Genomic DNA, 72089 nt, shown 5'->3' with positions numbered 1-72089 from the left:
TGTCAAGCCTTTCACTCAGTCTACAATACAAATCCTTTTGCTTTGCAAGGTAAATGCCTTTCTGTTTCATTAATGCTTGTCAGTTCATTTCCTCCAGATTTAAGTGCTCATACAATTTATTCCTTGCAAGTTTTACATGATATAAATCAGATGCATTTCAACAAAAGGCTATATAACATGCTACTCTTACCAGCATGGGGGATGGAGGGTGGATAACAACATTTTTCTAGGTCCAACAAATACTATTGGTTGGGAACAATACAACCTACAGTACAAATAATTGTCAAAAATACACTTCATGACATTTTCTTTCTATACATCATGCTACATTCAGCAGCATGTGGGATGGTGGGTGGACAACTTTTTATTTTGGGAACAACCATTGGTTGGGTTATGTACAGTACCTATACTATTTAATATATATACAAAAAAATTGGATTTCAATTTTAATGCATTCTCTAATTGTAATGGACAACAAATAAAGTTCTTCTAACTTTACAATTCCTTTACAAACCAAACTATCAACCTCCTATTGCAGGCACTCCCCCTACAACTGCTAGTGATAGCATGTGCAGAACGCATTTTCTTGTAGCAGACATCTTTATAAAGAAGATAAGACAAAAAGGAAGAACACGTGAGTATGTTTTTCTTCATTTATTAATTGATTTTAATTTTTTTTAATATCATAAATTCAAATGTTTTAAGAAAAACTATTTCATAATATAAAAGTGATTAAGTAGTTACGATTTGGTTAATATCCTTTATTTTTAAGAATATATTTTTTAAAGTATTTTTAAGCTATTAGGTTTTCTTGGTATGCCGATAGGCATTTAGTAGGGGGTTTTTTCATTGGCAAATTGTCAGCCATTCGGAAAAGTTGCTTTCCGGTGGGGGTTTCCAGTAAATGTGGTTTGTCTGACGGTTGCTTTGTAGCAGGGTTCTCTATGAATGTGGCTTGTCTCACAAATGACGCGACCTATCTCATGGACTACATGTGTGGAATTTATTGCTTGGTACTTTGTGTTGGGTTGTGATGGCAAGGCATTTTTGATTGATTATTATGCATTGAATGGAATTTATTGCTCAACACTTCGTCTTGGGTTGGGATGGTAAATCTTTTTTGGTATTCGGTATTTATTTGTTGTATCTGCAAAGAGTTTCATTTTGCGGTGGTTAGGGTTTACAAAGCATATTGTTTTCGGGTGATTCTGTTGTAAAGGTCATTTTGGGGGGGAGGTTGTCCAGGTTGGATATTTCTTACTCCTACTATTTGTTCATTCTCTGTGTGTGTTTGTCTGTGTTTGTTAGGTAAGATAGTCGAAGCTTTGGAAAATTAGTGTGAAAGGGCTTTGAGAATTTGGTAAAAAGAAGGTGTTGTGGTGAATATCAGACAGATTATTATGGTTTGGCTTGAATTTACTTTTGTTATTTGTTGCTCCACTGTGTATGTTTGTCTCTATTTGTTATGAAAGATAGTCAAAGATTTCTCTTTCATTGTTTGTATGTGTTTAAGGCCTTGTAGAGACCTAGGAAAATGCATGTGCAGGGGTTTTACAATTTTGATAATTGGGTGATAAAAGGTTTTGAAATGAAAATTGTGTTGGTGTATTTTATGAAACATAGTTGTTGCAGAGGTTGTTGTGAAAATAGTTTTTTGTTACACAAAATTTATCGATGCTTTGTGTTGGGTTGTGAGTATTTAATCGAAGTTGTGTTTACAAACTAGTATGACAGAGGGCAAGTTGATTGATTATTATGTATTGAATGGAATTTACTGCTCAATAATTTGTCTTGGGTTGGGATGGTAAGTCTTTTTTGGTATTTGGTATTGATTTGTTGTATTTGCAAAGAGTTTCATTTTGTGGTGGTTAGGATTTATAGACGATATTGTTTGTTTGTGAAAATAGTATTAAAGTTTTTAATGATGATAACATTGAGGTACACAACAAATCTTTGGGACAGTGTCAAGAACTATTAAGTTGAGCTTTGTTTTTGTGATGGGTTGTGATGGCAAGTCAAACATGTTGTACACAATATTATACCTTGCAGTGGCATTAGAACCTTTTGATGGATTGAGAACAACATGCTTGCATCTGAAATGCAAAAATGTATTCACATGGTAGATTTATTATCATTGTTCACTTTAATATCTTCAGATTCATAAAAGTATGATGTGATGGGATCCTTTTGCTTTTTAGGTAAGTTGATCTTTGTTTTTGTGTTGGGTTGTGATGGCAAGTCGATTTTTTGTGTGAATGATATTCATTTGTTGTGTTTGCAAACTGACTTTATGAAGGGTGAGTTGATTGATTATTATGCATTGAGTGGAATTTACTTCTCGGTATGTAACCTTTTTCACTGTTTCCTCGCAGTGAGTACCCTTACACGCATAAAGTATGGAAAGGAAGTTTTAAATTTATATACCTTTATTCTTGACATACTTTTTGTAAATGTGTATATGTATACATAGGTGAGGAAAAAGATATGTGATATGTGGTATATGTGTGTGTACGTACACACACACACACGTGCATGCACGCGCATACATTGTATATGTAAAAGCACAGTGAATGTCCTTGCACACATAAAGTATGGAAAGAAAGATTTCAATTTATATACTTTTATGGTTGTCATACTTTCTGTAAATGTGTATATGCATACATAGTTGAGGAAAAAGATATGTTTATATATCTAGGTATACAAATATATGCATATATATGTGTGTATGTGTGTGCGAGCTCGCGCACACACACACATATATATTATATTTGTGTGTGTGTGTGTGTGTGTGCATTTACATGTATATGTATGTGTATGTGACTACATTTATCATACATATACATATACATATACATGTTTATGTATACATATGCATACAAGTACATCCTTGTGGTGCATCCTATCTCATTTCAAATTATCTTGGACTCCAATTTTCATTCTTTTATAATTCTTGTTGGTTGTCATGTGTAAATGTGCATCTTGGTGTTCAATGTGGAATACAAGTGTTCACTGATTTAAATATTTTGGAACTCATTAAGTATTCACTTATATTGCATTGCGTAGAATCGTGTTTTACATCCTTTAATCCTAATAAAATTTTATAGTTTTCAACTATGTTGCATTGTGAACAAATATGTTGTACATCCTTACATCATATGAAACCTTTTATAGTATTTAATTGTGTTACATTCTAACAATTCAGACTAAATTGTAGATATGCAACATAATTTAATACTATAAAAGCTTTCACAAAATGTAGCATCTCTTTTGCATCCATATTTGTTTATTAGTATACATATGCATCCATATTTGTTCATTTAGTATTGATTATTTAGTATTGCGATGTGATAACACATAATTGCATTATTGGAATATTGATGTTGCATTATAAGAAACTAGTGTAGTATTTACATCATAAGAAACCATTTTTAGTACTAAATTGTGTTGAATTGTAGTAATTCTAACTGAATTGTAGATATGCAACATAATTTAATACTAAAAATACTTTCACAAAATCTATTGCAATCCTCATTATAAGGGGTGTATGTAAACATTCATAGTTTGTGAAACCATTACTGCTTTACATTGTCATGGGTTATTTACTTTCTTATGTGTTGGTAAACAGATTTGTCTCTCACAATTTTTTTAAATTTTATACTCTTAGCCCAAGAAATGAAAGACAAATTTCACCATACAGTTGGAAAATCATTGTATTGATTAACCTCTGAATTAAGGTACAACTCCCTTAAATAGATATTCAATCAACTCCAAATTACATACAACCAATATTATACTTTTCACCAGAAAGTACAAAAAGGTAATTGCATTCACCAGTCAATACCAAATGAACACAAGCATTGATTCATATATAATTCTTTGTGTAAAGCTGACAGAATTCACATGTACGCTAAAACAAAATAAAAATCTTTAAAAATGAATTTCACTAATATTTTCTGCACATATAGAAAGCCATGATAGTTTCTTTCTTGAAATAGATTCTCACATATATAAAATTTCAAACACCAAACACATAGATTTGAAGCCAAAGATAAACTGTCATTCGATTTTCATTCATAAATGATCATCAACTTCCAACACATACATAAAGTATTTAGCCAAAATTAAAAGAGATAGTTTTTCAAAAACTTAGCGGACCTTCATAAAGTCATTACAAAGCTTATAAATAGGTCTCCAGACCAATAGTTTAACCAAAGGTAAAATTAACTCCAAATGAGTTAATGAGAAACCGTCCTGATTGCATAATAGAAAATGAAAGAAAGCTAGACACACTGGCATACAACTGCCAGCAGTGCTAGTCATGTTGTCGATTCAGTTTCAGCCACATTGCCCGGATTGCTATTCTGGGTGGATACCATAACCACTTTCGCTGCACTCCACTCCCGATGAACCCTTGAGAATTCCTGGATTACTGCTACATGTTGCAAGCTGATATGAATTAACCTTTGCTTCCAGAGTTCCTTCTTCCTTTTCACCAGCTGTACTTTATCTCTATGAGTGTCCAAATGATCAAGACATACTATAAGCATCGACTCCACTTTAGCAATCTTTGTAAAATCTTCCATGACTAAGGACTTCTCCACCTTAATCTGTTTAATGTGACTGTTGAAAAGATTGACCATTTCTAATGTATCTTCTAGGGTCTAGCCATCCTCTTTAAGCAACTGAACATCTACATAGCGCAGATCCTTTTGCATGGTTGTTCTTAGGGTTGTTAGTTCCCCTCACAGGCTGACAGATTCATTATGACCTTGCTCAATGATTTGGTTATGCCACTCTATACTTTCTTTGCATACGAACATTATATCTTCATCTAATCCTGGCACTTGTCTTTCAGCAAGGAAATTCATTAAGCCATAGCACTGAATGTCACGCATTTGCCTTGAAATCTCTGCCCATTTAGTCTTTTCTTTCTGCCATGCGATTAAATCAGCATCTAATTCTTTGGTAACATCATTGGCATCTCTGAAGATTTGAAATAAATCCGATATATAATTAGTTCCTTGATGCACAATCGATGTAAGCCACTCAGAGAAAATCTCTACAATCATCTTGTTCCTTTGAACTTCATCCAAGAACTTCTAATTATCAGGGGATTTTATATTAAAGGGAACAGAGATTTGGGACAATGGCAGTGGGCTATTCTGCAGAGCATGGATGTATTGGGCCATTTGCATTAAACTCTGTTTCAACTCTACTTTATCCTTTTCATCCTTCTAGCTACATGAGATAATAATTTTGGTTGAATTCTCTAAATGTTTCACATCAACTGCTCTAGTTCCTACTCTCAAATCAACTCGTTCAATAGTATAATCAACCTCTGAGGCCGTGGCAGCATCCTTATCGGATGTGGGCTTAGCAATATCTGCAATCCAATTTTTTGTGCTCTCATCAAAACCAATCATGGTTTCCACTTTCAGCCGCTTAGGCTTCATGGCCCTTCCTAGACATTTACTCACAACATCTTCCATTGACACAGAAATAGGCACAACATTCCTCTTCTTGGCAATTGAATCAATCAACCATTTAGGAGCCACAGTAAGATCTTTGGATTGCATAGGCGGAGGTCCTCCTAAAGTCAGCAACATAACATTATCTGTGTTAGACAAAACATCAAGTCCTTGTGAGTCTTGGACATTAACATCAGCATCGGTTACAACTTTGTTAGCATCATAATCTGGGGTTGTCATGTTGCCTTTTGCTTCCTCAGTGTCCAAATCAAGAATGAGATGGGTGGCAGGTGGATGAAAATTCTTCTTGTATCTTGATCTAGTAACTCAACCACCAATGGAATGTGTAGCTTCAAAGTCAAGCTTTTCCTCTTTAATCTTAGCTTGCTTCTTTCCTGCAACAGAAATAGGAATATTAGTTAAAACATAGGTTTTTCTTACAATCTCCTTTTTTCCACCCCTATTTCTTGAACTGGTTGCCTTTGCCAAATGAAATCTACAGTTCCTTAGCCAATTATACTAAAGGTGTGTGCCTGTACAGTATCCTCAATTTTTCTACTCCAATCAACCTCTGGAAGAGGTTCATTGTGTACCTATTTCATGAATTCTGGATCTAGTACATCTTCGTTATCAATAGTCACACTAGAGGTATCCATTTGCAACTTCATGTCGAGAATATGCTTTAGAGTTAACCTAGACCAATTTCTTTTCCTTACTTCAAATTCATCTAAGTAGTCTTCCCAGTAATCTTCCAATTGTGAGACATGTAAATTAGGCATTGTCATTTTCACATAATGGGCAATAAAACCTTTGTTGTCAAAGTTCTCTCTCTTCACAAAAGTTTTCAAATGAAACCTTTGAAATTCCAATTCAAGATTTAGTGCATTAGAAATAGACTTGCAACTGTAATGGCCTAAATCAATAGGGAAAATTCCACTTGTGCCAGAATCTTCACCAGAATCCTTTACAACATGGGCTAACTGTCTAGAAACTTCAATCAAAACACAACAATCTAAAACATATCTAGGTAACCTAAAGGGTTCACCTTTAAAACCTCCAACCCTTATATAAGTGAAGTGATTAAATTGAATAAAGAAGCTACCATAGTTGTCGATTAGTTCAACAGCTTCAACCGACATTCTCCTATGTAAATTGCCTTGTAACTCAAAAGTTAACCTCCCAGCAAATATACCATTCCAGCAAAGGTAATTGTCAACATATCCTTTTTGGGTCAAATGGGGTGATATTCATAGATTTTTATACCCTAAACCCATTTTGTATGGAACAGTCTAGGCCACTCCCTCACACAGGCTAACATGTAAAATATATATGATGACATATAAAAATTTGAAACCCCGACGTGATTGCTCAAACCCTCATGCAACTTTTCTGCAATTATTGTGCCCCAATCAATGAACTGTTTTTTGTCGAGAGCGACTTGGATGAAGAAATACATCCAGTCCTCCCAATAAAAGGAGTGTGAATTTCCCCTAATTTTACTCAACATTATTACCAAATCCCTAATTTCAGGAATCAAATGCTCATGGGTTAATGGCCTTGGCAGCCTTGAGCCGCCTTTTTGATACTTCAAAAGCCAATTTCATGCAATAATGGTTTTGTAATACTGCTTCTTCTCAGAATAAATCCCATATGACTTTCCAATAGTCCAATCCTCATAGGGTTCTCGATGTGGGATACCCATGGCCGACATTACTGTCCCCCTATCAATAGATAACAAAACCTCACCATTATTTCTCCTAATGCACTCTAAAACCAACTCATGACAAGGGGCAACTATGGGAAATGTCGCCGCTTCCAATAAACCACTTTGTGCAATATCTTTCAACATAGAATCAATAGCTGGGATCCTCACTCTTTCTAAGAAAACATCTAAATCTAAATGAACTAGAGTCGTATCAGCTAGCCCTGGTAAGGAAATCACAAGGGAAGAAGAGTTCACTAATTTAGGCAAAGTTGGCCTCATGCTTAACCCATAATCTTTTCCCCAAACAACTTAGAGAAAGCAGAAAATAGGTAAAATAGAAACAAGCAGCTAAACAATATACCCAAATCTTTTAAAAACTGTAGCAATTAGGAAAGTCATTGAACATACCTTCCTTTGCCATCTGCAAAACCCCTGTCATAGTCTATTTTTCTTTCCCTCCAAAAACTTTCCTTAAAACTTATGTTTCACAGATGACAATCTCGACAAAACAACTACTCAATTTAAAATAGCCAAGAAAATCTTACTCATGATTTCCATAAGTTATCATCATTACTCTTCACTCATGCGACATTACTCTAAAATGATCGCACACGATCATGCATTTAATAACAAGTCCCTTCATATCTGAAAACATGGATTCCCATGCCATACTTTCTATAAATGACAACTTTTAAATCATTAAGAAATAATATTCCCTTTTTTTGCCACCGTTTAGCCATTCCTCAAAATCCATGCCACCACCTCATGAAAAATCATATGATTTCCAAGAAATCAAACATTGAACTTTGAACCTTGAAGAACAATAGCAACGCAAAAACATATACATAACAAATCTTGAATTTTGAACCTTGAACCCATAAGGTTCAAGTTCAAGGTTCAACCAATGCTAAACACCGACAAACACTAAAAAAGACTTTTAAAAACCATGCGGGGAAATAAACTTTAACATGAAGCCCATTGAACTTTGAACCTTGAACCCAATAAGGTTCAGGTTCAAGGTTCAAGTTCAGTACAGTGAAGCTTAAATTAAAAAAACTGCGAAGACTGAATTTGCACAGAAAATTTAAGAAATACAACCCGACCAAAGGACCAGTTAGGGACATCACTCAAAAAGGCGACATAAAAATAGAAATTTATATGTATCGCCAACATTATGTACATCTTCATGTGGTTTATTTGAAATATTTAACTTATGGACATCCTTGTGGTGCATCCTATCTCATTCCAAATTAGCTTAAACTACAATTTTCATTCTTTTATAATTCATGGTTTATTTATTTTCTTTTACAATTCATGGTTTATTTAGTTTCTTATACATATGTGTGTATATGTATATTTTTCACTATTATTTTCTTTGTTTATGTTTATGGTGTGTATGGTGGTAAAATTGAACCCGTTGTACACAATATTATACCAAAACATTGTAGTGGCATTAGAACCTTTAGATGGCTTGAGAACAACATGCTTGCATCTAAAATACAAAAAAGTATTCCCATAGTAGATTTATTATCATTGTTTGTGTTAACATCTTCAGATTTATAAAAGTATGATGTGATGGGATCCTTTTGCTTTTTAGGTGCCAAGCATGGTGTTTTCAATCCATGTACAGGTTGTGTCCTATAATATTTTTTTTTTAGGTGTCAGGTATATGTATATGTATAATTCTAATTTGTTAGTGTTTGCAAACTAGTTTTATGGAGGGCAAGTTGATTGATTATTATGCATGTATATCTATGTAAGCATGTATGAGAATATTTATTCACAAAGGTAGCTTGATATAAATGAGTGTTGGAGCAGCTTAGACCAAACCATCGATTTTTGTTCTGCCAGTATGGACCTCAATCAATACTTTTCTTCTGACAAAATAATACTATTATCATTTATAAGATTCAAACAACAACATTGTGGAACTAAATTGTCCTTTAGTATGATCTATGATTATTATAGCCCGATAGAATCTGTTTGTTTCTTTTATTGTTGCTTATGTTCCTTATGTCTAATATTTGTTGTAATCAACTTAGAAAAAAAGTTTAATCCTCTTTCTTCTTGTGTCATAGACATTCTATTCTCACACCTAGAATTCAATTCCTTGCTTGTAGAGAACAATAAATGATATGTCATCTGAAACAAGTCATTGCATATATATATATATATGTATAGATAGATATATGTGCCCTTTTGGATATCCACAAAAAAATGTAGATAATGAAAACCCAAAATTAATTGTGTTTTGTTCCGACCAGTGGAAATTTCAGTGAAAATTGCTCGATATCATTGCAATGAGCTATAGTACACTCATTGTATACATCTTAAATTTGCTACAAGAACTAGGAAAATATGATATTATTTGTGTGGTTAGTGGGTATGTGCAGGATCATGGTGTGCCAAAACAGACCCTTAAGTGGCAATGAAATTTCAGAAAACCAGAGTTATGCAACTTGACATGAAAATTTGAATAAGTTGTGAACATTATTTTTAAAATATGTAACAAGAGAATATATAGAAAATTGAATGTAGTTTCTAAGCTACTAGTTATTTTTTGGAAAAAAAAAATCCAATTTGATGAAAATTTCAATTTTCAATGCAGTGGTACTAAAATTTCAGGAAAAAATAAGAAGTAGACGTATGTCTGACCACCCTAATCACAATCAAATCTTAATATTTTTTTATAATATTTATAATATAAGTCTTAGAATCATGTCCAAATGTGGCACACATTTTTTTTTAATTTTTTATAAATTAAATAATTATTTATGAATTTTTTACTACAGCTTTTTAGAAACTCAAAAACTCCTACGTCTGACCACCTTAACTTGGTCAAAACCTTATGAATTTTTTTTAAAAATTTTTTCCCTATAGTAGAAAAAGCATAGGATGTGATGTATGTTTTGGTTTCAAAAAATGTTATACCGTTTGAAAATTATGAGTGTTTTTCAATCAGTATATCAATCAGGACTATTGTCAGAATTCAATTAGAAAATAAATAATAATTATTTATTAAAGTCGAAATAAGACAAGCCTTATATTGTTGGAAAGCTGGGAACGTCCTTAAAAAACCCTTTTCATTTTATCAATTTTGGCTACAAAAAAAGTTGTCAGCCACCAGTGTAAAGTCTGGAAAATCAAGGAATACTGAAAAACACGTTTTTTCAGTTGACTTTCTAGGCTTGTCACGTCCAAGCCAAAAACCAAAGCAATCTCAAGCCAAAATTTGAAAATTGAAAATTTGACTACAAAAATCAGATATCCGATAAAATCCGATATCCGATTTTATCGAATATCTATGGTCCCCAAAAAAATTTCCGTTGCCGCCATTTATTTAGTAAACTACCACATGGAAGAAATCCGATATCCGATTAAATCGGATATTGGATTTTATTAGTCATATTTTAGAGAGAGAGAGAGAGAGAGAGAGAGAGAGAGAGAGAGAGAGAGAGAGAGAGAGAGAGAGAGAGAGAGAGAGAGAGAGAGAGAGAGAGAGAGAAAGAGAGAGAGAGAGAGAGAGAGAGAGAGAGAGAGAGAGAGAGAGAGAGACCATATGACCCCTAACGACACAATTTGGTGTCTTAAGGGGTCCTATGGTGTCGTTAGTGGTCATATGGTGTCTTGGGACACCATAGGACCCCTTAAGACACCAAATCATGGCGTTAGGGGTCATATGGTGTCCCATGAACTCTTATGACCTCTTAGGACACCATATAACCCCTAATGACACCATATTGGGTTGCTTTGGGTCATATTGTGTCCTAAGGGGTCATATTGTGGGCCTATGACCCCTTAGGACACCATATGACCCCTAACGACATCATTTGGTGTCTTAAGGGGTCCTATGGTGTCGTTAGGGGTAATATGGTGTCCATAACAGTGTCATAACAGGTCGTATGGTGTCCCAAGACACCATATGACCCCTATGGACAACATAGGACCCCTTAAGACACCAAATCATGTCGTTAGTGGTCATATGGTGTCCCAATATGATGTCCCAATATTGTGTCCTACGACTCCATAAGACACAATATGACCCCTAACGACATGATTTGGTGTCTTAAGGGGTCCTATGGTGTCGTTAGGGGTCATATGGCATCCATAGGGGTCATATGGTGTCTTGGGATACCATAGGACCCCTTAAGACACCAAATCATGTTGTTAGGGGTCATATTGTGTTCTACGACCCCGTAAGACACAATATGACCCCTAACAACATGATTTGGTGTCTTAAGGGGTCGTATGGTGTCATTAGGGGTCATATGGTGTCCATAGGGATCATATGGTGTCTTGGGACACCATAGGACCTCTTAGGACACAATATTACCCCTTAGGACACAATATGACCCAAAGCGACCCAATATGGTGTCATTAGGGGTCATATGGTGTCCTAAGAGGTCATAAGGGTTCATGGGACACCATATGACCCCTATGGACACCATATGACCCCTAACAACACCATAGGACCCCTTAAGACACCAAATCATGTCGTTAGGGGCCATATTGTGTCCTACGACCCCATAAGACACAATATGAACCCTAACGACATGATTTGGTGTATTAAGGGGTCCTTTGGTGTCGTTAGGGGTCATATGGTGTCCATAGGAGTCATATGTGATAACTCAATGATGAACAAATAGTACCAAACCGGTACTGATAGGGGGGGTGAATCAATACGGACAAAAACACAATCTTAAACTGGTTTGTCAGTAGACACTGTGCTTAGGCAGACAAACAGTAATACCGGTCTTAAATAGAGTACAACTGGCAAAACCCAGAATAACTGAGACAAGCATAAATCAGTTGACACTTATCTTCTCATACAATCTAATACTTTATTTCCATTCCACCCTAGTGCATGAACAGGTAATCTACCAACAAAGATATATATATATATATATATATATAAACAGCTAGATCAACATGATTCACCGCTTGACAGAAAACAACATAGCATTACATGAAAAAGACATCACATATGACACACATATTTTTCACGTGGAAACCCAATAGGGAAAAACCACGGTGGGGATGAATACCCACAAGCTATTTTTGAACTCTTTAGAAGTCCACTCTGTTAGGAGCCTTGTCCGGTTAAAGACTGATACAACAGGTTCTATTAGGAACCGATCCTGTTAGGGATCACCTGGTTAAGGGATGGCTAGAATACCCGGTTAAGGGTTAAACCCTGTTAAAGGTTACCTTGTTAGAGGATTTCAAGAACTCAATGGTTTTGAGTCACCCTGTTAAAGGATTTACAGTAAGCCAATTAAAGCTACCCTATTAAGGGATTTCTCAACTGTTGAAGTGGTTAGAGATCAACAAGTATTACAATGATCTGGTAGCAGCACTCAATGCCAATGTAGATCTGCTTTAGCTCCTCTTCACCTTCTGCACTTACACTTTGCAGGTATCACTTCTCTCTTATGGTCTGGCAAGAATCATGTATCTCTTCTCTTGGACACACACACACAACTTTTGCCAACAACCTCAGAAAGAAACACAATATCAACCTTATAGGAAACAGATAGGTTGGTAGCATAAACCCTAAACCCTAAACTTGTTAGGTTAAGCAATTCAAACAGTTCAATCCTGACCATTGAGCACATTGCATTAAATGCAACAGCCTTGAACCAATCTCAAGACATTCTCCATCGTTTGTTTTCCACTGATTTCATGGCGGCTGATAACCCATCATGCGTTATCATCGTTTACAGACTTCATACATTCTCGAGGTAGATAGGAACAATCTCCTTCATGCAAGATCCTTCACATGCACAACGCTGACGTGGCAACATGATCTGTTCTTCGTTACAATGCTAACTCATCACACAAAGTCACCGATTGAGTCACACAGGCTTGAGACACTTCAACCGGAAACCCTGAAGTTGAGACTACCAACTGGTTGTCATACAAAGCTTCCATGTGCTGGTTCCCATAACCACATACCAATTCACCTTAAACAAACACATTGCTTCACTCTGGCACAAATGCCGGTTCTCACATAGACCGGTTCTCTCCTCTTCAGCATATTGACATCAATGACAACATACAATGTCATCATGTCCTCATACCAGTTCACATAATGCGAACAATCTCTCCCTTTGGCATTGATGGGAATATACAAAGATATCTCTCTGCTTCACATTTTCTCCCCCAAATTCTGTAGATATCTTCTCCGCTTCTCTTCTTCTCTCCCTTTGACAATAATGCCAAAGTGGAGGCACAAGCTTCCCTATTCCATTATGCTGCTCCCCCTGAGGAGTAGCATCCTTCAACACATCAATCCAAAAAGAATTTGACAATGAAATACCTAACTGATGTGGAGCATATACCTTTAGTTTACCTCCTGAAGGGGCAACACCCCTAATTCACCTCTTAAGTACATAAATGTAGCCTTTGGAAGAGGCTTGGTGAATATGTCTGCTAACTGCTCCTTACTGGAAACATGTTCCAGTGCAATCTCTTTGTTCTAAACCTTTTCCCTCAAGAAATGATACTTAAGCTCAAAGTGCTTGGTTCTAGAATGTAAAACCAGATTCTTGGAGATGTTAATTGCACTAGTATTGTCACAAAAAATACTTACTGGTTTAGATACAGGAACTTTGAAGCCATTTAATACATGCTTCATCCAAATTGTCTGAGTACAATTCATGAAAGCTGCAACATACTCTGCTTCCGCTATAGACTGAGAGATACAACTCTACTTCTTACTCATCCATGAGACTAGTCTACCACCGAGAAATAATGCACCACTGGTTGTGCTCTTCCGGTCATCTACATTACTTGCCCAGTCAGCATCTGTGAATACTTTCAAGTTGAAATCCTTGTTGTATGGATACCACAATCCATAATCAATAGTTCCCTTCAGATACCTAAGAATCCACTTAACTGCAACCAAGTGGGATTCTCTTGGGCTTTTCTAGAACCTTGCAGTAATGCCAATTGCATGTGCAATATCTAGTTTGCTATGCACTACATAATGCAACTTACCAATCATTGATCAGTATTCCTTCTCATCAACCAATGCTGAGTCATCCTCTTTGGATAGTTTACAACTAGTCACCATTGGTGTACCAACCGGTTTGCTATCTTCCATGCCAAAGGTCTTCAACACCTCTTTGACATACTTGGACAGAGTGATAAAGATTCCATCTTTCATCTGTTGGATCTGCAATCCAATGAAGAACTTAATCTCCCCTATGAGCCACATCTCAAACTCTTTCTTCATCTCATCTACAAACTCATGACTCATCTTGTCATCTCCACCAAAGATAATGTCATCAACAAATACCTCACAGATCAGGATCTGATCTCCTTCAAATTTCAAGTAGATATTGTTATCTTCGCTTGTTCTCTCAAATCCAATCTTCACAAGATGGGAGTGCAGGCATTCATACCAAGCTCTAGGTGTTTGCTTTAGACCATATAAGGCTTTATGTAGCCTACACACCATGTCACTGTCTTCAGATAGGGAAAACCCATCTAGTTGCTCTATATACACTTCCTCTTCAAGTACACCATTTAGGAATGCAAATTTTACATCCATTTGATATACTTTGAATCCTTTAAAAGATGCATATGCAAGAAGCATACAAACTCTTTCCAATCTGGCTACAAGAGCAAAGGTTTCTCCATAGTCTTCACCTTCTTCTTAGGCATATCCTTTGCACACTAGTCTGGCTTTGTTTCTAATCACTATACCATCCTCATTCAGCTTATTTTTGAAAACCCATTTGGTGCCAATGACATTTTTATGCTCCAGTCTGGGTACCAAAGACCATGTACCATTGTTCTCTATCTGGTCAAGTTCCTCTTCCATTGCCTTGATCCAGTCTTCATCTTTATGTGCCTCTTTGAATGATTTAGGCTCAAATTCAGAGATCATACATGAGTTTTCTCTGACCTTTCTTCTTATAAGAATTCCTGCATCCTTATCTCCTATGATCTGCTTAGGATCATGATTCAGCTTGACATACCGAGGAATGGTCTTGATAGATCCCTCTTGCTTTTCTTCTTCATCCTCATCTCCATCAGTATCAGCATCTACATCTACCGGTGTAGGAACACTGTTACTGGTACTTGGTTGACTGACAACCAGTTCCTAGAAGGTTACATCTAGTTCATTTACCGCTTGCTCACTACCGGTTTCCTTAGTTTTCTTAGAGGTTTCATCAACTCTTACATTGATACTTTCCATAATTCTCTGAGTCCTATTATTGAAACACTTGAGAGCTTTGCTCTTGGTGGAATACCCTAGGAATATTCCCTCATCACATTTTGCATCAAATTTGCTCTGGTGTTCACTCCTCTTGATGTAACATTTTCTACCAAACACTCTAAAGTAGCTAACCATAGGTGTCTTGCCGGTCCAATACTCTTAAGGAGTTTTATCCTTACCTTTCTTAATGAGTACCCGATTCATTATGTAGACTGCAGTGCTCACCGCTTCTCTCCAAAAGGTGTGAGCAACTTTTCCTTGAATCAACATAGTTCTAGCTACTTCAACCATAGTCCAGTTATTCCTCTCTGCTAGGCCATTCTACTATGGATTCCAGGGCACAGACACTTTCCTCTTGATGCCATGTTCTTCACAGTACTTGTTGAATTCACCGGAAGTGAATTCCCCTCCTTGATCAGTTCTCAGGCACTTGATCCTTTTACCACTTTCCTTCTCCACTAATGCTCTGAAAGCTTTGAACTTTACAAAAGCTTTAGACTTATCTTTCAAGAATGTGACCCGCATCATTCTTGAGTAGTCATCAGTGAGAATCATGAAGTACCTATCACCCTGCACACTCCTAGTTTTCATAGGACCACACAAATCAGTATGCACAAGATCAAGCAAATTGTCAGCAGTGAAAGGTTTACCTTTAAAGGTTGAGGAAGACATTTTCCCCAATTGACACTCTCCGCACAAGGTATTTTCCAGTTTTCTTAGCACCGACAACCCTCTAATTGCCTTGATCTTACTGGCCTTCACAATGTTATCAAAGTTTACATGGTAGAGTCTCCTATGCCATATCTAGCTATCATCAAATTTAGCCATAAGACATGTACTTATATTTGCATTCAACTGAAATAGGTTACCTTTGGTCTCCATGTCGGTGGCCACCAATTCACCATTCTTTCCTTTGATTCTGCACACTCCATTCTTGAATTCTAGAGTGAGACCATTGTCATTCAACTGGGAAACACTCAAAAGGTTGTGTCTAAGACCATCAACCCAATACACATTGTCAACACTACTCTTTCCATTCAGAGAGATGGACCCTCTGCCTTTGACCATACATGGTGCATCATTACCAAAGTGAACCACACCACCATCATACTGTTCCAAGGATAGAAACTTGCTCTGGTCACTAGTCATATGGTGAGAACATCCACTGTCAATAATCCACTCATTGGAATTATCAAAGTGGGAGACAAGACCCTTCTTGTCTAACACATCTTCCTTGACAGCAACAAACACAATATCTTCATTTCTTCATCTTCTGATTCCTCATCTGTGACACCTTCATCAACTGCCACAAAACAGTTTCTTCGGTTTCCTCCTTTGAATTTCTTGAACCTTTCCGGTTTGTCCTTGTTGTCGCCATTAAGACAATTTACAACAATATATCCTATCCGGTTACAATAAAAGCATTTCAAAGGGAGCTTACCTCTGTATTTGCCGGTTCCTTTAGGAAGTTTCCTGGCAAGAAGAGCTTCAAATGCCATCAGAATCTCCTCATCATCCATTTCTCTACTCTGTCTTGGTTCACCACTAGTGCTAGCTTCTTTTCCTTTTTTGGATGGTACAATAGAAGCTTTAAAAGCTAATTCAGTCTTTTGAACATTGCCATCAAAACTATTTAGCTCATAGTCTATCAACTTTGCAATGATGGAGTCTAGGGATACCTTAGTCTTGTCTATCGATCTCAACCGCTGAATAGCAGCAACCCTTATTGCATAGACTGGTAATAAGGATCTCAGGACTTTGCTTACCACAGTGGAATCTTCCATTTTACCACCTGCACTCTTGATATCTCCAACAACGGTTTTGATTCTTATTCCATACTATTGAATGGTCTCACCTTCAACCATCCACATGTCTTCAAACTTCCCTCTAAGGCTTTCTTCCTTAGCTTGTTTTACATGCTCACCACTGCCATAGATATTTTCAAGAGTATCCCATACCTCTTTGGGATTTACCTTATCTTGGACATCAATAAATTCAATGTCAGATAAACTACTAATTAGGGTTTCCATGACTTGCCCATTCTCCTGCATTTCTCTCTTTTGTTCATTGGTGAGAGTACCGGTAGGGGCAACAGAGGCATTCTTAACATAGCTCCAGTGTTGAGCACCCATGCTTCTGATGTATATCTTCATTCTATCTTTCCATATATTGAAATTTTCTCTATTGAACTTTGGACCTTCCCTCTTCATCATCAAACTGGGATCTTTACCTCAAACGGTTAAGCTTATAACATAGAGGACCTAGAGGATGCTCTAATACCAATTGATAACTCAATGATGTATGGATAGTACCAAACCGGTACTGAGAGGGGGGGGTGAATCAGTACGGACAAAAACACAATCTTAAACCGGTTTGTCAACAAACACTATGCTTAGGCAGACAAACAATAATACCGGTCTTCAAAAGAGTACAACTCACAAAACCCAAAATAACTGAGACAAGCATAAACCGGTTGACACTTATCTTCTCATACAATCTAATACTTTATTTCTATTTCACCCTAGTACATGAACAGGTAATCTACCATCAAAGATATATATATATATATATATATATATATATATATATATATATATATATATATATATATATATATATATATATATGATTCACCGCTTGACAGAAAACAACATAGCATCACATGAAAAAGACATCACATATGACACACATACTTTTCACGTGGAAACCCAACTAGGAAAAACCACAGTGGGGATGAATACCCACAAGTTGTTTTTGAACTCTTTAGAAGTCCGCTCTGTTAGGAGCCTTGTTTGGTTAAAGACTAATATAACAGGTTCTGTTAGGGATCGCCCAGTTAAGGGATGGCTAGAATACTCAGTTAAGGGTTAAACCTTGTTAAAGGTTACCTTATTAGAGGATTTCAAGAACTCAATGGTTTTGAGTCACCCTGTTAAAGGATTTACAGTAAGCCGGTTAAAGCTACCCTGTTAAGGGATTTCTCAACTGTTGAAGTGGTTAGAGATCAACAAGTATTACAATGATCTAGTAGTAGCACTCAATGTCAATGTAGATCCGCTTTAGCTCCTCTTCACCTTCTGCACTTACACTCTGCAAGTATCACTTCTCTCTTCTAGTCTAGCAAGAATCACGTATCTCTTCTCTTGGATACACACAAACAACTTTTGCCAACAACCTCAGAAAGAAACACAACATCGACCTTGTAGGAAATAGATAGGTTGGTAGCATAAACCCTAAACCCTAAACCTGTTAGGTTAAGCAATTCAAATGGTTCAATCCTTACCATTGAGCACATTGCAATAAATGCAACAGCCTTGAACCATATACCGATTCTCAGTGTTATACCGGTTCTCACATATACCGGTTCTCTCCTCTTCAACATATTGACATCAATGACAACATACAATGTCATCATGTCCTCATACCGGTTCACATAATGCAAACAATATGGTGTCTTGTGACACCATAGAACCCCTTAAGACACCAAATTGTGTCGTTAGGGGTCATATTATGTCCTAAGGGGTTGTAAGACACAATATGACCTCTAACGACATGATTTGGTGTCTTAAGGGGTCCTATGGTGTCATTAGGGGTAATATGGTGTCCATAGGGGTCATATGGTGTCTTGTGACAACATAGGACCCCTTAAGACACCAAATTGTGTTGTTAGGGGTCATATTGTGTCCTAAGGGGTCGTAAGACACAATATGACCCCCAACGACATGATTTAGTGTCTTAAGGGGTCCTATGGTGTCCATAGGGGTCATATAGTGTCTTGTGACACCATAGGACCCCTTAAGACACCAAATTGTGTCGTTAGGGGTCATATTGTGTCCTAAGGGGTCGTAAGACACAATATGACCCCTAACGACATGATTTGGTGTCTTAAGGGATCCTATGTTGTCGTTAGTGGTCATATGGTTTCTTGTGACACCATAGGACCCCTTAAGACACCGAATTGTGTCGTTAGGGGTCATATTGTGTCCTAAGGGGTTGTAAGACACAATATGACCCCTAACAACATGATTTGGTGTCTTAAGGGGTCCTATGGTGTCGTTAGGGGTCATATGGTGTCCATAGGGGTCATATGGTGTCTTGGGACACCATAGGACACCTTAGGTTACAATATGACCCCTTAGGACACAATATGACCCAAAGCAACCCAATATGGTGTCATTAGGGGTCATATGGTGTCCTAAGAGGTCATAAGGGTTCATGGGACACCATATGACCCCTTAGGACACCATATGACCCCTAACGACATGATTTGGTGTCTTAAGGGGTCCTATGGTGTCATTAGGGGTCTTATGGTGTCTTGGGACAACATAGGACCCCTTAAGACACAATATGACCTCTAACGACACAATATGACCCAAAGCGACCCAATATGGTGTCACTAGGGGTCATATGGTGTCCTAAGAGGTCATAAGGGTTCATGGGACACCATATGACCCCTAACAATGCCATAGAACCCCTTAAGACACCAAATCATGTCGTTAGGGGTCATATTGTGTCCTATGACCCCGTAAGACACAATATGACCCCTAATGACATGATTTGGTATCTTAAGGGGTCCTATGGTGTCGTTAGGGGTCATAAGGTGTCCATAAGGGTCATATGGTGTCTTGGGACACCATAGGACCCCTTAGGACACAATATGACCCAAAGCGACCCAATATGGTGTCATTAGGGGTCATATGGTGTCCTAAGAGGTCATAAGGGTTCATGGGACACCATATGACCCCTATGGACACCATATGACCTCTAACGACACCATAAGACCCCTTAAGACACCAAATCATGTCATTAGGGGTCATATTGTGTCCTAAGACCCCGTAAGACAAAATATGACCCCTAACAACACCGTTAGGGGTCATATGGTGTCTTGGGACACCATAGGACCCCTTAGGACACAATATGACCCCTTAGGACACAATATAACCCAAAGCGACCCAATATGGTGTCATTAGGGGTCATATGGTGTCTTAAGAGGTCATAAGGGTTCATGGGCACCATATGACCCCTATGGACACCATATGACCCCTAACAACACCATAGGACCCCTTAAGACACCAAATCATGTCGTTAGGGGTCATATTGTGTCTTACGGGGTCGTAGAACATAATATTGGGACACCATATTGGGACACCATATGACCCCTTAGGACACCACATGATCCCTAATGACATGATTTGGTGTCTTAAGGGGTCCTATGTTGTCCATAGGGGTCATATGGTGTCTTGGGATACCATACGACCCATTATGACACCATTATGGACACCATATGACCCCTAACAACACCATAGGATCCCTTAAGACACCAAATCATATCGTTAGGGGTTATATGGTGTCCTAAGGGGTCATAGGCTACAATATGTCCCCTTAGGACACAATATGACCCAAAGAGACCCCTAACGACATGATTTGGTGTCTTAAGGGGTCCTATGGTGTCCCAAGACACCATAGGACCCCTCTCTCTCTCTCCCTCTCCTTCCTTCCTTCCTTCTCTCTCTCTCTCTCTCTCCTCCTCTCTCTCTCTCTATCTCTCTCTCTCCCTCTCTCTCTCCCTCTCTCCCTCTCCTCCTCCTCTCTCTCTCTCTCCCTCTCTCCCTCTCCTTCTCTCTCTCTCTCTCTAAAATATGACTAATAAAATCCGATATCTGATTTAATCGGATATTGGATTTCTGCCATGTGGTAGTTTACTAAATAAATGGTGGCAACGAAAATTTTTGTACTAAAATCAGATATCTGATAAAATTGGATATCAGATTTTATCAAATATTCGATTTTAGTACAAAAAACCAAGAAAAAAAGGGTTTGTGGGCCATTTTGTAGATTCCAATGACCCACAGTCTGCATATTCTATTTTCTGTCAAGGAGCACGGGTTTTCAAATAGCTAGAGACAAATTTGTGCTTTTGGGAGATTCTTAAAGTGAAAACTTACATTGTCAATCATGAAGGAGCATATGTGTGGAGGGAAAGGGGGAGTAGTAGTCGTCGGAAGTCTAAATGCAAAAGAAAACTTTCAAATGACCAAATTGAAGTGTATAGAGAAAGAGATAGAGAATGTCATAGGAGGAGAAGACAAGGTATGTTAAATATTGCTAATGTCACTTCAACTGAAGAGGAAATTGAATTTGAAAATGTGCCACAAGTTATTGAAAATGAAAATCTAGATTTTGAAAGTGAAAATATTGAAAATTTTGAAAATGTTGAAAGTGGTAATGAAAATGCTCAACATGTGGAAAATTTTGACATAGGAGGTGAAAATGTGGAAAACTTTAACGTTGAAGGTGGAATTTCTCAACCAAGTGAGCCATATGTAACACCTAATTACTTTAGAAATGAAGACCCTCTCATGGATGAAAGATAAATTCCAAATCCAAGACCTTCAAGAACCCTAAAATGGTTATTTGAAATCGATGAGAACATTATTGCGAATCTTGAAGGCAAGAGGTCAACAAGAACCGTTCGATTGTGGGCTACACAAATTTTCAACCAAAATTTTAGCAATAAGACATTGACCGAGCAATGCCAACTCTTTGTTCAATTGCTAAAGTTGATAAAGATGAGACCATTGCTAAACAAATTGAAGATTCATATGAATAAGAAGATGGAGAGAAATTTATTATTGCAAAAAATCTATTTGATGCTCTCAATTCTATTGGAAAGAATACTTAAGAAAGAGTTAAGAGAGCCGCTCGAAGAGTGATTACAACCTCCTTAGTAAGCCATCAATTGAGGAAGGCTCGTCAAATGAGATAAACTTGTGTTGATTTTAACATAAACCATAAAACTTTGGATAGAGCACTTGCACGAAGACAAAGACTTGACGATCCACTTCAACAAGATACATGGGTATTTGGTGGGAGGATTCCATGTGTTGATAGAAAGTTGACTAACAATGTGAAGGAAGAGATTGAACAATTTTTATCACTCTAATTCTAGAGTGTCACCCAATGTAAAGGATATTTTAAAATTAAGAATTGGCAACCAAGACCGCACACCGCATCCCAAACATTTCTTGGAATCAAGCCAAACAATGTTGTACAATTTTTTTTGTGAATTACATCCAACTTTGCAAATATCACAAAGGGCCTTTGAATCTTTGAAACCATTTTATTGTGTTCCTCTTAAGATTCGGAATACCTGTTGTTGCAAGTACCATGTGGAGTTTTCAATGTACCATGAACTTTTATGTCATATTCATTCTACAATGCATACTAATGAGATGTTGTAGGAGTGTGGTGCAATGCTATTTCTGAGATCATCAAGAGACTTGCAAGATCTATTTTTATGCTGCTATTTCTATAGAAATGATTGTTTGAATGAGAAGTGCTCAGAATGCGGTGGGTTGTCAAATTTTGTTTCATGTTTTCATGAGGGCAGCGAACACAAGTTTGGAAATAATTGTGTTGAGAAAAAAAGATACGAGATAGTGAAATATAATTTGAAGAGTGGAGGTGAAGGTTCTAGATGCGAATTAGTCTAAAGAGAAGTGAGTATTAATGATTTTATTTTGGATTTTAAGGAAAATCTTTTCTACAAGTATGCAAGGCACACCCATAGGTCTCAGTGGTTGGATCAATAGTTCAAGATGTGTAAGAACTCTTTCCCGATTGGTACTACTGTATTGGTGGTTGATTTTGCAGAGAACTATACATTGCAACCACAGAATGAGGTACTGTCTTAGTACTACAATTTAGTCCAGATTGCTATTTTTGTTCACATTACATATAGACATGCTCCTGATAGTATAGAAGAGGATAGGAAGATAGTTAGGGAGTATCATTTTTATATGAGTGATGATAGATCACACTCCTCCAAGTATGTGCAACATTCTTTCAAGAATTTTTTTGAGTTCTTGCATGAGAAAGATATTGCAATTGACCGACATATAATATGGTCAGATAACTATACGGGTCAATTCAAGAATGCCCATATGTTTTATTGGTTGAGTAGAATGCATGTGGAGAGGTGTAAACCTCATATTTGGTGTTTTTTTGAGGCAGAACATGGGAAGGGAGAGCATGATGGAGAAGGTGCATGTTTGAAGAGAGCTCTAGTTAAGGAACAATTGAGGATTTCAGGTGCAAATTTCTCTAATGCACGTTCTATTGTTGATTGGTGTAGTTTAACATTGTCACATGGAGGTACTCTTGATTCAGCAGTGAGTAGATTCTTTTGGTTGGTTGAGGAGGGAATAGTGGGAGATAGATTGGATTGTCAAAAAATTAAAGATTCTTCAAAAATGCATTCATTTCTCAACTCAGATACAAGTACATGGACCATTTGGACACGAGCATTGGCTTGTTTTTTTCAGAGTTGTGTTCGATGTGATTGGGATCAGTGTGAGTCAAGTGAGTGGGTTGATACTGTTAGGAATCCCACAGATACTGAGAGGGGGGGGGGGTGAATCAGTATCTAACTGGTAATTAGAATTTCTTATCTTAAAACATGCAAAACATATTATAACAGTGTACTGGTATGCAAGAAATAATGTAATAAACAGAATTAAGAACATCCACATGAAAAGCACACCATAACACAAGGATTTAATGAGGAAACCCAGTGTGGGAAAAACCTCGATGGGATTTGTGACCCACAATATTCACTCACTGGCCAATAAGAGAATATTACTTACAATAGGGGCATGCACATGCAGGAAGGCCAACTGCCTAGAGCTCACTGCTCAATGGAAAGTCTCACCGACTTACAATGTGGATTATACAAATCCAATATCTTGTACTGCTTTACAATAGCATCTATAATGCCTGATCCAATACCAGTTGCTACTCTGCTTCTTACATAAACCCTTCAACCTATATTTTGCATAATAGGTCTGCCTTAATAATTCACATACATTACTTTATTCACTTGCTTCCTTACTTACAAAATGTCTACAATGATCTCTTTTATTTATAAGAGTCATTTTACAACATGCCAAGTTGACTTACAAAGTTTTTACAATAATAAACAAAATATAATATTACAAAATCTTGTCGGCCTCTGTGCCAGTGTACTTCCTTTCTTTGTGTCGGTGTCCTGAGTGAAAGTGTAGAGTGTGATCTACTGATGCCGATGCACTAACTTGTCGGTGTAATTCTTTGCTGGTATAATGCTTTGCCAGAGCCATAGGATTGCAAGGTTACCATCAATGACAAAACCTTCAATCAACTACAATGTCTCATTGGAGTGTGTATATGCCAACAATCTGCCCCTTTGGCATTGATGGCAACACTCATGAGAAATTTCAAAAGTGTATCAAAAAATTATCCAAAAATGTGAAGTCCAAAAATATTACCAAAAGTGTGTGTGCTCCCCCTGAGCATATGATTCCTATGATGAATTTTATCATCCCACTACTCCCCCTTTGGCATCAATGACAAAGGTTGTTAAGATGTCAGTGGAGTTTGCAGTTTCAACCTTGTAACTGGGTAGTTACAATTTGAAATAGATCCACCAAAATCAAGTTTATACCCTCCATAAACTTTTTACTATCTCTTATTGATGTCTCTGTTCTCTTAACTGTACCCGTGAGATGCTGCAAATGCTCTGTCGGTGTTTTCTGTCCCTGTATTAGTGCCTCAGATACTTCCTTCCAAAGTGATGCTAGATAGTCCAATCTTGGACTCAGTTTTAATCTTAGATGTTTTGCCTTATTCACTATTATCTCTTTTTCTCTTTCTAATTTAAGTAATTCTTCTTCAAAATTTGTTATCTTCTCCTCAAAAACTAATAGTGTATCAGGTGAGTTAACAAAATTATCTGCAAGTTTATTGATTTCATCCTGTACCTTGCTCATCTTTTTATCTATATCTACAGTCAAAAAGTTTGTCTTATAGGTGTCTTTGTACAGAGTTTTGTACTCTTTCAATAAATTACACAATTCCGGTAGAAGTGTGTCAAAATCTCTGTTACACTTCTTTATTTGCTCATCAAAGAATTTTTGCTTTTCAATTTCTACTTTATCCTTCAATGTCTCTTCCTTTATTTTCTCAATGTTTTCTGTGATATATTTACACAAGGTATCAAGTTGTCCTAAAGAATATTTATTGTCTATATTACAATTAGGAGCAATTACCTTCAAAATTGGTATGGTATCATCTATTGCCTTATAAGCTTGTGAGCTACAGTTTGTTATCTTTTTAATTGAATCTAATAGTAGCTCAGTCACATTAGTTGATTTGTAGCCTGATGATGAACCTAGATTCTGAATACTGCCAGTGGAAGTAACCAAGCTTGTATTGACCTCTGGTAGGTCTGTTTGTGTCTGCATTTCCTTAAGCAATGGTTTTTCTACTTCTCCAGTTGTCGGTGGCACTGTTTCCTTCTATTCCTGTTCCTGTTGTTGTTCCTGTTCAGGAGCCTTTTGCTTTGTTTGTTTCATTGTCTCAGTCTGAGTCTGAGTCTCTACCTTTTTCTCTTTGTCATCTACCAGTTTCTCCTATGTGTTATCAGTTTGCTCTGCTACCGGAGGCTCACTAGCCATGTCAGTCTTATCAACTATATCTTTGTCTACCACAATGTTGATATTTTAAGTATCAACATCCACAGTATATAAGACTTCAGGATTAGGATTACCATCTTCTACATCCATACTTTTAGTTGTCAGTTGATCTTCTGTAGCTGTTGTTTTTACCGGTGGAGTAATCAAAGGAGGTGGGGGTAAGTTGTCTTTAACCTTGATACTAGGTTGTCCACCAACTTTACCTTTACCCTTGTCTCTTTCTTTCTGATATACCTTTATAGGTTTGGGGTTCTTGTATTCTTCCTATTTTTCTTTTTCAAGTAGGAATATATCCCATCCATTTTCTGTCTCCTTAGTCACCTCATTAACTCTTCCAACCATTAAGGCAATGTGCCGGTGTGTAGTACAAAATATTAACCAGTTGGCTTGAGCAATCAAGTCATCAATTTCTTCAAGTGAATTCATCGGATATACAACAAGTAGCTTCTCTATCTTTATTTTCTTGTCTAGTTCTATTACTGTTTGTCTTCTTGCTTCCAGTCTCTTAAATAGTTCATCTGGAATTTCATTTACTACTTCCATCAAAAATTTCTTATACATATCCATATGTAATATAACACTGTTTTCTACTTGTTCTTTTTCATCAGTTGTCAGAGTGTCATATATTTTCTCTATATTCTTCAATTTTCCTTCCTCTGTAATTTCATTCAACAGTATATCAAGAGGTGCCAAGTCCTTGTTTTTCCTCTTCTTCTTTTTGGGTGTCAGTTTCTTCTTCTTTGGTGTAGCCTTTCTTACTAGAGATCTCACTGCTTGTTGTTTTTGTCTTGTCCTCCTAGGTGAGGGTGTGGTTGCCGGTGAGGGATCTCTTTTCCTTACAACTCTTTTGAAAGTTGCAGGCATGTCACTCTCTGAAGAAGTACCTACCGGTGATAGGTGAGTTTCAGGTTGTGGAGCTGCTAACTCGTCCTCTGTTATACCGATTTGTTTTAACACATCTTCTTTAATGGCCTTTGCCTATCTGGAACCTTTTCTTACAACTGCCTCAACCTTTTTCACTCTTTTCTTGGATTGTATTTGGCTTTCAATAGTTTCTGCACTACCAAATACTTCTTCCTTAGGTTCTTTAGGGGCTTCCAGAAGTGCTTTAGCATATGTTTCAATTATATGATCATCTATTTCATAACCCATTTCTGTTACCCAAACTATCCTAGGGATGACTACTTCCATCCAAATCTTATGCTTCTTGATTACAAAGCATATTTCATCCTTATATTTGTCAACAATATTTTGTGATAGTTGGATTCTTTTCTTCATTTTGACCTTTAGTGCTTGAAAGAAATCATGGATATTGTTTTCCTTGTCTTCTCCCATATTATTGAATAGTTCTGTTAATTGTTTGCCTATCGGTATATCATATCCAAGTTCTTTGTAGCCTATACCGGGAACCTATTTGGTTATATGTAGCATCGGAAATACTAGCAGATTTCCAAACCTGAAAGTTCCTTTCTTGTCTTTCTTAATCTTGCCTAAGTTGTCAATTAATTCATCCTTCAACCACTCACATACATCAATCTTTGCATTATCTGTGACCATATCATAAGCACTCTTAATGCATAAAATTGAAATTGAATTAAGTCTATTTGCATGAGTAGCTTTATACCCTAATATCATGCTGATAAATCTCACATTAATGTCTATTACATCATTTACTCTTAAGGACCTTTTATCGGATGTGGCACCAGTTAACTGAGTAAATAGGTCATTTGAAACCTTCTTAGTTTTGTCTAGCCTTTTACTGGTGGTCGATAACCCTGTGACAACTTTCACAGCCTCCTTAGTGATTTTGTGAATTGCATCTAGCCAGAAAAATTCACCATGTACCCTGCTTAAGACTATCCTAATCACATCTTTGGGAAATTCAGGAATGCTAAGGATCTCTATAAATCCTAGGGTTTCAATGATCTTATGTTCATCTTTTACATTGCCGGTTTCATCACATATCATAGTTTTAAACATGGTTTTAATCTCTTCATCTCCTAGTTCCTCAATGGTATAGTGAATGTAAATTTTGGGGTCTTCAGCATAGACAACTCCCTTAGGAATTTGAGAAAAAGCACCTAAGGTATCATCTTTCTTTGCTACCTCAAGAACTAATTGAAATACGGGCCTAGGTCTTTTTATAACTTCGACAATAGTAGGGTTCACTATATATTCAATTGTAGAGGTGGATGCCATGATAAAAAACCTTTTACTACCTTTAGGATGGATGATTGCTTGGAGTGTTCTTGCCTCTTAGCTCAGAATGTCTTAGCTTAGAATCTTCACGCTCTTCGTAAGTTTGTAATCTCGGTGAAATGAAATGGAGCCAAAACCTCAAATTTGTAGTGTCTTTTCACCATCTACCACATTAAATGCATGCCAGTTAAGTATTCACTTAACATTGTTTGCCGATAATAAGTAATTTCCAACTTCTTATCTCTAACCAAGGGGATAATAGCACATGTGTCATTAGATTGCCAAAACCTCAAGGAAACTTTCTTCAATTAGATGAAGAACTTCTTGCCAGTGGAGCACTACTCTGTCTTGCTAGTGAAGCATCACTCTGTCCTGCCGGTGAAGCATTGACTGGTTCTACTAGTGGAGGAGTAATCCCAATATTTAGATCTACTTTTCTAATCCATTGTCTTGAGAATTCTTGCTTAACCTCTTCAACTTTTTCTTTACCCTTCAAGCTAGAACTTTTGTTGTCTACCGACGATCCTTTACTTCTACAGAATTTTGCAATATGCCCAATCTTGTTACATGCATAACAAATTATAGTATTCTTCTGAATAGCTTTCCCATAACCTATGCCGGTTTGTTTTCTGCATTGATTAGATAAATGTCCAAATCTTCTACAAACATAACATCTCACATTCATTCTACAATTTTCAGAGTTGTGACCAACTTTGTTGCATTTTGAACATTGATCAGTGGGTGTGTTGATATTCTGATAATTTCTTAATCTACATTCATTTTCTCTATGACCATACTTATTACAGTTAAAGCATTTTCCATTGAATTTATAAGCATTAGGTTATCTTACCAGTTTGTTGTGATCCTGAGTATTTGCAGTTTCTAGTTCTCTTTCTAAGACTTCTTTCTATCTCATCAGTTCATTTGAGTCATTCTGAGTGTGCATCAGATCTGTCTTCAACATGTCATTTTCATAGCTAAGTCTTGTGTTTTCATTTGCTGCATCACTTAGTCTTCTGGTCAATTCTTCTTCATTCTTCTTCCTATCCTCAATCTCTTTACAAAATCTCATAGTCATATCCAGCATCTCATTCTTTGTTGTCATGTTCTCTTGTTTCAGCTTGCTTATCTGTTCATTAAGTGATTCCTTTTCATCATTCTCATTTTGCAACTTTTCACAAAGTTCTCTTCTCTTATTTCTTGCAATAGTAAGATTCTCTTGAAGTGCCTGAATGATATCCTGAGCTACCCTTAAATCATCTTCTAGTTTGATATTTTTCAATTTCTCTGCATCATAGTTTGAAAGAGCTCCTTCAAGTTGCTTCATCAGATTTTCCATCTTTACCGATGTCAAGATCTTCCTCAAGCTGTTAGGCTTCTGAAAATAGAGGACTAGGCTCTGATATCAATTGTTAGGAATCCCACAGATACTGAGAGGGGGGGGGGGGTGAATCAGTATCTAACCGGTAATTAGAATTTCTTATCTTAAAACATGCAGAACATATTATAACAATGTACCAGTATGCAAGAAATAATGTAATAAATAGAATTAAGAACATCCACATGAAAAGCACACCTTAACACAAGGATTTAATGAGGAAACCCAGTGTGGAAAAAACCTCAGTGGGATTTGTGACCCACAATATTCACTCACTGGCCAATAAGAGAATATTACTTACAATAGGGGCCTGCACATGTAGGAAGGCCAACTGCCTAGAGCTCACTACTCAATGGAAAGTCTCACTGACTTACAATGTGGATTATACAAATCCAATATCTTGTACTACTTTACAATAGCATCTATAATGCCTGATCCAGTACCAGTTGCTGCTCTGCTTCTTACATAAACCCTTCAACCTATATTTCGCATAATAGGTCTGCCTTAATAATTCACATACATTACTTTATTCACTTGCTTCCTTACTTACAAAATGCCTACAATGATCTCTTTTATATATAAGAGTCATTTTACAACATGCCAAGTCAGCTTACAAAGTTTTTACAATAATAAACAAAATATAATATTACAAAATCCTCTCGGCCTCTGTGTCGGTGTACTTCCTTTCTTTGTGCCGATGCCGGTGTAGAGTGTGATTTGCTGATGTCAGTGGACTAACTTGTCAGTGTAATGCTTTGTCGGTATAATGTTTTGCCGGAGCCATAGGATTGCAAGGTTGCCATCAATGACAAAACTTTCAATCACCTACAATGTCTCATTGGAGTGTGCATATGCCAATAGATACGTGGGTTCCCCACTATCTAACTCCTTTATCTCAAACAATATCCTTGTCAAATGATGACATGGAAAGTTCACTTGAGTATGATCTTCTATCAAATCTTGTATAACCAGGATATGTTTTTGCAGTTGTTGCACCGCAAGGGAATGAAGAGAGATCAGAATATTGGTTGGCACGATGTGTACAGGGAAAACAAAAGCTAACACAACCAATGACAGATGATGATGGGTTCACATATCCTATAGGTTCAGTTGTTGTTGTGAGAACTTGGTTGCGAACATACATGATTAGAAAGAATGGCATACCTACATTTGAAGACTATGAGAGACACAAAACCAATATAATGTATTCACACCTTATTATAGCTACAAATGTCAAGTTGTTGAAGCATCAAGCAAAACTGAAGACCAAAGAGCTATGGACAGTGACTACTGCTGATCATGAAGCAATACTAGATACTCTTAAACAAAGAGATGACCCTTCAAGCACACTTAAGTTGTAGGTCTTTAATGGTGCCTTATTTTTTTATCATGCATTTCATTTCGAACAATGATCACTAAACCTTAATGATCAAGTTTGTTATGTGTATATTAAGGATGTGTTGAAAATGTAGGTCTATTGATGATCATTTTTTTTTTGGCAAAACGGTTTTTGCATGCACATAGCAGGTACACGATATAATCGGAAGGGACGTATTTTTGCAACACGACTTATTATCATGCATTTGATGAGCTTTACAATTTTTGTTATTAGAGAACACTATTTGACAATTTTTGATGATATAATTATTGCAAAACCTTTATGCTCATGCAGGTCTTTATTGATGATATACAATAGTACATCACATTATGATTTTTGATGATATACAGGTTCATGCTAGATCATTCACCATTGACAAGACCCTCTCTTGGTGATGGTACATATTATTTTGTGCATTAATGAGATAAAATTTTGTGCATAAACATTACATCAAGGGAATGTATTGCTATTTAAAAATGACCATATCCGCCATCGTCTTCAACCATGCAGAGAAATGCAGTGAGAAGGGCTTTAATCAACATGCGTCTTTCTTCAAAGTTATGCTTGTATACTTTGTAGAGAAACTGGTAAGTTTTGTAATTATACAATCTTGCACATCTTAAAAAATGTTTGAAATGATCTATTTATAATTTGCCAAACTAATTTGTATTAAGTGTTATAATTTGTTTCTTGTAGCACATTCATTCCTCATAAAAAGGTTACTTATTTTGGTCTTCATTTATATACAGGCATTACTGTACGCAAGCTTTTCTCTTAGGACATGAGGATGTCTAATGCAGATGAAGTGGGATGTTGTATTTGTATATGGATGTGAATTAATGTAACATTGTTATGATGATATACGATATCCATGAGCAAATTGGATTAGTTATATTGATGATAATGTCCATGTATCTGTACATGAGTACATTGGTGTAGTTGTATTGATAATGAAAAAAAAATCATGTTTGCATATCCCTTCATGGATGTCACATGCAAGTGTAATGGTAATTATGTGTATACAATACATGGAAATATTCATGATCATTATGTGTCTACAGTGTAATGCTTGTTTATATATAATATTAGCACTCAAGGGACAACGCCGGTAGGGTATGACCCTGAGTGATCGATCGAGTGGGGGGGGAAATAGGACCATGCGTAGGGTAATAATGCCTAACTAGACATGTCAGAGCCAACGGTTTGTTATCGCGATGAGCAGAACAAGAAATCGGCCACACGACAACATTCCATTGAGTGAGACTGACGATTTTTTCACCAACCGAAAAATTGCTGCCCTAATAAAACCGTAGGGCAACTTGAAAAATTGAGATAGGATTTTGTAGGGACCCCTCTCGTGGCCCTGTAGGTTCAAACAGATCATTCACAGGTGCCATGTATTTTGAGTTAGGGCCCGTCAAAGTTTGACAATTTTGAGCACTTAGGGCGCTCAAGGGACAACACCGGTAGGGTATGACCCTGAGTGTTTGGTCAAGTGGGGGGGCAAAATAGGAGCATGTGTAGGGTAATAATGCCTAACTAGACATGTCAGAGCTAACGGTTCATCATCGCGACAAGCAGAACAAGAAATCGGCCATGCGACAACATTCCATTGAGTGAGACTGACGATTTTTTCGCCAACCGAAAAATTGCTGCCCTAATAAAACCATAGGGCAACTTGAAAAACTAAGATAGGATTTTGTAGGGACCCCTCTCATGGCCCCATAGGTTCAAACAGATCGTTTGCATGTGCCACGGATTCCTAGTTAGGGCCCATCAAAGTTTGATAATTTTGAGCACTTAGGGCGCTCAAGGGACGACGCCGGTAGGGTATGACCCCAAGAGTTCGATCGAGTGGGGGGGAAAAATAGGAGCATGCATAGGGTAATAATGCCTAACTGGACATGTTGGATATGATGGTTTTTCATCACGGCGAGCAGAACGACAAATCGACCATGTGACAACATTCCATTGAGTGAGACTGATGATTTTTTTGCCAACCAAAAAATTGCTGCCCTAATAAAACCATAGGGAAACTTGAAAAACTGAGATAGGCTTTTGTAGGGACCCCTCTCATGGCCTCGTCAGTTCAAATGGATCATTTGGAGGTGCCATGAATTCTGAGTTAGGGCCCATCAAAGTTTGACAATTTTGAGCACTTAAGGCACTCAAGGGACGATGTCGATAGGGTATGACCCCGAGTGTTTGATCGAGTGGGGGGGGAAAATAGGAGCATGAATAGGGTAATAATGCCTAACTGGACATGTCAGATCTAATTGTTCATCATTGCGATGAGTAGAACGAGAAATTGGCCACGTGACAACATTCCATTGAGTGAGACTGACGATTTTTTCGCCAACCGAAAAATTGCTGCCCTAATAAAACTGTAGGGAAACTTGAAAAATCAAGATAGGATTTTGTAGGGACCCCTCTCATGGCCTCGTAGGTTCAAACAGATCATTTGTAGGTTCCACGGATTCCAAGTTAGGGCCCATCAAAGTTTGATAATTTTGAGCACTTAGGACGCTCAAGGGACGACGTCAGTAGGGTATGACCCCGAGCATTCGATTGAGTGGGAGGGGGAGAGATAGGAGCATGCATAGGGTAATAATGCCTAACTGGACATGTTGGATCTGACGATTCATCATTGCGATGAGAAGAACGAGAAATCGACCATGCGACAACATTCCATTGAGTGAGACTGACGATTTTTTTGCCAATTGAAAAATTGCTGCCCTAATAAAACCATAGGGCAACTTGAAAAACTGAGATAGGTTTTTGTAGGGACCCCTCTTGTGGCCCTATAGGTTCAAATGGATTGTTTGCAGGTGCCACGAACTCTGAGTTAGGGCCCGTCAAAGTTTGATAATTTTGAGCACTTAGGGCACTCAAGGGACAACGTCGGTAGGGTATGACCCCAAGCGTTCAATCGAGTGGGGGGGAAAAAGAGGAGCATGCGTAGGGTAATAATGCCTAACTGGACATGTTGGATCCAATGGTTCATCATCGTGACAAGCAGAATGAGAAATCAGCCACGCGACAACATTCCATTGAGTGAGACTGATAATTTTTTTGCCAACAGAAAAATTGCTGCCCTAATAAAACCATAGGGCAACTTGAATAATCAAGATAGGCTTTTGTAGGGAACCCTCTTTTGGCCTCATAGGTTCAAATGGATTGTTCACAGGTGCCACGAATTCTGAGTTAGGTCTCGTCAAAGTTTGACAATTTTGAGCACTTAGGGCGCTCAAGGGACGACGCCGGTAGGGTATGATCCTGAGCGTTCGATCGAGTGGGGGGGCAAAATAGGAGCATGCATAGGGTAATAATGAATTTTATCAAGTATTGTTCATTAAATGAATTGTATTATTCATGAATTGTATTGTTCATTGAATGAATTGTATTGTATTGTTGATTAAATGAATTGTATTGTTTATAAATTGTATTGTTCATTAAATGAATTATATTATTCATTATAAAAAACAACACTTACGATGAAATGAAATGAATTGTATTGTTCATTAAATAACCATTATTAACCATTGTTAATTATTGGAATGAAGATTAAAGATTTCCATGATAACACCACACACAGATGAGCAACAATTTATATGATCGAATATCAACTTCTATATATATAAAAATGTCAAATGATTACAAATGTATGTCCATACACAAATATGGCATAAACGCCAACTGAAACAAAATGTATGTCTAAATACGTGAATGTATGTCCATATACAAAATATACATGCCAACTAGATATGTAAGCATCCCAAAACTATCTATAACATCCTAAGCTGCTAATGGATCATCAAAATCGATCCTCTTCGCCGCACTGCTCAGCTCTAAAGGATCCTACACAAGAAAAACAAACCATGATTAATATTAGTTATATTATATAATTCACATTTGAAAAGTTAACATAAAAATGAACTATAATTGAACTATTCATGTTTACCTCATCTCCACGTTTTCTCTTCAACTTTGCAGGACTCTTGATGTATGTCTTTGGTAGAGGAGGTATGTTTTGAATATTTTCATACACAACCTACATATGTTCAGAAACATGACATTGATACAAATTAGCATATAATTGTCACTGATAATAACAAATTATATCTACTAATCAAAAAATAAAATAAACACACATCTACTCGAGGCATCTCTTATTCTTCTTCAGGTATACTGGGTGTAGTCATCAAGGATGTGAAGCCAAGAATTCTCTGTATATATACACAACAAGTATATGAAACTATCAATCTATGTCTAGACATGTATAATCACTATAAGTTATTTAAACTATTCATTCAATCATATTTGCATTCAATTACCTTTCCCTTGTCTCCAGCTGCACTACTAGATCCTAAATCACATTGCCCCGCACTCGTGCTACTTGTGCCCTACAAGAGTAAAATAAGATATACATGCAAGTTACTACATAATCTAATTAATACCAATATAAATGATGAGCATGTATGTACAATAAAATACAAACGACTAGGTGCAATAATATATGTACCATCAAGCTATCAAGGCCAAATGAAATGGCCAACAAGGTGCCCTCCTGAATCTGTCTCAACTCATCCTTGGTCATCAACTGTTAAATAGACCATGTAAATAAATATTAGTACTTAATATTATCTAATTTATAAATAATTAATTAAAATATAACATGAACTGTGAAAATACAAATCTTACCACTACATCATCAATGTATGATGATGGTGCCTCCTCACCTCTAGCATGTGAGGACTCCCCGAGGTATCCTCCAGTCTGTGTAATAACATCTGGTGCATCATGCATCTCATGCACCTCATAATCTGCACTGTCCACAGGAGGATCAACGGGCTATCCAACTGGATCCAAGCATACGTACCCACACATGACACAACTATGGGGCACACATATGTGTGGAGCCAAGGATGACGTGTCACTGGCACCGAATGCACTACTATCATCAAGAGTAGGCTGAGCTACTGACGTAGCCTAAGAAATCAAAAGGCTACTCAAAGAGTGAATAGCCGATATGGTCCATGAAGCCACCTCACAAATGATATCAGGATGTTGAACTGCAGGTGGGGGATTAACAGGAGGAGGGGGGACATATGGGCCCTGGACTATTTTGACTACCCCAGGTCTATTTTGGGGCATACCTAAACCTACACCCTGGAAAGGTTGGATGTCAAAGTAGTTCACATGTTTGTGTAAAACAAACTCAACATATAATTTTTTTATGAAATAGAAGGGGATATCAAGATTGTTGTTGGGTGGTTTGTCGAAAACCATCCACCAATGATCCCCAAAAATTTTCACAATCCCATCATTTATGCACCATTTATTAGAAATTTTTGTTTTTTGGGGATCTACTAGCTGACCAGTACGGGGATTGACAAACAATGAGGTGATTTCGGCTTTGGATATCTCAGGATATCTCAAGATCCTTGATATCCTTATACGACAAGCCATCTACATATTTTTCCTTCATAGAATCTCACCACAAAATGGCGGCATCGTGCTCCTCAGGTATTTGATTTTAAAAAACCTAGTTTTCATTAAAAAAACCATATTTTCAATGAAAAATCAAATAAACATTAACAAAAAATACAAAAAATGAATGAAAATGATTCAAAACGATAAAATTCTTACCTCTGAATCAGTTTTTTAGCAATTTTTTATCAAAACACCGGATATCGAATGGAGCGGATATCAGATATCTGATTTTTATACTTAAATTATTTTTAAATAACATATATAATATAATAATATATTATATAATATAATAATATATTATATAATATAATAATATATTATTATATTATATAATATGTATTGTACTATATTATATATATTATAATATATAGTATTATATTATATTATATTATATTATATATAATATTGTATTATATAATACGTATTATATAATATATTATTATATTATAATATATTAATATATTATATAATACGTATTGTATTATATTATATATTATAATATATAATATAATATAATATAATAATATAATATAATAATATATTATATAATATGTATTATATAATATATTATTATATTATATAATACGTATTGTATTATATTATTGTTGGTAAACGGATTTGTTGCTTTAAGAAACTTTCTTGAAAAACTCTATTTTGCCCTGTAGTTAGCAACAAAGCATTCACAACAGTTGAAGAATCACAAAGAAATGGTAATTCTTCTCTGCATTTGAGAGGGGCAGCTCCCTTGTATAATGGGGGTATTTGGATTTTTCAAAAATTTAAAGAACGAACAATAAAGAAAGATTGAATTCCATATAAGGTATGAATCTAGATTAAAATAAATTCCATATAATCAAGTTTGAGATACCACAACTTGAAATAAACATCTTCACATTCAATGTTAAAGGGAAAGCATTAGGTAATGATCAATTAAACATAAGAACATTGATAATAACCCATGAGAATAAGTTGAACACACATCCAAATTGATCTCTATTGCTTAATTGCTTGAATAACACTATCCAAGTCTCTTATACAAAGCTTGTGAAAAAGTGGAATCCCTACATTGAATAATAATGAGGTATATATAGGTGAAGTGGTAACCACCTAAGGTAACTACCCTAACCACCTTTATAACTACTTTATAACTTCCTCAACTAAAAATAACTTCCTCAACTTTGGGAAAAATAACTACTTAGAATAAATACCCAAAATGAGAACTTAGGATAACTACCTCATATGAAAAGAGCCAAGATTATCTTTTATTACAATACAAAAATAGAGATGAGAGAAAGGAAACTCGATCATGAGAGTTATTTACAAAGAAAGACAAAAACATGATGCGAGTAACACAACAAAAATGAAGACTATACAAAATGCAACTCTGCACTTATTCTAAGCTAACTCCTTGTGCTGCCGATGAGGCTGTTTCTTCTATAGGCACATTATGTTGTCCAGGTCCTTTGTCTCTGAAGATTTTGAAAAGTCAGATGGCTGAAGTAACAGATTTTCCTTTGGGAATTAGGATGTTGGCTATCCTCATTTTCCATGTCTTCAAGTTTCTATGAATGCCACTTAGTTCTGTCACCATGCTGAGTATCTGAGACATAGAGATTCTCAAGGAAGAGTAAATATCAATCAATTTTTCCATGGTATTTTCATTGAAGTTTGTCCTATTAAAAAGCTGTTGATCTATCATGTTCTGGAAGCTATTCTGTAACACCTGCAAATCTTCCATCAATGTCACATCTGGGAGAAGAGCAGTGAGTTGTCCTTGGAGTTTGGTACACACTTGATCACATAAAAGCATGAGCTTTTCTAAATCTGATGAAACTTGATCTATGATCACTAGTTTCTAGTTAATGCTTTCTATCCATATTTCTAGATAATCTTTTTCACTACTGGGCAAGATTTTCTCAGTTGCAAGGGTGTCCATTCCAATTTCTATCATTTGTTTGAAATCATTCACAATTTCCTTCCAAGCTGTTTCCTCTTTCTTGACATTCTTCAAGTCTTTCTCAATAGTATCTTTCTTTATTAAGGCCTCATCATGGATAGATTTTGCTTGGACTAGGAAATCACATGCAAGAGTTTTGACTTTTTCTACCCAACCTTCAATTACCTTTCCATAGGCTTGGTACTTTTGAAGATTATCCATAACATTCCTTTCAATTTCTCCTTTTGGTGTCAATATAATTGGCTGGCGATCTACACTTAGTGGCATAGTGGAGGTATCAACTACGGATTTCAAGTAAGAAGACAAAGTGTGCACTTGTTGTTTCAATTGATCCTTGGATTGCTTATCCTTTTCACTTCTCTCCACCATTCTGGCTGCCATCACATTAAAGTTATGAGTATCAGACTCATGAGAAGAAGGTCCCATATCAATCTTTGTCACAACAAAGTCCGCAAAGGTGGCCTCATTTGTATCCTTCTCAGATATGGGTTGAGCAATCTCTAAGAACATATTCCTTGAATTTGGATCAATCTTCATTCTTGAGGATACTTTGAGTTTCTTCAGTTTTTCAGCTCTTCCAAAGAGATCAGATATGCTACTAAACTCAAGTACCACTAGCTTTTCTACCTTCCTCTTCTTCAATAGACTTTGTTCTAACCATGGGAAAGAAGAATTTTCTGTAGACTCTTGGATGATTTCTTGTCTTGCTACCATTGTTGTTGTCACCTCTCTGATTTCTTCAAATTGATCACTTGGGTTTCTTGGAAATGATGAATCCATGACTAAAGTATTTTGTTGTGCTTCTTGTCATAGGGATTCAATAGGAACTGAGGGAGATATGGAATGCATTCCATCATCAAATCTTGTGTCATCTAGAATTTCCACTAGAACTTGATCCTTTACTTGACTTGCAATAGAATTTTCTTCTATGTCTTTTGCTCTAGATTTCTTCCTCTTTTGTCAAGGTTCATCACCACATGTGTTCTGAAGATTTTTCCTCCTTGGAGGGTCTTCATCTCCATCACTTCCTTGAGTATTCTGGTAAGAAGGAGTATCCCTAGCTGGAGTATGGGAAGAATGCAGTGACATAGAGCTCTCAAGTTGACTTCCTTTCCTTCTTGGAGTTTCCTTTGTTGGTCTGGTAGTAGTCATTTGAGTAATCTTCTTCTTAATCCAGGCTTCAGAATTCTTGATTACAAAACTTGTTCTTTCTCTGACATCTCTCATTTTCGGATCTGCCCAATTCAAACTGGGAAGTGGCTGGGACTGGACTTGCTCAAAATAAATAGGATCAATCAAATCAGATCCATCATCTTCAATGCCTTCTATGGTCCAATCCATCTTGAAATCTTTCATTTGCTTCAAAGTTAACCTTGTCCAATCTCTTTTTCTAACCTCGAACTCATCTTCACAATCCTCCCAAAAGTCTTCGAGATTAGGAAAATGAAAATAGCCAGGACCTAACTTTAAGCTGCTCTTGACATAATCCTTGCTATCAAAAGGGAACCTCATTTGGTATGGATACAAATTGATCGTAGATAAAGCTTTTTCTGCCTCATCTGCTCTTGAACTTGACTCACATCTATAGTGCCCGAGACAAATGGGAAAGGCTACCCCTTTATTCTTTCTATCTCTACATTTCTTTTGAACTGAAACCAATTGCCGACAAAGCTCAACTAAAATGAGCTTATCATCAACATATCTAGGTAGCTTGTGTGGATAACCTTCAAATCCTCCTACTCGAAGATAGGTAAATCTCAGAAACTGGATGAAGAAACTTCCATATTTCTTTATTAATTTAGCGGCTTGCTTTGATATTCTGGTGGCAATGTCACCTTGTAGTAACCTTACTACCCACATTGTGAAAGCATCATTCACCTGCCTAAAATACACAAAGCTTTCGTCAAGTTGCAACTGCTTGTAATAATGGTAAACTTGAGTTTCTTGATTTAGGACACTATTAGTACTTAACCCTAGCCATGACCTCAAATTAGCAATAGCATATATCAAGTAAGAGATCATATGGAAGCGTTGACTTGTTTTGAAGTGCACTAACTGGTCATGTATGCAGTTGCTGATGAGATGGCCCTAGTCAATGAATTGCTTACTGGCAAAGATGACTGTTATGAAGAGGTACATCCACATTCCGAACTCAGTGGAATTAGGACTTCCTGTCACTCTATGGAGTAAGATAATCAAGTAACAAATCCCTTTGATGAAAAGAGAATGATGGAGTGTTTTTGGAAGCTGAGACTGTCCTCCTCGTGGTGCGACCATCCATTCTTTAGCCAGATTGTTGAGGCATTTGCTTCTATTATCGCTGAAGTATTTGTAAGCTTTTTGCTTATCGATGTGAGTGAAATTTTCCTTATATGGCAAATGAAGAATAATAGCTATTGAAATTCCATCAAGTTTGGCCATTAAGGAACCATCTACAGCTCTTATCTCTCTTGCATCTGGATTATATCTTTTTGAGCATTCTATCATCAAATCTGTACATTGAATTGCTATGGGAAAACATGCTTCTTCAATCAAGCCGCTTCCTACCACTCTACAGGACAACTTTGATCTGTCGCCTTCCATGAAGAACTTTTTGATTTCCTACAAATTAATATGCCCAATCTTGGTATCATGAACCTCTGGAATCATGGTGGTGATCATCGGAGCGTACTCATACTCTTGAGCCTTGTATTTCATGATGGTATTTTTGCAGATTCTTTCATATGAAAAAGTTTACAACCTTTAGCCTTTATACTTCAGTGTACCAGCATGTTCACAAGAAAATAAGAATATCTGAGGTGAGAATTGGTTTCTCAGGGCAGAATACCTTTATGCTTCTATATTCGGCATACAACACTACAAAATTCAAACTACAATGCTTCGTACAAAAGGGGTTTTATGCCTTCATATGTTCATTTCTTGGAGTCTTTCTGTCAAAAGGAAAATCTCATGTATGTAGAATATTCTACATCATTTTCATTTTGATTGCAAACTTCTGCTAAACCGCTTGCCTACTTTCCACAATCATGGTATTCTATACACAGTTTGCACCTTGTCTCTATACTGCCATACTTGTATTTCCTTGATTTTGAAACCAACTAAATAAATATGCTACACATATTGCAACTTGAAGGCTTCGGTGATGTGTTCAATAAATTATCCCAACCCCATATATTGTCTAGTTTGTATACAGGCAGGCTGACAAGACTATAATCAAAACTTTAATCTTTATGCTTTCATAAATGTCTATAGCCACTTCCAACACTTGAATTTTGCACTGGTGGAGAGAATATCGGCCTTTCATGCTCAGAACCTAGCTCAATAATGATCATATTTCTTTGAAATATTTGAACAAATCCCTCAATGCACTGTTATAAAGCCTTCATATCTACATGTAGGAGTAAGGACGCTAAGGAAGGTGGCGTATTGCTATTCACAGTTATCCATGAGATAATATCCTTTCTGAGAAACTCTGGAAGATCTGATGACTCCATTGATTGTTGCGTACTTCTTGTGCATCATCGATACATTCTGCAAGACTTTCGTTTCTCCATATCCACGAGGAGGACTAGCAAACTCTAGATTTTACGTCTTTCACCGCGTCAGAGGATTCATGCAATGCTCACATAGTTATCTTAGCTGCAAATAATATGTAAATAGTCACGCACAACATACATTCTCCTGTCTTGCATATCATTGATAACTTACAGAATACACCTCGAAATGCAATATTTCATCTTTAATATTTGCAAGTGCAAGTAGAGTTAGGGGGCACGATAGCATGCATATCTATCGACATGCAAAGAAAATGGTGGAAGTAGTTAGAAAACCGATTTTTGCCTTCCTTCCTGGCCACATGGTGTATTCAATCTGCCAGATGGACGTTCAAGGGGAAGGCATTGTCTTTTGAAATACTCACATCTTGCCGATGAGAATAGAGAGGATGAAATTTTTGGTAACTTGTTAAAGTTGGCCAACTCATCGATCAATATTTAAACCTTTATCTGAAGAAACATATCAGTCACGTATGTTATTCACCAACTTAGTGGTAACAATCAACTCACTTTTTGAACTTGGTGGATATGGGCGCTTTGATTATTCTACTAATCTACCGCTAATACTTGGTCAACTGCCAGCTTAGACCGTTGATGATCATGTTTTATTTTAAACTCTTTGAAAATGCCAATAGCAATCCAAGACAATACAATATTATCATTCATTTATTGGCAATTCGAGGGATCATTTAACTTAAAGTTTAGAAGTCAACATGTTACTTTGAATCATATCCTTTACTTTGAAAATGTTCATAGGATTGCAAATACAAATACAAAGAGTTTCTCAATTTTCTCAAAAACATGATTTGTGACCCTTCACCATCATAGCGTGAAGTACAATTATGACTTTTAAAGCTTGGGCGAACTTTGGGAATTCACGTATATTTCCTTTTTTTTTTACGAATACATCCAAATATATGATGAACCATTCACACTAAAGTGACCAATTTTTACATGGAAACGAAGAAGAATTATAGTTGTCAAATTTACAATTAGGATCAACAATTATATATTATAATATATAATATAATACAATACAATATTATATTATATTATATTATATATAATATTGTATTATATAATATATATAATGTAATAATATATTATATAATATGTAACATATAATATATTTTTTAAATTAAAATTACAAATAAAAATCGGATATCTGATTTGCATAGGTAATTACCAGGCCAAGGTGTACTGACACCCAGGCCAAGCAAAAAGTCAACACAGATTTTTACATTTTTAGGCGAGTGAGGAAGGCTATTTTTTTCACATCACCACTTTTTGGCCCCCTTGATCCTGCACTAACCCTAGTGCCTTCTGGGTTATATGTGTAGATATACACATACATATGTGGTGTAGTCACGGAAGGAGGTTCCTCAAGAAGAATAGTTCGGACCGTGCAAGAAGAGTTAACACAATGGAAACAAGACAATGTGATGGAGGCAATGTAAAACAAACTGTATTATGTCATGAAAATTAGTTACAATCTATCGGCAACATACGGGCTTACAAGATTTAGCACACAGGCCTGTTCACATACATGCTCAAATACAGTATCAACCAACTCCAGACCTCTTATCCTTCAGATTTATCTTCTAGGTTCTAATTTCTGCTTAATTGTATTGATTTATATTATCAAGGATGATCTGTGTCGGCCCAAGATGAAACAAGCACCGATGAACAAGATGAAATGTGTAAAACCACTAGGTTAGCATCTGCCAAAGAGATCCCTCTGGAAAATCCATAGAATCAAGTGTGGACCTAAGGGAAGGTCATCCACATGCCAAAGAACATTGGAAATAATGAATTGAGGCTTCGCAAGCTACAGAAATGATTTGCAAGATTCGCTATAAGAAAAATAGGTCCAAGCGGTTCCGATGTTCTAAGCCAAAAAAACTCTCGAATTTTGAAAGCAATAAGTTGCTGGAAATGAATCCAAATGTCCCACAGACCTAGGATAAGATAGATGAACATGTCCACAAACAAAGTTCAGCTCCGCAAGATCCAGTGAGCAAATGCAAAGAAATGTTGAAACTGCAAAATAGGAACAAACTGAAAATAAAATGTTTTTGGTTGATGCAAGGTTGTCGTGAACCAGGAATGCTCCCACATTAGACATTCAGGGTTGTTGAAAAAGTTATTACCTCACTTTGTTGGAATCAGAGGAAAACCAAGGCAATCTACCTTTTCCTGAGAAATCCATGATGAATCTTCAACTCGTCTGTCCTTCCACTTCACAAGATACTCTTTGTACTAGTTGCTCTGGGTGCTACACCCAATCCTACTATCCAAAATGTCTTGAATCTGATCTAGTATCCTCCGGGGTAAATGATTGTCCAAATCTACAACACTGCACTAATTGAACTCTGCCTTATGATATTGATGTAGATCCTCAATGTTGAAGATAGATGAAATACTCAAACTATCCAGTAACTCCACTTCATATGCATTTCTGAAATTTTATTTTCTCAATATCTTACAAGGTCCAAACTTCCTCATCTACAACTTATTATAGGTTCCAACTAGAAATATTTATTTCCTCAGATACACCATCACTTCATCTCCAACTTCAAATTCCTTGTGTCTCCTCTTCTCATCTACTTTCTCCTTATACTTACTATTCATGTCCTCCAAATTCCATTTGACCTGAGTATGTCCTACCTTCATATGTTCTGCATATTCTTCTGCTTCTGCACTCCTCTTGTCTTCATTATTGATATTCCTCAACTTTGATATACCTCTAGGGTGTGTCTTAGTAATAATCTCAAAAGATTTTCTTCTGATACTCTTGTTTACTGAATTATTGTAGGCAAACTCTGCTTGTGCAAGGATCAAATCCCAACTTCTGGTTTTCTCTCCAACTAAACATCTCAAGAAATTTCCCAAACTCCTATTTACCACTTTTGTCTATCCATCAGTCTATGGGTGAAAAGTAGAACTGAACTTCAATTATGTCTTCATCTTCTTCCAAAGTGTCCTCCAAAAATAACCAACAAAATTAGTATCTCTGTAAAAAACTATGCTCTTAGGCAATCCATGTAATCTCACCACCTCCTTGAAAACTAGGTCAGCTATATGCACTGCAACTGTTGTCTTCTTACAAGGTATGAAATGTGCCATCTTTGAGAATCTATCCACCACCATAATTATAGAATCATTTCCTCTTTGTGTCTTAGGAAATCCAAGTATAAAATCCATGCTTATGTCCTCCCAAGTTCTCTTTCAAACTATCAAAGGCATATACAATCCAACATTATGACTACTACCTTTTGCAAGTTGACAAATTCTACAATTCTACACAAATTTCCTGACATCCTTATGAATTTGAGGCCAAAATAAATGCTCACTCACCAATTCTAATGTCTTATCAACACTAAAGTGTCTGGCTTATCCTCAACTATGCTTCTCTTTTATCAAACTTTCTCTCATAGAACTCTTAGGTATACATAACTGAACTCCTCTGAACAACATCTCATCTTGAATGAAGTAATCCAACCACTCACTTATGTCCATCATAACTGGTTCTTTGCATTCTTTCCAAGGTTCTACACAATCTAGTTCATCCTCATACAAGTTCTTCAATTCCTCAAAACCTAATACCTCCACTCTCATCTCAGTCAACAAATTCCTTCTTCTACTCAATGCATCAACAACTTTATTTGACTTCCCACTTCTATGCTTCAACACAAAGGTATAAATTTGCAAGAACTCCACCCATCTCATGTGTCTCTAATTCAATTTACTCCAATTGTTCAAATATTGCAAAGCTTGATGATCAGTATACAACACAAACTCCTTAGGCAACAAGTAATGTCTCCATTTCTTCAATGCTTGAATTATGGCATAAAATTCCTGATCATACACTGAATATCTTCTTCATGCATCATTCAACTTCTCACTAAAAAATGCTACTTCTCTCCCTTCCTGACTTAACGCTACTCCAATTGCATTCCCACTTGCATCATAGTACACTTGAAATACTTTGCTAAGACCTGGTAAAGCTAACACAAGCTACTCAGTCACCTTCTCCTTCAACAATTCAAAACTACTATTTGTTCTGGTTGTCCACTTGGAATCCTTTCTATCTCCTCTCATTGCTTTTTTCATATGGCTACAAACTGAACTAAAATTTCGTATAAACTTCTGAGAGAAACTAGCCAATCCATGAAATGATCTTACCTCTCCAATGCTTTCTTGTGTAGGCCATTCAACAATTTCTCTTACTGTCTTAGGATCCATCTCCAACCCATCTGTAGATATCACAAATCCCAAATAGACTAACTCTTACTTTATGAAGATGCACTTCTTAAGATTTATCAGCAACTTCTCTTCTCTCAACCTCTACAAGACTTGTCTCAAATGCAACATATGTTCTTCCTTGCTCTTACTAAAAAAACAAATATACAATAACAAACATACCCAATAATTTCTTCAATACCTCATTCATCAACCTCATGAAAGTACTCGGTGCATTAGTAAATCCAAAAGGCATTACCAACCATTCATACAATCCTTCATTCAACTCATCTCCTTCTTTGATTCTGATTTGATGATATCCACTCTTCAAATTGATTTTTTTATAGTATTTGGCTCCATTCAAACAATCTATTATGGTATCCATCCTAGGCAAAGGAAACCGGTACTTCACTATGATCTTGTTTATTGCTCTCGAATCAGTACACATCCTCCATTCTCTATTCTTCTTAGGTGCTAATACAGTTGGCATTGCACAAGGGCTCAAAATTTCTCCGATCAATCCTTTCCTCAACAATTCCTACACTTGTCAATTCAACTCCTCATTCTCTATTGGTGTCATTTGGCATGCCGCTTTATTAGGCAAAATAGCTCCAGGAATCAGGTCCATGCAATGACTGATACTTCTCGTAAGGGGTAACCTATTAGGTGCATTATCTAAGATGATGTCTCCATACTCTATTATCAACTCCTTTATCTCCTTCGATTCTTCTTCTTCATGCTCTATATCTTTAGTCTTCTTAGAAAATATAGAAAAACATACATTCTCATGTCTCATCCCATCTAGGAATTTCCTTCCCTCTACCAAACAAATTCTAGCACTTGTACATACTTCACTCTTCAAAGGTTCCTCCAAGGGTAACAAGGTCTGCTTCATCCCATTTGCAACAATAGTGTAATGCTCTTCCTTCCATCATGTATTTCTTGTCTATCATACTGCCAAGATCTACCCAACAAAATATGACAAATATCCATAGGCATAATATCACACAAAACTTCATCATGACAAGATTCAATTTTTAATTTTACCAAACATTGTTCACTTACAAGTATCTTATGACCATCCTAAATCCATGATATCTAATAAGGGTTAGGGTGTTTCAATCTTTCCAACTTCAACTTACTCACCATCTCTTTCGAAACAAGATTATCTGAACTACCACTATCAATAATGACTTTAAAACTCTTACCGGATACCTTACATCTTGTCATGAACAAATTCCTCCTCTATAAAGGCTCCTCATTATCTTCGATATGACACAAATCTCTCCTCATCACCAACAATTCTCCATCTTCTAGTTTATTAGCTGATCTGGTAGGGTCTTCTTCTACCAATGTTGCTCTTCTAGTGTTCTTTGTCTTCTTACATTCAAAAGAATGATGTCCTTCTCCTCTGCACTTAAATTAGGTTCCTCTAAACACTCTCTTATCTTGTCTTCTATCATCTTTTCCATAACCTTCATTCTAATAACTATTAGGTTCTCTTCTCTGATAAAAAATACTATCATCCTTCTAGTATGAACTACCATCGTTGCTAACTTCCTTGTCTTTATTCTGATTTGCACAAGGTCCTCTTCCTCTGGAATAACTTCTTCCTTCTTGAAATCTTCCTTCGGAAAACCTTCCACCTCCACCTCTTTTCTTCTGCTCATGTCTTTTATTCAACTTCTCTTTTGCTTTCAGGGCATATTGATAGGCTTCTTCAACACTTTACAACTTGATTAGACTAAGTTTGATAGGCTTCTTCAATACTTTGCAACTTGATTATATTGAGTTCATCATCAGTATGTCCAGATCTGATATTCAACTTGTAGAATGCTTCAGTATACTCCTTTACACTAGATTCCTTCTGCTTCAGGTTCTGTAACTTCTGAAATAGATTCACTCGATAATCAACTAGCATAAACTTTGATTTCAACTTGTTGACCATCCACTCCCAATATTTAATCTTTTCTTTACCTCTTCTCTTCCTATCTACTTGCAAATGTTCCTAGCAAAGAGATGCATGTCCTTTCAACTGAGTGCAAGCATATCTCACCTTCTTATCTTTTGTGGTACCTTCAAAATCAAAATATCCAATCTAACAATTCATCTAAATCCAGCATGCCATCATAATCCAGTGGGGTAAAATATGGTATGGTATTCACTCTTGACAATGCTCTTATAAACCTTTCTTCATCTGGGTCATCCGCTGATGGATTTGTTCCTTGTTCTCCAGCTAATTCATCTTCTTCATCATCAGATACATCTTCAACATGTCGACCTCTTCTCTAGGTTGTTTCAACATCTTCTAACCGGGTTGGAATTCCTCTCAACATTTCCATCACAACAGGGTCTACATTTCCACGCGCTCGACCACCTCTAACATTTCCTCTTCACTCCATCTTCATGCCAGTCCTCTGTGGCTGCAGGCCAGATCCGTAATCCACCACCCTACAATAAAATCTTACAGGACGCTGAAATCTCCAGAATGAAATATTGCTCTGATACCACTTGGTGCAATCATGGTAGGAGGGTCCTCAAGGAGAATAGTCCAGACTATGCAACAAGAGTTAGCACAACAAAAATAAGACAATGTGATGGAGGCAATGTAGAACAAACTTTATTATGTCATGAAAATCAGTTGAGATCTATCGGTAATATGCAAGCTTACAAGATTTAGCAAACACGCTTGTTCACATACATGCTCAAATATAGTATTGACCAACTCTGGACCTCTTATCCTTCAGATTTATCTTCTAGGTTCTAATTGTTGCTTCTACATGCTTAATTACATTGATTTATAAGATCAAGGATGATCCACGTTAGCCCAAGATGAAACAAATGCTGATGAAAAAGATGAAATGTGTAAAACCACCAGGTCGACCTCTGCCAAAGATATCCCTTTGAAAAATCCATAGAATGAAGTGTAGACCTAAGGGAAGGTCAGCCACATGCCAAGGAAAATTAGAAACAATGAAATAAGGCTCTACAAGATACATAAATGATCCACAAGATTCACTATAAGAAAAATAGGTCCAAGTGGTTCTAGTGTTCTAAGCCAAAAATCTGTCTCTGATTCCGGAAGTGATAACTTGCCAAAAATGAATCCAAATGTCCCGTGGGCGTAGGATAAGGTAGATGAACATGTCCACAAACAAAGTCCAACTCCACAAGATTCATTGAGCAAATGCAAAGAGACGCAGAAAGAAATGTTGAAACTGCAAAACAGGAACAAACTAAAAAGAAAATGTTTTTGGTTAATGTAAGATCGCCATGAACCAGGGATGCTCTTGCATCAATATGTATATGTTTGCATGGATGTATGTGTCCATGAAAATAATAATGCATTCTCCCATATAAATGCATTATTACACACACACATTTGTTTTGGTTGTGTATGCCTATGTGTGTATACATATACCCTCTCCAGTCCATATTTTGTAATGAAGACACAAAATGAGAACACACATAATGAAAACCTTGATTTAATTAACTGCTAGACCAATAGAGATAAATGAATGCAATTGCAAGGAATAAACATATCTCTTCATTTACATATCCAATCACACATGTACATGTATGTGTTGTGTTTCTGCAAATCCATAGTGACAAACAACAATAACTACTCATAAATGCACCTATATATCTTTATTGTGGCCCCAGCTTTCAATAGATTCATGACAACATCTTTGCTAGCATTCATTATTGTGCTTTGTATTCACAATTTGTTTCTTACATTACAATGTTTTAATGAATAAATAGATGTACATTTATGTTTTGATGTCTCTTCATAGTTGATGGTTCATGTATGGTTATTTCAATATGTATATACATTTAGTTATATGCATTTTTGTCTCTATATGTTATATACATAAGACCTTTTCCACTTATGCTTAAATTTTTTAATATATATTGCCATGAACAAGTATATAGACATGTGTATCACTCTTTTTTTATTGTATTTTGTCTCTATGTCTATCACTTTTTTTATTTGTACTTTGTCTCTATTTTAATTTGCCTTGCACCAATGATTGTCTACATGTGCTTATGAATGTCTGTTTGCAATGTGTTGTTATTAATTGACATCTGTGTGCATCTATGCACATCTATATAGCTCAATTAGGAACACAAATATTTTGTAATGCCTCGCCAGGAACCCCAAAGGAATAACCACACAACTAAGCAACTAAGGGTGAAATATATATATATATATATTAAAGTATAAATCACATTAAGTGTTTTAATTACTACATTGCACATAGCTACGCAAGTGGAAGACTTAACACAAGAATTCCTAAAGGGGTTACCAACAAAAAAATAATAAGAATGATAAAATTCCAAATTAAAGATTAATCCAATTACACATCAATTACTTAATGAATACAATAAACCATAATCACATAACAGATTTCATCATTGAAAGATTAAAAGTATTACAATATAAATTTCTCTTTAAGAAAGCATTTTCTCAAAGCATAAGGATAACTAAGCTAATAAAATTCATTAACTTAAGATTACATTATTTATCAAATACATGGCTTCCAATAATACCTAAAAAATTACATCATTGCCAAATATGAGGTTACATAAATTCATTGATACAAATGACCACACAGGTCTCAAAAGTACAATAATCTCCAACATGAAATGATACACGAATCATGAACCATAGGAATATCTATGAAGCTAATCCTCGCATGAAGGCATGAACATAAACATCCGATGGGAAGTGGCACTACAACCCGACCATGTGATCCCAAAACAGAATCACCCCACCATGCTAGGAGATAGTAGAAGACCATCAAGCAAGCATAAGAAAAACATGGATGACAAGACAAGAGTGACTCCACAATACTCTAGGTGAACTCAACATCACAATACACTAGTGACACTAAAGAGAGAGTGTCATCATATAGCTTATGATGGTTACCCTAGGTAGGCCTCCATAGGTCCCGACCCCCATCCCGGGTTATCCTGGTAACCTTTCCTGAACCCCCGATTTCATCTAAGTCTCATGTGGACCCTACCAACCCTTCGTGAAGACAAGGTGGTTGGTTTTCCATTCCAAGCCTTTCCACTACATCTTGAGCATATATGAGCACTTAACCATGCGCGGGGTACAATATCTTAATTAATGTTAAGAACTACCCACCCCCCAATCTTTTATTAGGTTATCACTTATTATCTCACTTTTGAGGGGTTATCTTGCCAACCACTTCGAGCATGGCCCCCACTCAAAATCCACTCTCCCATAAGAAACTAAACAAACATGGTCACTCTATGAGGACCCTATGGCGAAACATACAGCCATAACACCACTATAAAACTACAGGTGACCAAAAACGTAGTCTTACTAACCCTTGGTTAACCATAAGGAATAAACACAATATGGTTAAAACAACAAGGCCATAAATACAACACCTGATCAAGAGGTACAATATACACCACAACAGGATGATTGAACATAGACAAGAATTTGCAGCAAAATAAGCCCCTTGCAAGAAATGTTAAATTCACTAAGACCGAACTCGGACAATCTTTTGAAATTAACAACATCATATACACTTGAAAAATCATTGTTTAAAATTTAATAAAACACCACCATAATAATTAAGAGAAAATCAAATCATCATTGAACTAATAAGACTAGAAATCTAACTAATCATAAATAATCAATTTACTTCTTTTCAATTTGAACAAGCAATAGTCATAATCATTTTAATGAATAAAACACCCCACATTAAATAATACATCTTTCAAAAGATATCATTCAATTTTTTTATATTCCAATACAATAATCTTAATAAAATAATAAAAATTCATATTAAATATATATAAAAATATAACATATGAATTATATTAAAATATTTAATCTACTTCTAGAATAGATCTAATTTACTAAATTGATCACATAAAACTAATGCCTTGATAGACAAGTATATATATATAAATTAAAATCGAAACAAAAGCATAAATTTATAACCACATTGTTATAGAACAACGAACCAATTTATACAACGAAGAAGGAAAAAGGTTTTAGGGGACGGTGATTGCTACCTTTGGTGGCACTGCTACCAAATGGTAGCAGTCGCTACCCTTTGGTAGTGGTGCTACCAAATGGTAGCAGATGCTACCATCCCACGTGGCAGGGTACACCCTGCCACGTGGGGGGTTATATATATATATATATTTATGTCAATTTACTATTCTGCAACAATTTTACTGGTAAAAATTTACAGTGAACATAATTTTTTTTTTCTTCAATGGGAATTTGAATAAAGTTTTTTGTTAACTAAATAATGCATAAAAGACCCAAATCTAAAGATCTTGGGCAAAAATTCAAAAGAATTTTAAGCAAATAGAGGGGATTTGATTCATTTATACATTTCTTCACACACAGGAAAAATATTTGCATCATACAAAGAGGGCAAATTGACAAAATTTTGCTAGCATAACCCCCTAATTTTAAACAAATAAAAACTTGAAAACATACAGAAAACAAAATCTATTTCTTACTACTCAAATTGAAAAAATAATCAATTACTAAATTTTACAAAATCTTGAAAGCACACAACCACCAAGATATTGGACAATTTCTTCAACAAAAAACACATTGATTTAGGATTTGATTAAATTCAAGAGCAAACTACTCTATTTCCAAACCAAACTTTCAAACAAGAATTTCCAATAAGATTTAACAATTTTCAATCACACACACAGAGAAAAAAGCTCAAAACATTTAAATTTTTATTGCAACAAAAGAGAGAAATCTACCCAACCTGAAAAGCAATCCAGGAAGAAAATTGTAGAAGAGCTTCAATCCTGCACACTAATTCCAAAATCCAGATTCCTCCTTCCAAATGGTTTCCAAGTTTTGGTTTTCAAAAATGCCTCCTTCCCTTCCCATGCACTCACAGGTAATATAGGAAAAATATTTTTAACCTAAACTTTTAGGTTAAAAGTTTTCCTCAACCAATAGGAATATAATATTTAAAAAGTAAAAAATCTAATTTCCCCTTTTTCATGACACAATTCTTTTAAACAAAAATAAAAATCTAGAAGCTAACTAAAAGGTCAATGGAAATGCTTTTTATTTATTTTCTTTTCCCCATATGAATTTAACTCAGCATTTGCACTAAAATTCAAATAGCATAGCATTTAACTTATTTCTTTTTCAAATAATTTAATACAACTATTTTCACAATATAACATGCAATTTAACCATTTAATTTAACAACTCCATTTATTTAATTAAAACAATAAACTCAAGGGCATATTAATTAAATTAATTACGCCAACACAAAATAACACAATTCACTCAAAGTAAATCTTTTCAAATAACTAAAAGTACACAAAATGAGAAATGACCATATGATGACTCACAAAACAAAAAAATGCCAAAGCACTATGACTCACATACCGGTCAAATGAGAAAAGATGACCGACTGAGAACACTCACATGAGTGTAACTACGGGTGAATTTAGGGTCTAACAACTATCTCCTCCACTCCCATCAGACAAATAAGGTACGCTTAGACCTGTGAAACCAGGTGGAGTCGATACCCCATACCTACCTGGTACTTGTACCTGCAATGTCCTGCATCAAAGAACCATATGTGCATATAGACAAATACATATAAATTAGACATGCCCCACACACCGATGAAGGAGAACTGTGACTTTCCTTGTCTCATCGGAGTGAGTGAAGGAAAATCATGCCCTCGCATCCCATACACTTGCAAACATGAAACATATAAATAACACATTGCACATATAAAGTAAACGTGTCAGTCCATGTCAGTAATCCATAAAAATCTCACATTTAACATAAGTAAGGAAATATTGCACGAAGCATACACTACAAATCAAATTAAAGCATATAATAACATCGCATAAAGTTTGAATAAAATATAACAATAATGTATCCACTAAACAATCAACTGAAGTCAAACATGAGTCTAAAAAGTTTGATCGAGAAGGGGTACTACATATTTAACATATTGTCAGTTCATCCAAGATAAAAGGACAGGCACAAATGGCTATGGCCCCATGTACGTCTTGTAGTTATAATTGTTTCGTAAAACATGGGAGCTCTCCATCTTTTTTCAAGGTTATGCTAGAAGCCCACTTCAAGAAATTGGTAAAATCTAGACTCTTTTAACAAATAGCCCTCTTGTGCAACTCATTAATGTTGTTTATAGCTACATGGTGTGATTTACTGACTTTTCCTTTGCAAAGAATCATGTTGACATTTGTGCCTATTATATCCAGTGTATTCAATACATATGTCATTTTGCAAGGACCGACAGACAATGAATGAGATGTTCACCTTGTTTCTACTAAAAACAAAGTTCACTTTGACCATGGATGGCATCAATTTGTAATTGACCACAACCTAGAGCATGGTGACTTCCTTCTTTTCAAATATATATGATGCTCCTATTTCAAAGTTATTATCTTTGGTAGATTTGGTTGTCAAAAAAACTTCCCCATTGATTACCACCACACCCATCCACCCCTAAAATGTACCTCTGTTGCAAAAATTTGACCTATATGATTTGATGATCTTATTTACGAGCATACCAATGTTGATGCATTTGACAACAACAACAAAAAAAAAAGGCATCCAATATTGTTCTTTTCATGATTAGTATAGCTTCCTGTCTCCTTTCTACAAAAAAAAATAAGGATTGTGCTTTCCTTACTAGCTTTGCCATTTATTATTTGAGATTTGCAACTAATTGTTTTTTCTTTGTTTCTCATTGACTCTTGGTCAACTTAGCATGCAAAGGAAATACCCTACAAAATGAAATACTAGTAGTTGCAGCTTGCTTTATTTCAGAGAAACCTTTTACTGCAATGATGATTAAAGCAATGGAATATTGGTGGTCCTTTCCTTATGGTAAGAAATCAAATATTGCTTGTTATGTCACGTAGCAATTTATGTAAATATGTCTAATTTCAATGTACAAAACTGACATTTCTATAGTTGCTTTATCCACCTCTTTTAACCATGTATTTACATGTATTGCCATTTGGTTATTTTATTGGCTGGTTGCAGAAATTTCTGAAACAATCAATGTGTGTGTTGCGCCTCCCTCATCACAAGAAACAAATCACCCTCTTCACTTGTGATTACCGTTGTTATAATTTCAAATGCATTATTGATAATAGGATGCCAATCTTTTATGCAGGTTGGAGAAAATTTATTTATGAAAACAAATTGAAATAACACAATGTGTGTATATTTGAAAACCATGGTAAAAGTGCTTTCCAGGTCCATATCTTTCCTTCCCAAACAAAAGGTAAACCAAAACAACACTTTCCTGAGTTACTTTTTCACATAGATATTACAAAGTTCATTCATAGTCACATTTCTAAATGATTTTTAACATACTCGTTCTTTCCAACTGCTTGCAAGATAGTCTACTTCATCATGCTCTATCACTTACTTGCCGTTGCTGGTTCATTGCTCTTACAAATGTTTTTTCCTTTTGTTAAACTCTTGAAAAAAAAATGTTTGTTTAGGACGTTTTGTTTCTTGAACTGTCAAATAATTATGATACTTATAAATTGTGGTCTGTACACAATACTTGACAACATTTTTAATGTTTTTTATGTATAATGTTTATACAATATAATTACTGAACAACAAAAAAGAAACATACTTTATTTCGTAAAATCAAAGCTTATTATCCTTTTTCGTTTTATCAAATCATTTCATTGTGCAAAGTAGTTTTCCATTCAAATTTATTCATTCCAAATAGTGGATCTTTCAACTGTTAAGAGATTTCTCTTTTGATAAGTTCTACTTTATGCCCTTTTCAAAAAATTACTTCCTTTGTTTCTCTCATTATAGAAAAAAATTCTTACACTTTCTGGTATTGTGAAGGACAAGTTGATTGATTATTATGCATTGAATGGAATTTAATGCTCGGTATCCAACTTTGTTCACTGCTTCCTCACAATGAGTGCCCTTCCATCCATAAAGTACGAAAAGGAAAGTTGCAATATGTGTACTTTTATGCTTGACATACTTATTGTAGATGTGTATATGTCTACATAAGTGAGGGAAAAGATGCATGATATATATATATATATATATATATGTGTGTGTGTGTGTGTGTGTGTGTGTGTGTGTGCACATATGCATAGATACATGCATACATGCATATATACATACATACATGCATACATACATATATATGTATGTATATATAAATATTTTATATTTTATCTGGTGATAAAAGCTATTACAAAACACTCAACAACATGCATAATTAAAATTGTTTTTCATTACTTTGTGCTTTTTATGAAAGGTAGTTGTTACAAAGGTTGTTGTTTGTCATAATAGTTTGTTCTTACAAAAAAATTTATTTTGAGCAAAATAATTATTACAAAAGAGCCTGTACAATGCATAATTACATATGCATCCATGTTTATTTAGTATTGCGATACTAATAACACATAATTACATTATTAGAATATTGATGTTGCATTATAAGAAAATATTGCAGTATTTACATCATAAGAAACCATTTTTTAGTATTTTATTTTATAATTATATGAACCAAATAGTGAACAAAGCTAGACACTAAGTAGTAAATTCCATTCAATCTCTAGCTTTGTTCACTATTTCCTTGCAGCAAGTATCCTTACATAGATGAAGTATGGAAATGAAGGTTGCAATTTATATACTTTTGTGGCTAACATACTTTCTCTAAATGTATGTGTATACATAGGTGAGGAAAAAGCTATGTGATGGATATATATATGTTTATATATCCGTGTGTACAAATATATACATATATATGTGCACACACACACACACACACACACACACATGTGTGTGTGTGTGTGTGTGTGTGTGTGCACATATATATATACATGTATATGTATGCATATATATATACATGTATATAAATGTATGTATACATGTATATATGTGTATATATATACACACATATATATACACATGTATATATATGTGTGTGTATATATATATACATGTATACATGTATACATATGTATATATATATATATATATACATGTGTGTGTATATATATATATATATATATTGTGAAGGAAAAGTTGATTGATTATAACATCGATAGGCATTTAGTGTGGGGTTTTCCTGCTAGCAAATTGTTAGCCATTTGGAAAAGTTGATTTTTGGTGGGCTTTTCCGGTGGACATGGCTTGTCTAATGGATGACGCATCGGTAAATTGCTAGTCACCGAGAATAGATTGTTCCCAGCAGGGTTTTACGATAATTATGGCTTGTCTGACAGGCAACACGTGTGGAATTTACTGTTCGATGCTTTGTGTTGGATTGCAATGGCAAGGGAATTCTTGGTATTTAATATTCATTTGTTATGTTTGCAAACTAGTATTACAGAGGGCAAGTTGATTGATTATTTTCCATTGAGTGAAATTTACTGCTTGGTACTTTCTCTTGTGTTAGGATGGTAAGTGTTTTTTGGGTATTCGGTATTCAGTTGTTGTATTTGCAAAGAGTTTCATTTTGAGGTGGCTAGGGTTTACAAAGCCTATTATTTTTGGGTGATTCTGTTGCAGAGGCCATTTTTGTGACCTTCTTAAGGAGTCAAATAGAACAACCTTTTCAAACGATTAAGTTGCAAAGGGGAGGTTGTCTAGGTTGGATATTTCTTACTCTTGTTGTTTGTTCCTTCTTTTTTGTTACTTCTTTGAGTTTCTTACGAAAGATAGTCAAAAATTTGGAAATGGTACATGTTTTACAAATTCTTCAAACATAGTACAAATTGACACAAAGATTCCACAATTATGTTGAATATCTGGAATACAGAGAGGGGAGGTGTGACGCACTGCCAAGAAACCCTAGGGAAAACAACTAACATTCCAGAAAAGAGTGAAAATATATATTTTTAAACCATTTAATGAACATTTCAACAATAGAAGGTTAAAATTAAACCATAATGCACAAGAAGAAGACATCCACTAACTCTTCCCTTAAGGTTTCTCAACGTTATTACTAATCTATACATACAACATTTAAGGAATTAAAAACTAAGGAAAGATAACATTTAATACCTTTAAAAGTATATTCCAAGGTAACAACTAAAGTGAACCATTTAAGTCAATTGCTAACCATACAATTACATTGCATAATATAAATACATTCCAAGACTATATTCATTGAAAGTCATTAACTACAATTAATCATAACACACAAGTAATGAATCATGAACATGAACATATTTAATAACATAAGATCAATTTTTTCATTTATTGACATAGAAACCTATCATCTATATTTCATATCCCACACATCAAGGTTCCATCATTAGTACATCATAATTCCATCATAATTATATCATTTGCCATGTAGGCATGCACATACATAATTACAACTTATCCAAGCATAGATACAACATGAAAGAAACATAAAATCTCCATTTGACTCAATGAGCTGACCAAATCCAAGAGTAGCAATTTTGGAGCATGAACAAAGCCAACCCATGCATAGATAGGTTCAAAATCCCCGATGGAAGAAGGAAACTACCACCCAACCATGTGGATCCAAAAGGTCCACCCCCCGTGCTAGGAGATAACATAAAGCCCTCAATCATACAAACAAGGAAATACACACATGGACTAAACACACTTCCACTGGGTAGTAACACAATCATGAACAATAATAGATAAAAATCCAATTAGGGATACTCTAGAGGATACAATCACAAAGTTAGGACAAAAGTGCTCACAAGGGGAGAGTGTCATCGCATAACTTGATATGGGTTATCCTACCAGGTTTCTATAGGCCCCGACCCCCATCCTGGGTTATCCTAGCAACCTCTCATGACCCTCGACCCTCATTCAAGTCTCATGCAGAACCAACATACCTTTCAAGATGACAAGGTAGTTGATCACACTATTCTAGGCCTTCCCACCTCATCTTGAGCCTAAACAAGCACTCAAGCCATGAGCATGCCACACTTAATCATGTTTAATATTTTTAACTACCCAACCTCCTAGAACATTAATTAAGTTATCACTTATTAAGAAAAAATTCCAATGGGTTATTCTTACAGCCACTTTGGGCCTTATCCCCCACTTGGAAGTCACTCCCCCTTATGACACTACTCCTACCTAAATCCAAATTCAAGGCAACAGAAGAAACACCATCAAATAGCCAAAATAATGAGATCCAACCTGTTGGTGTAATTATTTATTCATGTTGGAGGATATTATTACACCTTACTTAAGTTTACTTAGGTACATGCATATCATAGTAGTTTGGGTATGAGACACTTGGGTGTTTGTGCAACATTGGGATAGTGTGTGTAGAAGATTTCCACCCTTTATGGTGTGATCCTGTTATTACTTTATCATATCCACTTATTGTGGGATGATAATTCCACCTTCGGTGGGTGATCCACCTCATGTGGAATATTTTATTGTTTCTCCTACCTACCACACCTATTTCCTATCTACCCTTGTTTATCATTGAGCCACATGTCATGTTTGTGTGCCCAAATATCCATATAGCCTTGCCTATATAAACAGGCTCATATTCATTGTAATGATTGACTGATTATCCAGTTGATCAGTATTTTCATCTTGATAGAATATAGTTTATTCCTATCAATATTTTTTCTCTATTTTGTACTTTTCATTGAGCTCTTGATCTTGGAAAAATCTCACATGGTATCAAAGCCAAAAGGGCCTCATTGATTAGTCTTTTGGAGACATTTTGGAAGCTTCTATTTTTGGATCTAAGGATTTGCTCATTTTGGAGAAATCCTATGGTGATTTCAACCTCACCATTACGTCCAGGAGGCCGTTTCCATGAATTTTGACTACAAGTTTTCTTATGTTCAAATAAAATTGTTTTTGTAACAAAAAATTTTACGTTGGAGGGCCATTAGACCCCCTCCCCAACATAAATTATTTTTTGTTATTGTTTATTTTCTGCATATTTTCATTGGATCTGGCAAAGATTGTATTATGTGCAATTTTTATGTATCAGCCATAGTCACATCTCTCCCTTTCAAGGGATGTAAAATATTTTATTACGGAGTTTATATTGTTCAACCATAGTGGCCAAATTTGTTGATTGCAACATTATTTTATTCTGAGAAAATTTTATTGCCCTGGGCATGTATTATTTTGGCCGAATTTTCTTAGATCTGTGCTTATTTAGTAGGTATTTGGCATATATTGGTTTAGTGTGATCCAATCACATTGGTTTGGTGCATTCTTTTCAGCATTCTCATTCATCATTGGTCAATTCACAGTCCACATTATATACATTGTGGTCAGCTTGCTTTGATTGGGCTTATCACAAAGATTCCAAGCATCATTTGCCCGTGTTGTCACCTTGCCTTGTGCGATGATTATGTTGCATTGGTGATCAGTCTTTTATTGGCTATGGAAGTTTGTGCAATCATGAATTAGGCACCATTAATCTACATGCCATCTGGAGGCTTTCCAAACTATTGTTTGGAGGCATTTATTATTTCTAGGCCCCTATTTTAGGTGACAGACGCTCGCATTCTGACTGGCTTAGTTCTCCTTATATTTTGGTAGGATGATTTCATTATTCCCTACGGTTCTTTGGTGGCTCAAAATCTGCAAAATGTAATCTCCTTTTTTGATAGTGGGTGTACTGATTCTTCAAGGTCGTTCAATGATGGGCTTCTTCCTTTGAATTTAGTGGTTGAACACTTCTTATTTTTTGCTCTTTGAATCATCCTTTGACGTGAATTTGGAGGCACATCTATTTGCATATTTTTTAAAGGCCTACATATTATTTGTGAGCAGATTTTTGATTTGGAAGTGTGGAGTGAGGAGGCCCCACGTGGGTCCCTCCACTTATACCTTTTAAAGTTTATTTTAGAAGCTTTTTTAATCAATTTTTTTAAAAGAGTGGGAAACAATTTTTTATTACCATGAGGTATATACTGAAAATCAAGGAATATTCTTTGCTGATATGATGTTGATGTCATCATTTGAAAGAGTATTTTTGTCCCCCTCTCCATTTGCATTTTCAGTTTGATAGGCGAACTTCAAATGGCTATATCTTGCTCATTTTTGCTCCTTTTTTGGTGCAATGTTTTTTGAAATGGGCTAGAATTTCTTGCTCTTCACAGTGGTGGAATAATTTTCTGATTTTGATGGACAGTTTTTTTAGAATTTGCATATTTTCATGACTGTACCTATCAAATCCCAGATTTTGCAACTTTAGAGGCTTCGTTTGGGGTCATACAGCCTCCTTTTCTGGTGCCATTTTTTTTTGAAGTGCATAATTTTTCATCTACTTTCATAATTTGCCATTAGTTTGTAGTGATTTTGAGTAGAAATTGTACTTTCAGTATTTGGCCATTCTTGGCATATTTGGTACTTGTATTTTGCTTGGATCCTAGCTTAGATCACTTGTATTTGTTGGAGTCTCTTATAGGCTATTTGAGGTAGTTGTAAAGTTGAAATCAGAAGTCCACCTTGCTTTGTTTTGCAAGTGGCCCATTGTATGTGCACTAAGTATAAAGTATCAAATCATCATTTTGGGGGGGTTTCTTGCTTGAGTGAATTTGGGGGGTGTCTTGTGTGATTGTGCCTCTCTCTATCTTATTTTTCCATTTTGGTGCTATGGGTTCTCCTAAATTTCCACTTTTAACTCCTCATAATTATGCATCATGGAAGATAAAGGCATGGAGTAAACTAATGGAAAAAAGGACTCATTCATTATGTAAATGGAACAATAACAACACCACTTGATCCTAAGGCTGATCCTAATGCTCAAATTCAATGGGTCACTAAGAATGTTATGGCACTTGGAACTCTTAGAAAGTATGTATCAGATGGCCTCATTTTTCACATGGATAAGTGTACTACAATTAAAGAGGCTTGGGATATTTATGACAAATTGTATGGTCAAGTTGATGAGATTAAGGGCTACAAGCTTCATAGTGAACTCACAATATTGGATCCTAGGGATTTTGATACAATCCAAGATTATGCCACAAAAGCAAATGAGCTAAGAGCAAAGCTAAAGGATTGTGGCATTGACAAAAAGGATGCTCAATTGGTTTACAACTTGTTGGACAAGCTTCCATCAGAGTATGTAGCCTTTGTATCTATCTTTCACACCCATAGGTTAGATTAAGGTTCCTCTTACACTTCTCCCTCATTTCATTCATTCACAGAGATATTGATATTTGAGCAATCTAAGTTGACCAAGATGAGGATTCTCGCATCTTCAAAGTCACAAGCATTGGTGGCTAATAAAGGGAATCAAAGAAATCAAGGAAAAGGCAAGAATCAAAAGCAACCTAAGTAAAAACCACAACAAGATGGAGCACAATCCTCCTCTCCACAACAAGGTTACTCACCTAAGAAAAAATCATATAAGGATAATTTTTTGTGTGCATATTGCAAGAAGTCAGGACATGATGAACATCATTGTTACAAGAAGGATATTCATGAGTTGAAGCATTTTCTTGAGAAGAACAAAATAAACCTACCTTCTAAAATTTCTACATCCGCTTCTTCTTCCAAGGATAAGGATAAAGGAAAGGATCATTCTTTTGGGACAGATAAAGGAAAGGGACAAGCTCTTGTGCTACTACAACTCATGATTTAGGGAGATGGCTTCTAGATTCAACGGCTTCTCATCATATGACATCTTCACAGTCTATGTTCTCTTCATTTGAGCCTTGCCACATGCTGTAGATTTTGATGGGAAATCATACATACATGGATGTGATTGGGAAAGGATCTATTGCCATTGGGGATAACTCCTTCAATGATGTGTTGTGTGTACCCCACTTGACAAATAATCTTCTTTCCATCTATCAAATCACACATGGGGTGACTAGGAAAACTGTGGAGTTCATACTTGATTCAGTTATCATTAGAGACTTGAAGAATAGAGCTATCATTGTGATTGGGGTGGTTGATCACGCATCTCGGTTGTACTCATTTTCACATTTTGGTCCTATTGATGAGGTTGATTCTTCCTATGTTGATGATTTTGATTTTGAGGAGAATTTTGGGTACTTGAAGTTGGGTGTTCTCACATGTGACCCCATTCTTGAACCTTCCATTTCATCTCCTCCTATTGATACCCCATCACCTATTGCACTTGATGATGTAACTAGTACAACAATTTTTCCTTCTTGTGATTTAGTACAGCAGGATATTTCATGTCTTCCAGCTTCAGTTCATTGGGATGACTACTTGACAAACATTGCAGGTTTGTTTGTGGAGTCCTTCATTGTAGATTTGGGAGACATCATTGATGAAATTCATCTTCTCTTTGATGAAGATGATCCTTCTTCGATTGTTGCAAGGGAATACTCTGACCCTCTTGTGCATTCTCTACATGATCATTCTTTTGAGGTTGACATGATTGTAGATACTTTTGTACAATAGTTTGAGGAGGTCTCTTTATCTTTAGAGGAGACATATGAGTCTTTGGATATTGTTCTACATTCTTCTCCACTAGATCTTGGAGTGCCTTTTTCAACAGTGTGGAGTCATTCACCACCTTTGGAGAGGGTATCTTTCAGCATTGACATGGGGATACTTGAGTAGTTTTTCAGAGATTCCATGCATCATGAGTTTTTTTCCTATATCTTCCCTTCATTATTGGGGAGACTTCATGGATACACAGTTGGTTTTGCTTCTTCCCAAATGGGGGAATGGTGTTTGACATTCGTGGAGCAGTTTCTTCATTCATCTTCAAGCTTCTACCATTGGTGCAGATTCTACATTGAGGGGGGGCTACCTAGTCTCTCTTCTTCTCTCATATGGGGGGACTTTTTCCTCACATGGGGTTTTGTCCTTCTCATACTTCTTTGAGAGTTCCTTTGTATACAGTTTTCATCTCTCTTTTTGGGGGAGGATTTTTTTCCCATTGGGTTTTTCTCTCTTTCCCCGCTTTATGATAGATTACATTGGTTTGCATGCATTTTCATTTGTACATGGGTACCTATCATGGCCTCATAGCTGGGACCCATCTTGCATTGCTTAGTTTCATTGTAGACTTAAGTGTATTCCCCTAAGTTGCACTTAAGGGGGGGTGTTGGTGTAATTATTTATTCATGTTGGATATTATTACACCTTACTTAAGTTTACTTAGGTGCATGCATATCATAGTAGTTTGGGTATGAGACACTTGGGTGTTTTTGATACATTGGGATAGTGTGTGTAGGATATTTCCACCCTTTATGGTGTGATCTTGTTATTACTTTATCATATTCACTTATTGTGGGATGATAATTCCACCTTCGATGGGTGATCCACCTCATGTGGAATATTTTATTGTTTCTCCTACCTACCACAACTAGTTCCTACCTACCCTTGTTTCTCATTGAGCCACATGTCATGTTTGTGTGCTCACATATCCATATAGCCTTGCCTATATAAGCAGACTCATATTCATTGTAACGATTTATTGATGATCTAGTTGATCAATATTTTCATCTTGATAGAATACAGTTTATTCCTATCAATATTTTGTCTCTATTTTGTACTTTTCATTGAGCTCTTGATCTTGGAAAAATCTCACACAACCAAATCCTGAATAACATCACAACTCAACCACAAAATCCAACATATACAATAACTTCCATCAAAAAGCACAAAATGGCTCAAACCCATAAAGAGGGTAATGCTATGATGCTAAGAATCTATTAAGCCACCATAGCCATCCATAAGTAAAGCCCATGCATACATAAGGGCATCATATATTACTGACAATAGACATAAAGCTCAAAGACCAACCCCTGGAGCCCCCAAAAGATATACGGGCCAAAAAAACATAAAAGACACAAACCCTAACACTCATTGGTTTAGGTTACTAAAATAAATAAAAAAGTCAAGAGATTGATTTAATTAAACATCAAAACAATTCCAAAGTAAAAAAAAATATTAACAACAAGGCATAAAGTAACTTTAGCCAATTAACTTCTGAAAAAGCTTCAATAAAAAAAACCACCATTACACTTGGCCACAAAAGTCCTCTACACAAGAAACCTCACAAGTGGTATCACAAATAACACATACAAGACAATTCACGTTAACAAAACCACTGACGAGAAAGACATATACTGAACAACAAATATTGACAAGTAATCAAGCATCATTATCAAAAGCATTTTCACAAAAATTAATACAAGTTTATTTCATTAAATCCATAATTTAATTTAATAAAACATTTGAAACACAAAAAACACGTACATTCCAATTAAAACATTATCCCAATACAACCCACAAACTGAAATTTGCCCAAAATACCCATTAACTCAATACTAGAAAATTCCCATAACTTTAATTCACTAAATTTCAAATAAACATATTATACCATAACTATACATATAATTATATATATATATAATCAAATACCAATTAAACACCATAAATAAAATAACTTAATACATACATACATACATACTTACATACTATATATATATATATATATATATATATAGACACATATACATATACATATATATTAAAAAAAACTAAATAAATAAATAAACTAAGAAAAATAGAAGGCGTCAATTTTGTTAATTTTGCGATCTGGAGACTGTGGGGAAGCTCCCCACATCATGGGAGAGCCCTCCCACGCTATGGGTAGCTCACCACAGATGTGGGTTGAGAGCCCATAGTGTGGGTGTCTCCCACATTGTGGAAGAGCTGCCACAATGTGGGTGCTTCCCATGTTGTGGGAGAGCCACCCACAACCGTGGGTTTCCCCACGTTTTGGGTTGAGCCCCCACAGGCGTGGGCATTCCCCATGATCTTGTGGGTTGGGCCACCACATCTATGGTTTGGCTCCCCACTTACAGACAAAATAATATATATATATATATTTATATAATTAAATAAAATAGACTTCTCACCGAGCAAAATATGTATACATGTATATATATACATATATATATACATATATATACATATATATATATACACATATATATACATATATATATGTGTAGCGTCCTAAAATTGTGACACTTGCAATTTCGACTGCATTTGGGTCTTCACGATGGTGATGCAACACGAAACCTGAATGGAGACCCCGAAACTTGTTCATGGCATCAAAAACTGCATTTTTCAGTACCCTGGCCTGATCCTCCTTGCACCCTGCTGTCTCGGGAGGTGGGACCATGGCACCCAGCGCCCTGGTCCTTCAGGACTAGGGCACCCAAGGCCCTGGTCCCCCAGGACCTTGGCGCCCAGCGCCCTGGTCCCTGGCCCTATTTTGGGCCCGGTCTCTTATGGGGCTTCGGGTCTTTTAGTTTGCAAATTGGAAAATAAGGTTGCTATGTCAGCCCAAGGTCGGAAAAATCAGTCTTTCAACCCTAATTGGCAAGTATATAAACTACATTTCCTCTCCCATTTTGAGGAGGAAGGACATATGTGTACAAGACACGGAAATGATATTCAAACATTCAAGAATTCAAGCATTCAAGTATTCAAGCATTCAAGCATTCAAGCATTCCTTCAAGCAATTGATCATTTTAAGTCTCCATTCAAGGCTAAGTGTTGCATTCAAGACAAGGATTCAACCATTGAAGAGGAGATCACATACAACATACAACATACAACAACATTTACACCTTCGCATGTAAGAATACAAACATTCTTACAATAAGGTATTGGTACTTTATTACATTACAATCATTTACATTTACAGCATTCTCATTTCTTGGTTAATTCCAAAACTGGGGTTTGACCTAAGGGCAAACCCCTAATCCCTAACCCCTCAATCATCCTCTCTTTTCTGTGTGTAGGTTACTGGTACGCGGCTGTAATTGAAGATCTGGAATCCTTGTGCAGAGATGAACAGATCCCCCTTCGTTTCGCGGATTTTTCGGAGGACCGTGTGCACGCCGGGCGCCATCGTCCTGTCAACTTTCGCTCAAATTTGCAGGACAGCGTCATCTCGACATTTTACTGCTAATTCCAGGTCCGCAGCTTCATCCTATATTCCTATCTCTGTTTATAAGTGAATCTTTCTCACTTTACATGCATTCCTAGCTCAATCCTTCTATCTACATTCTTTACAAAAGAGGGTAGCCTTGCTGTCTTAACCCTTGAAACTCATTTAGAATCCAATCTTGCATTGTGTGGGATTGGATCTTGTGGGTTTCAACCCCTCTTTTGAATGTAAAGTCTCCCCTAAGTGAAAACCGTCAACCCTAGTGACCTCCTTTCTCTCTCCTTGGAGTGGTGGGGGGAACACTTAGGGTTCGATCGCGATTTTTCGCTTTACAATATGGATATATATATATATATATATATATATATATTAAAAATAAATAAATAAACTAAAAAAAATAAAAGGCATTGATTTTGTTAAGTTTGTGATCTGGAGACTATGGGGAAGCTCCCCACATCGTGGGAGAGCCCTCCCACACTATGGGTAGCTCGCCACAGATGTGAGTTGAGTGCCCATAGTGTGGGTGCTTCCCACACTGTGGGAGAGCCACCCACAATGTGGGTACTTCCCACATTGTGGGAGAGCCACCCACAACCGTGGGTTGAGCCACCACATCTATGGTTCGGCTCCCCACTCACAGACAAAACTATATATATATATATATATAATTAAATGAAATAGACTTTTCACTAAGAAAAATAATAACTCCTAGACAATAAAATAAAATTTAAAAATTTAATTTAACCAAAAGAGTGAAAATCCATGAATCAAAATTAATTAAACACATACAACATATATAAACTAAAATTTTACACCCAAAAGGAAAATAATTTGGAATAGGGAAAAGACAAAACAACCTCGGCAACACCAAAGTTATAAAATTGAAACCCCCCATTTACAGAATGAAAATTTTACACAGAAATTGAAACTAATTCCCAAGAAATCCTCTAAATAAATATTATTCTTTTAATCTTTCAAAAGAATTTCCTGAAAACCAAATAACCACAATTTCTAAGATTTCTAGAGCAAATTTCCAACATCAATTCATTAATAGACAAATTTCTTTAAAAGCCAAATAATATTTCCCTTTTCAAAATATACACAACAAAGGTATTTTAAATCCCTACCTTAAATCATACTCCTAGTAATGAACTTGTAGTCGAAGCCTCAAGATCCAACACTCGACAACACACAACAACCCAAAAAACAAACCCAAACCTCAACCTCTTCAAAATTTCCTTGCCAAGAACTTCCTCCCCAAAATCTAAGAACGAAACAACAACCACCCCTTATTCTGAAAATTTTCCAGAATATATAAGGATTTCCCAAAAATCATCTCAGGGAATGGAAATTTCCCCAAACACTCACGCACCCACAAAAGATTCAAAACATTCCTCTTTGAAAACTTTAAATTAAATTTATTTAAAATTTCTAATAAATTTAATAAAAAAATAAATTATTCCAACATTAAAATACAACTCATTTAATTAATAAATACAACTCTTATTTAATTTATTTAAACAAAGCATTAATATTAATTAATTAATTTACAACCTTAATATTAATTTATTAATTTACAACCTTAATATTAATTTATTAATTTAATGACAATGTATTATTATTACTTTAATGCCTTTATACATATATACATATACACCAATTATTTATCACTCATAAGTAAAAATTACTAATTAAATTAAACTCAAATATAATCAAAGCTTAATAATAAATTAATAATTACATTCCACCAACACATAAAAAAATAAATCCAAACTTAACACGTAAACAGACACATACCACATACCAAAGGAATCAGATAATTGCTTAAGTGGCATTCTGATTAGGTTGACATAAGACAATAGACAATGCTCTAAAGCTGAGCAAGGCTAAGGCTAACAATGACGGGCCTTATGATTATCTCCCAAACCTTTCATCAAGATAATATAAGCACATTCAGACCTATGAAACAAGGTGGAGTTGATGCCTTGTACCTGCAACCCTGCATCACCGAGAAAAACATATATACAACATACATATAACCAACAATTACATGCACACCATTGAAGGGGAATCATGGCATTTCGTGTCTCTTCGAAGTGAGTGACGGAAGATCATCCCCTCGCACCCCATACAAAATCAAACACATAACATGAAATCTAACACATGATACATCTCATAAACTAAAAAAATATGTTAGTCCATGGGTCTAATACATAAATAAAGATCTAGCATCTAATCATCCATAAAGATAGAGTGCATAACCAACATATATCAAATCAAAAAATCATATCTCAATCAAGAGGAATTAAATCATCAATAAGGAAGTCAAAAGCACACATGAGACTCATTAGCATCTAACATAAGGGACAAGAAGGTATTTCAAAACCTATTTGTCCTCACACACAATCTAAAGAAGATAAATCAGGACTTGGATATCCTAAATCAAAGCAAAAACAACATAATTATCAACATCCAAGGTGGAGAAAGAAAGCAGTCCCTAAAGAAGAACCATGGCAAGAAAGGCTACACCAAGCAACATAAATAGTAGATAACAAACAGAAACAAGAAGAATATGAGAAACAATAGGAAGAACTTGCAATCAAAAGAGAAGAAGAATCTTCCAGACAAGTTCAAGGAATACAAACAAGTGTGGAACTTGATCAAGATATTCCAGAAACAATGAAAGAACAAATGGCCAAAATCAGAGAACTCTTCTCACCATATAACATTGCTATTAGATAGTGGTGTGATTCTAGAAAATGGTTCAGAAATAGATTCAAACAAATATGAATGGGGTCCAAATCCATCATTTGATTTATAAGTGAAGAAAAGGATGAAGAACAAGAAGCTATTATAAATGAAGACTCATCTTTCACAAAACAAAGAATAGAGTTGGAAAGAAGACAAGAAGAGATCAGAATTCAGAGGAAAGAGGCATATGCAAAACAACAAAGCAAAGAGGATGAAAAAGAAAAAAAATTAACACCACAAGAAACACAAACAATTATTGATGAATCATCAAAAGATCAACAAAATATCAGATCTACATCAAATATTGTGCCAACAATATCAAGGTATGGAATAACCATAGAAGAATTAATAGATAGTCAAGTAGGATTGACTATTAGTCCAGAAGAAGCTGAGTTTGAGAGAAGACAGAAGATAGAAAAAGAATCCTCTCTATCATGTCCATAAGTGTGTCTACTTCAAGATACAAATGAATCTATTGAAATTGATCAAGAGGGAACCTGTAGTATCAAATATGTATGTGTTGATATAATCCATTCGTTTGAGGGACAAATGTCAGATGATGAGTCACTTGATTGCGAATCACAAAATAACGATCCTGATTTCATTAGAGTTGATTGGAGAGCACTTGGGAGAGACTGTCTTGAAGAGAGTTCTATCTATGAAATTACCTATTCTATGCCAAACTATGACTATTATGTCATGAATCTTGAAACACCTAACAATGATGATGACTATGACTTACCCCTTCTTCATCCAGAACTAATTGATTGGGAAAACCTAGAAGACCCTGAATTGGATGTATTTTCCAATGATCATGACTTAGCCATATATCTTAATGTCGTAGAACTAATAACACTTAAGATATCTTCCACCATAGAATCAAGTAATGCTTCTTGCAGTCAGGAGAGTACCAAACTTTTTAGTCACAAAATTGAAATAAAACAAGGAAAAAGACCTAGTGCTAAAAACCATTTCATGGCAACACTAGATCAATCAAGAGGAAAAATAAATGATGTATCTGATGGTGAAAACCTCCTTGAGGCACTAGAAGATGGAAATTTTGACACCCTTCATGCATATTTTTAGGAGAGATCTGCTATTTTAACAGAGCCAACAAAAGAAATAAACATTGGTACATTAAAGGACCCCAAAGTCCTTCATCCTGCTGCATCATTATCAAATGAAGAAAGAAAGAATACATGGAGTTCTTCAAATAAAGATAGATAAATTTTGCTTGGTCCTATGCAGACATGCTAGGACTTGATTCAAATCTCATCATGCATCATGTCAATGTGGATCCAAAAGAAAAACTAGTTAAACAAAAGCTAAGGAAGATGCATCCACACATCACTCTCCTTGTAAAAGCAGAGCTAAAGAAACTATTGGATGTGGGTTTCATAAGACTTGTTGCCTATCCAGAATGGGTTTCAAGCATTGTGCGAGCATCAAAGCTAGATAAAAGCATAAGAGTCTACACCGATTTCAGATATTTGAACAAAGCATGTCCAAAAGATGATTTTTGGCCATTGCCTAACATTGATATAATTGTAAACTTATCAGCAGAACATGAGATGTTTTCATTAATGGATGGATTCTCGAGGTACGATCAAATAAAAATCACCCTTGAAGATCAAGAAAAGACAACATTCACCTATGTATGGGGTACTTACTATTGGAATGTTATACCATTCAGACTTAAGAATGCAAGAGCAACTTATCAAAGAGCCATGACAACAATTTCCATGATATGATGCATATATTTATGGAAGATTATGTAGATGACATACTTGCAAAATCTCATACAAGGAAAGAACATTTGAATATCTTGGGCAAGATCATTGACTGGCTTGAACAATGTCAGTTAAGATTGAATCCAAAGAAATGTGCATTTGGAGTAACCTCTAGAAAACTTCTTGGGTACATTATACTAGCTCGTGGAATTGAAGTAGATCTAGAAAAGGTCAAAGCTATCATGAAAATGGAGTCACCTAGGAACATAAGTCAATTGTGTTCTCTACAAGGGAGATTGCAATCAATCAAAAGATTTGTCTCTCAATTAGCAGATAGATGTCATCCATTCACTCATCTTTTACACAAGAATGTTCCATTCTAATAGGATCAGAAGTGTGAGGAAATGTTTTTGCAAAAAAAAGAATATTTGATGAATCCTCCAGTACTTGTATCACCAATCAAAGGGAAACCATTGTTGCTTTACATCTCAGCAGCAAATGTATCACTAGGAGCTCTCTTAGCACAACATAATGAAGAAGGGAAAGAAAGAGCGGTGTATTAT

This window comes from Cryptomeria japonica, chromosome 4 (assembly GCF_030272615.1).
Source record: "Cryptomeria japonica chromosome 4, Sugi_1.0, whole genome shotgun sequence".
Classification (NCBI taxonomy): domain Eukaryota; kingdom Viridiplantae; phylum Streptophyta; class Pinopsida; order Cupressales; family Cupressaceae; genus Cryptomeria; species Cryptomeria japonica.
The sequence above is the reverse complement of the archived record's forward strand: the minus strand, read 5'-3'. Positions refer to the sequence as shown.